The 60,948-nt window shown below is 38.8% G+C and overlaps 3 protein-coding genes across 4 annotated transcripts; all 3 read right to left on the bottom strand.

Annotated features, from left to right (window-relative positions):
- Positions 1–534: 534 nt before the first annotated feature.
- pamr1a (peptidase domain containing associated with muscle regeneration 1a) lies at positions 535–9,801 on the bottom strand. Its single transcript, XM_080028062.1, is given in 12 exon segments — positions 535–1,520; positions 2,190–2,530; positions 2,816–3,052; positions 3,055–3,071; positions 3,589–3,655; positions 3,777–3,974; positions 4,104–4,319; positions 5,553–5,764; positions 6,510–6,624; positions 8,247–8,372; positions 8,744–8,905; positions 9,497–9,801. Coding segments are annotated over 12 exon segments (2,373 nt in total). The 5' UTR covers positions 9,606–9,801; the 3' UTR covers positions 535–947.
- Positions 9,802–12,280: 2,479 nt separating this feature from the next.
- Positions 12,281–16,637, bottom strand: slc35c1 (solute carrier family 35 member C1; the record flags this gene model as incomplete). 2 transcript variants are annotated; one of them, XM_080033714.1, is made up of 3 exons in its annotated part: positions 12,281–14,107; positions 14,649–15,160; positions 16,566–16,637. In XM_080033714.1, the coding sequence occupies 2 exons, from the start codon at positions 15,127–15,129 to the stop codon at positions 13,527–13,529; spliced, it is 1,062 nt and encodes a 353-aa protein (XP_079889840.1). In that variant the 3' UTR covers positions 12,281–13,526. The 2 variants fall into 2 exon arrangements, with proteins under 2 accessions (XP_079889840.1, XP_079889839.1); XM_080033713.1 differs by lacking the exon at positions 16,566–16,637 and having other exon boundaries at positions 14,649–15,168.
- A 3,091-nt stretch (positions 16,638–19,728) lies between these two features.
- LOC307271440 (uncharacterized protein) lies at positions 19,729–22,868 on the bottom strand. The gene is made up of 4 exons (XM_080053904.1): positions 22,791–22,868; positions 22,046–22,206; positions 21,123–21,215; positions 19,729–21,015 (listed from the first exon to the last, which is right to left on the bottom strand). The coding sequence occupies exons 2-4, from the start codon at positions 22,055–22,057 to the stop codon at positions 20,725–20,727; spliced, it is 396 nt and encodes a 131-aa protein (XP_079910030.1). The 5' UTR covers positions 22,058–22,206; positions 22,791–22,868; the 3' UTR covers positions 19,729–20,724.
- Between the last annotated feature and the right edge of the window lie 38,080 nt (positions 22,869–60,948).

The following is a 60,948-nucleotide window of genomic DNA, read 5'->3' as shown; positions in this document are numbered from 1 at the left end:
ACTCACGAACGTATCACCTCACATGCAAAGGCCACATACGTACACAGGCACTGTGTATATTTACAGTGACAGACGGACAGACAGTCCCAGCATGGTGTACTGCCATTCACGTGCACATGTGTATTGCTGAGCATTCATGAATCAAAGGGAAGTGATGTCACATGGGGATCTTTAAATGATTGTTGATCGAATGCCATTTCTTTTAAAAGGCCAATGTCATTGTTTTATGGGGACATTTACACTGTGCATATAAACGGAATAATCAATGTCTTAATATCAGTTCAGCAGAACATCAACCTATGCATACTTGCACACAGAAAATGACTTTTCCTCCTTAAAATGTATCTGCAGGATAGTCCAAAAGGTCAGAGGCCTGCAGCTGGGAGAATCATTGACTTAATCAAGTATAAGCCTCAGCAGGATGGAGAATCAAACTGGAAATTGACACTGAATAAATCTATACAGCAAAAAAATACATTGTTTAAAAGCCAGGAGCCAGAGACAGCTAGAAGCACACAGTGCCTATGGATCGCAGTGTGCAAACGTGCTGTACTAATATGGCACCTGGAGGATTTATTTTATTTATTTTTTAAAAGAGCGTCATCATTCAAAATGTATTCTCGAAAACACACCTCATAAACATATGGCAGCTTTCAAAGATATTGAGTATGCGGGTGTGTATCTTAAACAGCTGAGCTCACGTTGAGTTTTTTTGAAGTTTAAATGGCCCCAATAAAACATAACCAGAGAGAAATGAAAGTAGAAATATATGTGTTATAACATTACATGATATTGACACTATGGCAGGTTAACAGTAAACAAAACACATGTTATATTCTCCCTGTCCGCTCCATCTCTACACAAGTAACTGTAAATAAATTACCATTTAGAACTGAAGTAGCTGAAAATGAGCTTCACTTGAAATTCTAATAAAAAAAAATAAAAATCTATTTCATATTTTTCTCTATCCAGTCTCGAAAGTTGGCTATCCGTGTCTGAAGTGTGTGAGTCTGTTGATGGCAGTTCTCTTCTGCAGAGCTGAAAAAACTCTCCAAACCAAGGAGCTGCCATTCTGTGCCGGACTGAGGCCCCTGGTGCCCCGTCAAGACATTACCTGTCGACAAAGCCATAGCTGGTACGACTGTGATGCCTGGAATAAAACTGGGACAAGGGATTTGAGGACTAGTTGGCTTCCTAATGACGCACAGTTTAGTGTCACTGAACAATGCGGTGTGTGCTCCACCTTGAACCAATTGTCTTTCGCATTGAGCAAAATCCGCCAGCTCAACACGTTTGGTCTGGCTCGAGGGAGTGTGGCGGCTCAGATGCCTGCGATCATTTATCTGTAAAATCCACCTTGCAGCATAAGCCTCCTGCGCCGTCACTTCCCCTCCTTGCACTTTGGGTAAACACACAGGCGAAACACGCTCACTGATCTGGGCCTTGTCTTTTAATCTGAGTACAGCCACATTGGAGTCCAGTGCAGAGGAAAACTTTGGATGAACTAAGATGTGTGAAACCTGTATTGGGCAGAAAGAGAAAATGTGAAAAGGTTATACAAGTCGGTGGTTAAAGAATACCTGAGAAGGTCTAATTCCACCAAGAATGTGAACATGTTGTTGTTTTTGGAATATCTTTCAAGATCAGATAATATGCGTCAGGATGTTGCAAATATTTCAAATTCAAATGTATTGTATCCTGGTACAGCTTTAAGTGCCCATCTGAATGCCAATGGGTTTTTCTTCCTGCACCATTTACAAATAAAAACCTATCCAGAATATTACATTTATTGATTGAAGATGACATGCTTTGTACTCTATCATCAAAGCTGCTGTTTAGTAGATTTTTCAGTCTTGGGAAGGTTTTGTGAACTGTATGACCTACAAATAGAAATATGTAAAACCAGTACAAGCATGTTTTTTGGTAAGTAGCAGGCCAACATATGTTTATGCTTCTAGATTAAACATTTCTTTAAAAAAAGTTCATTCTGTTATGCAAACTAAATATCTGAGACGACTTGCAGCACTTCAACTAATGCATCCACCTTTATATCTCATCAACGATATGACTGTCAGTAGATGTTCTTCAAACTTGTTCAATAAAAGCAATATATAGGTATAGCATATAAAACATCTGATGGAATTTCTCCCAAACATAAGCTTTTCTGACTATAGCAGACTGTGCCGTACCCCCAGGTGTTTCAGTCGTTTAAGCTGGTCTTTGGATGCCTTGTGCTGAATGCCTATGACAACCTTGACTTGTGCTGGGGAAAGGCTCTGCTGCTTGTCCTTGTCTACCACACACTGAGCTGACACAAGGACGCTATGCTGGCTGAGCAGAGCCCCGCTGCAGGCCAGGGCCCAGAATGACTCCTCCTCTGAGGCCCCCTGCTGGACAGACCAGGTCATATCACGGGGCCGGTGGGGGCTGGCTGTGTGATCCGGAGGGGAGCGGATGTAGATGGCCGCATGCCATGGCCATTGAGTGTCTTTGAGGTTGCGTGGACTGAAAGTGTTGAATTTGCCACAAACTGCAGGAAGTCAGACAGGAGAAAAAGTGTGTCAAAAATCTACAAAAAGGCAGTAATAGTATATTAGTGACAGTGATAGTTCATAAATAATAGTGTGCTATATTATTTAGGAACATGTTGTAAACGTTTGGGGGTAATATCTATCTGTCAACATATTTCTTCTACCTTTTGAATAAAATCAGCTCATTCATTATCTTGCAGAGAGTTGGATGAGAGGACTAACTTTGGACCGGAGGCCAAATGTTTGCCCGGGTATTTTGCCTGTGCTGCTGCTGCTGCTCTCACCTGGTTTGCAGGACACATGGCGTCCACTCCACCTGCCCGTCCTCAGACAGGTGCGTTGGGAGCTTCCTGTGTGGCTGTATAGCGGGGAGGCACACCTGTACTCTATGCTGGTGTAGACCGCGTGAAAGCCTTGAGGAAGATCAACAGAGGAGGTGTCTTCTCGTTTTGACAGTTTATCCAACGGAATGAAGCCGGCTGACAGCAAATCATGCAGCATGTCGTATCTGGATGAGAGGTTCTTTGATCAGGATTATCTCTTAATATCTTCTCACGTACACCTGAAACACTTCAACGTGTAGTCAGGGATTTTGTGAAAGCTTGTCAAAATCAGCTTGTTTTCTGTACGTTAGAAAAACAAATCTGGTGTCCATACACTGCCTAGGCTGTAATGTAAACAAAGTGGCTCGGATGGCTAACAACAATGCAATCAATATAGGCTACAATTTATCAACATGAAATGACATGTGTTTTCAGTAGTACTGTAGCAAGTGTGACAGTAAGACTGTCAATATTTAAATAGGTGTCGAAGCCAAATACTTATCAAAGCAAGTTATGAGCTTAGCCTATATATTTACAGCTAACACACAGGTTTGGACAGGTTGTGAGGAGATATTCACTAATTTTGACAAAAAGCGATTTTTACAACAAGCTTTCTCAAAAATCGATGAGGACCACCTTTAATGTGCTAGCCTGGTGTAACTAATGTGATCTAAATCCACAACAACCTTTTTAATTTCAAACATAAGCCATGCGTACAGTGTCTTAGTGGTTACCTTGATGTCAGGTGCAGCTTCACAACACTCTGTCGCACAAGTTCAGACACTTTGGGCTCCCGACACGCTGTAGGGGCGAATCAATTACTATTGACTATCAGAGCAGAAGAATCACTTTCTCACATAATAATGCGGTCGGAAATTAGAATGCTCAAGTGTGTGTAGCAGTGTGTTTCCAACCTTATTACCTCTCACACACTTGGGTGGCCTGCTACTCCAGGATCCATTAGAATGGCAGGTACTCTGGGGGATTCCACTCAGAATGTAAGATTTTTTACAGAAAAACTCAATGATCTCTGCTGCCCCTCCAGCTGTGTCAGGAGCAGGTCTGTGGTAGCCATTGAGCAATTTAGTTGGAGGGGAACATGGGATTCTGATAGTTTGGCCTATGTGAGTATGTGTTTGACAGAAAGAAAATGGATTAAACTCCCTCAATAAATGCATCATGTGTATTGTATTGTATGCAGTATAAAAAACAATACAATAAGACCAGAGGCCACCTGTTTAAACGATACCTTTCACACATGTGGGAAGTGTGCCGCTCCACGTGCCATTGCGCTGACAGGTCCTCTGTTGGGAGCCGGTCAGTGTAAAAGGTCGATGGCACCAGTAGTTTACAGATAAGAGCTCCTCCCCTGGGCCGTATACAGGCATTAAATAGCCATTCAGCAGTTTCTCTGGGAGAGTACACGCGACAGGAGTCTCGATGGCCAAAACTGTGGAGACATTTTCTTGGTATAATGAAAGACAAGTCCCCCACTGAAACAACCACTCAATGTCAAAAAAAAGAGATAAACAAATGTTAAAACTGTAAAGGTAATTGAATTAACATAAATGGTTCAAAATGTATGATAGAGTTTTAAAATCCTGTTTCATTGCCTCAAATGGAAGCTAATTCTCAAAAATCATTTAAACTAATCAAAAGTATTCTCTGCTGGGATTAGAAACCTGTTTAACTAAAAACCAGTAACTATGTATTACCTGAGCTCCAACCGAGGATGGCCAGATTTGTTTCTAAATAAAAGCCGGTTTAAAATGTTTGGAATCTCAATCGTTACATTTGATCTTTTAGATTAGTATTGCAGTATCCTGTGCATAGAGAACGAGTTGATAGGCTTTCGTTAGGTTGGCCCAAGTTGTTGTAAACATTAACTATTTAAAGAAATATATATTTTCTTGCAGAAGATTTCAAAGGGAAGAGGAGTAGCGTTTTTTTCCTGCATTATATGATGAAATAACTCAACCCTTGTTTGACTTACTAAAATAATCTTTACCAAAATATTGCTAAGGTGGGCTATACCATCCATTCCAGCTGTAACACTATGGTATGTGTAGGTTAGGTAGCAAGAGTTATTGTCCAGAAGGGAACATACTGGATAAATGGGATGCAAGTTAGATGCATGATTGGCTTTGAAGAAAGCAAATGGAGAGAGAGATGAGTATGATAAATCTGTGTCACTGACTGTCCGTCTCACATCACTGCACTGTGCAGTATAGGAGGTTGTGCAGACACAGCGGAATAAAAGAGAAAGGTCCAGGGGCAAATATGGTGCAAGCAAACAATGATAGTTGCTCCACGCATGGAGGGGTGGCAAAGTATCATCATCTACTGTATATCATGTATCCATGATACACGTTTCTGAAGCAAATGCCTACAGTGTATCATGAATAAATACACATCATGATCTCAATCTTTTAATGTGAATATCACAGGCCTCCTTATATAATGCTTCAGAGTATGTGGCCAAAATAACAGGAACACCAAACAGTATAATTTAATAGCCGTGGACACAGCACAGCAAAAGCACATCATAAGCATTTAAAAGGGAGTGTTTATTTTGAGGCAACTGCATCAGATTGTAATGTATTGTTGAGCGTTTCTGCTTTACTGTCAAACCTTTAGTCTTACTGTATAACCTGTAAGCAGCATCTAACATATGAACAATGGTTGTACCTGCCTAAACTCTGCTGATAAGTGAGAACAAAGCCGTCAAAGTTGTTGTAGCCATCCGAGGTGAAGAGGATGTGCATGAGGTTCCCAGAGCTTCTGATTGGAGGAGGCAGCCTGTCGCCACAGAAGCGACCAATCACAGGGGAGCTCAGAGTGTGGCCGTCACGCACCTCAACATAGTCATAACGACAGTTATGGTCCCACTCCAGATTGAGCCGTGAAAACCTGCAGCATCATCAAAGAGAACTTATTGTTAACTGTTGTGTTTTCAATCCAATTCCAAATACTTAACATCCGTCTTCTAGGTGAAGAACTTTTCAATTATTGTGGCCTCATGCAGGACTGTCTCTGCCTTCATCTGAGGATCAGCTGAGGTGTCCCAATGATTGCCCTACGACTGAAAAAAAAATCACTTTTTTGTGATTTGCTTTGCAGTGCACTTGTAAAAATGTCATCTTCCCTCTCTTTTTTGGGTAGGCAATAGTTCTTGAAGATGGGACCGTTACATTTCGGCTATATACACTTGACTATTTCTAACACATTTCACAACTTTTAGCTTCAACATCAGCTGACAGAGTGATATTGAGTTTGTCTTCTGTGCGGCCAACTGCAGATGTAGCAGAGGTAGTATCCAGCATACAAAAAAAAACACAAAATAAATCTCACATTCCTTTGCTCGACCAGCTTCAGAAAGAGGTAATTGCACTAAATAAAATCTTGCAAGTCCCATTATGTTAGTTTGTTATGTTAGGTCAAAACAGCAAAAAGCTGGATCTGTATAAATTCTGGCAAACCTTGCCCTGACTTCAGCCAAATATAAATCCTAACTCTTAGCTCAGGCCCTTTCATAAATCCAATCAATTCTCCACATTGATTTTTTTGTCACCTGATATCATTTCAAACATTGGCTGCATTTCCATGTTTATTTCAATTAATATGTGTGCAAATTCTGGAAAGAAAGGAGACCCACCTCAGCTCAATGATGCTGTCCCTCTCCACTTGCACTTTCCATTCACATCTGGCGTTTGTTGGGTAACTCTCCAGGGCTATGTGACCCTGGGCCCGCTGGACAAAGCCGCCACATGCTACCCACAAGATGACTGTCATTACTTTCACTTGGTAATTCCACACCATCATTCAGTGTGTGTTTATCACAGTGCCACCAAACATTTTCACTGTTGCAAGTAGGAACGGTTATGTGTTAGTGTTGTTTAACAGGGCAGATCATTTACAAAACATTATTAGATGACGGGATCCAACCGTGACTTCAATAACAGTGATTAGAAAAAACACGCTGGTGTTCGTTTACAATGTGTGTTTCTCAGAGGGTTAAAAAAAATATCAGTCAGTTCTTTATACTTAAAGGTGTAGTGTGTACTATCTGAATATTTAGTGGGATCTAGTGGTGAACGTTCTAGAATGCAGGGCATTTCTACCAAGTCTGTTCTAAAATCTGCTAATATATTTTACACACTGCACCTTTATATTAAAAGGACAAGGGTGAGTGAGGATTGTAATTGGGGTTTGCGTTAAATGGTCAATGTTTTAAGGGTTTAGAATATTTTCAAAGTCACAAACCGCATTGCATACACTGCTCACTTAGCAACACATTATTAAAAGCATGCAGCCTACATAGTTTGAATGCCTGCCTGGCCTCTTGAACCTATACAGACCCTGAACAGGTTTCTGTAGAACAACAGTCTTTGCACAATGGCTCCTTGCGTTCCCTTTTGTTTGTCAAACTGACAGTGCATGACAGACATGAATTTCAAGTGGCGTTTTGCCCCCGGGCCATGGCAAGATTAAGAATGGAAAAAATTCTGGAGAATGGATACGAGGAGTGGCCAACAGGTAGGCCTACACTAGCTTTCCTTTGTGAATATAATCATTTCATTGTGGGCTTCACCAGTACATGTTTGATGATGTAATCTATTTAGTTATGGTAGCTAATAAAACAAAATGGGGATTATTATGGTTTCAAATACATTAACACAGTAATTATTCCTAATATTTCCGTATGTAGTGAACATGAACTACATGAATGATACTAGCAGTTGGCTGCAGCTGTAGCTAGGCTGAAACCAAACAAAAAAAGCATTGTCGCCACCAAGTGTCCTTATGGTGTATTACATAATGGGTGCAGGCAGCAATCTGATATCTGCAAACCACAGTATTAATAACGAGTACAGCCCCAAATCCCTTGTTCCATGAATTAATTGCGTACTTACCCATGATCATAGCTAGGGTACTAAAGAGGTTTACTTGTAGATGACGGATTATGTTTCCTTATTAAAATGTAAGAAACTTCTAATGATTTATTTAAACATCCTTAGAAATGTTCACAAATGTTGTAAAACAAATTCCAAACACTTTAAAGCTTGACAATACATGAAGTCATTTCAAGCTACCATACATTGTCAGTCTTCAAGAGACTTTGTCAGACTTTGGTGAATGACTTTATGGCCTTGCATATGAGACAATCCAATAATGTGTCCTAAAATGAATAGAACACGTATACAATGACACACACCAACACTTAGGCATGGTGGAGTGCAGCTGCTCGATTCTTAATTGCTGAGTGTTGAACTGAAATGAATGCACCGTGCTATCCACGTTTTCTCAAGCAAGGACATTCAGAATATTCAGCCATTCTTTTCTTATTTCAAGATAAAGCCTTACAGCAATGAGTTGAAGCAATTAAACTTACTTTTACAGCCCCCTCCGCTCCAGCCTTGGCGGCACTCTGTGCAATACTTTCCATTGATGAAGAAGTCATCGTTGGCTTTCCATGTTCCGTTGTGGCAGGTTTTACAGTTCTCAAACAGACTGCAGCCTATAGCAAAGGACACAAGAGGGAGAAAATGTTGACGGTAATCTAATGATCAGAGGAATTTTGCAAATCAATTTGCAACTCTTAGTCACTGAGATATATTGCTATAGTGATTCAGGATACACTGAACATGTGTTGATCAAAACTCTCAGTGTCTAGTAGTTTTTTCCATGGAAATAACATTGCATAAACAGGAAATGAATCACTGTATGTCTCCATGGATAGCAGCTGTTTGTTTGGAAATAAACAGAAGAAGAATTGGTCAGGTATTATAAGCAGCCATTTAGCTATAACAATCACTTTTTTTTCTTTTTACATATCCTTCTATAAAAACAGATAGAAGAAAATATCTCAGTGACAATATAAGATTATACCTGGGTGAATGATGCAGGGGTCACACTGATCCAGGGCATTGCGGCAGCAGGGGACAGTGTAGCCGACCCTGGAGCCTTTTGAGGGACACTGACACTGGATCAGTTCGTACTCACAGCATGGACGACACATGGCGCTCCACCCAGAGCTCGGGCAGTTGTCTTCTGTTAGTGGCAAAATACAGTGACATCAAACTTAAAACACACCTAAACTGAAACCTCTCACTTCTAATCTGACCTCTGTTTCATGGCTATAAAACAGTAGAGGAGATTAAATGTAAAGATATTACAGCGGAGGAATTATATATTATGTATATTACTTTTTATAAAAATAGGTGCAAATTGGCTCATACAACACATATTCAACATTTCATGATCACTGGAACAACTGCTGTCTTGGCAGTGGATTTTGTATTTTGTGGCAGACGATGCTATCTAGCTCAACCTGCACTGGTTTGCGAACCATATCAAAACCCCAAAGCTGCAAGTATGGGTTCAAACATGTTTCAAAGCCCCACTGAAGATGCAAGCGTTTTTCCTCTGCTCAAAAGTCCCATGTGCTAGAATGCTAGATAGTCCATGTGTAGTATGAGTATAGCAGAAGTCATGCCATTTTCATGAAATAACTTCACCATTAGTAATTTGTTATGTCAACACGCTTGGTTGTTGGTGAAAGTAACATTTTCACAAGGAAAAGGCCAATTTATATAAGAATTCTCCTTTTACCGTTTACAGCAAGAAATATATTTTACTCACCATGTGGCCAAGCTGTCACACAAAAAAAGAGATTTAGGAGGAAGAGGTAGCAGACTTCGGGGTCCACAAGAGTGGGCATGGGCACTTTCCTTGTGAAGAAAGTTGACATGTTTGCTGCCAAGCTCACAGCGAGATAAACTTCCGAAAGCAGTTCCAAGAAAATAGTAGGCTATCCTCCTGGTTATCTACCGATGGTCCTGTGTGTTCCATGCATGACGTAGCTATGGATGAGGAATTCTCACCATCTCAGCGTGATGGAATGAAATCCTTAACCCATTCCTTCCACAATGTTTTCCTTTGGGAAAAGCTTGTATCCGACCAGAAATTGATCTCCTCAAATCAGGACTAGGTCTGCAACTAGTCCCTATGTCTCTGCTATGGTAGTGAGTCCAGATTTAGCACAGCACGCTGACCAGTTAAAGGGGAAAATATTTGCTGGCGAAGAGAGTGGAAAGTGCATTTGGGGGAATAAGAGGCGTGCTGATGGTGAAAACAGTGAATTGGGTAAAGGAAAAAAAAATCCATCTGCCAGGTTCATGAGAGAAGCTTCAATAAAAGAAGAGAAGATAATCTCTCCGGAACTGCAAAATAGATATTCAAAATCCTTATTTTTTTGTAGTGTGTATGTATGTGTGTGTGTGTGTGTGTGTGTGTGTGTGTGTGTGTGTGTGTCTGTGTCTGTGTGTGTGTGTCTTAATAAATACATATCTGCAGGTGCATCAAACCAAATGTGTTTACTGATGCTTCATCATGCACCAGCTGTCGTACCAGACGAGGACGATTTGACGACTTCCCAGAAGATAGATAACAGATGTCCTCTCTATCCAAAGTCTTTATGATGTCACATTTGCCAGGAGCAACGAGGCTGACGGGATTGTCACACCTCATTTCAGCTCCAAGGTTTGCTTCTCCATTACCTAATGCCTCTGCTTAGGAATCTATAGGTTTTAGTATGTTTTCTCATTTTCTCCGATAAAACAGGTTGTATAAGCATGACGGATTGAGACTGATAATATGACATATACTTGTTGTGATTTCTGATTATCTCATTATCTGATATGGGGTAACAGAAGTTAAGCACTACAGCTGATCACTTTTGAAAATGCTCTCAGCAAAATGTTCTCTTATTTTTTGGGGTTTTCACCGTTGAGACTCGCATAATTGATGGGAGGAGGCCACAGCTGGGAGAAGGCCTTGGGGAAGACCCTAACCCAGGACTAGGTGGAGTGATTATATCTCCACACTGGCCTGGGAACGCCTTGCGATCCCCCAGTCGGGAGTTGGTTGATGTGGTCCGGAAAAGAGAGGTTTTGGGGTCCCCTGCTGGAGCTGCTGCCCCCTAAACACATCCAATGTGCGGCTAAAATACATCTATGTAACACGTTGAGTCAGGCATAGAGTCTCTTCTCTAATGAAACAAGTAGGGGTGTATGGGAAGGGACAACAGTGTCAGTGGGGGTCCAGGGACAAAAGTGTAGTTTTGTCTCCTGTTAAAAGACACTGTGAGGTCAGCTGTACAACTGATCTTCTTTGAAACCAAGGCCATGGTATTTTCTTTGGTCAATATGATTTAGGGTAATCGTAAAACTCTTGTGTGTGTGTAGCACAAGGTTAAAACGAATCATGGACGTGACATCCAAGTCCCCCAAAACTTTTTGAATGCCAAGTTGACTAGCTGTCAGAATATTCTATAACAAGCTAACTCATCCCCTCCAGAGATAAACCCAATGAAGGGCGTGTCCTACGCAAACTTCAGGACCTTGAAGAGATTGGAAGCAGCCTTAAGGGCAAACAGTTCTGATGGTTCTTGAGTCTGATACATAGTGAGACTGTAGTGACTGTCATTATACAGAAAGTAGATATTCATGATTTTGAACTGAAGACGTAATTTACTTGTGCATCATCAAAGTGACAACTGCCTATTGACCACATCTTTGAGCTGACACATTTAAAGAAACATGATTGATACTAGCAGCCTTTGGACTGTCAATCATCTTTGAAGATTGTGCCTTTTATTGCCATGTCCAACCTGACCCAACCATACATGAGAGAAACATGAGGGGTGGGGGGTTATGTAGTCTACATTATGACACATATAAAGGTTTCATAGGTTTCACAAAGCCACATTCACTGTTGAAATGAGTTCTTGACATCAGAGGCCAGTGTTTTTTTTTTTTGGTTTGGTTTGTGTGATTACCCATGGTGCTATGTCAGCTATTTTTAGTCCCACTGTTGCTCAGAGACATATTCTTCCATTTGGAGCCCAGAGACTCTCATCCAACACAAAGTGACCTTCCTAATTCACATCAAGTGTTGGCAATAACCAAGCGACCCATGGTTACACACAGAGGGCACCAGTCATTGAAACACATCTCATCACCTTAAATAACCCAGACCCAGAAATATAGCAAGAATGATTAGATAGTTATCCAGCTCTGCAGCAATCACAGGCACTTAGCTGTATGTGTCTTTCCAAGCAGATAATTTGATCATAGCTAATTAAGTTAATAGCAAAACATTTAGAAAAATAACAAATACAAGCACTGTTGCAAAACTGAAAATCATTCATTGTGTAGATCTTCATTAGGGTTTATCTCTAAATGGTAGCTCCTCATATGTGCTGTGTTGAATAATTTGACAGCCTCTAAATGTCACTAACCATAATGTGAATTGCCACAAATATGTATATAAACTATACAATTTATATTATGCTTATACATAGAAAGATAATCCACATTTGATTGTATACCAGTAAACCCCAAACTTAGGAAAACATACAACGTGTTGAAATATCCACCATTTTTAATGTTCTTTCTTGAATGTAGCATTATGGATCCGTTTTTGTTCAAATGATATGTTACAATGATGTTAAGATATCATTTAAAAAAATACAGTTGTGAAAACAGACAATGGTTGACACAAAACATGTTCCAGCTTGCAGTGGTGCCTTGACACATCACACAAGAGTTAATGACAGGTGCAAACAGAGGCTTCTCACTTCATGGTGCAACTATTGCTGTGACGTGTAACAATTTGGACACATGTCAAATGTAAAACCAACATGTGAATCCTCTTTAGTCTTTGTCCAATTATTGTTTTTCCCCAATGTAAAACATTTATGAATTTGAAATTTGACTGTGAAACATGATGTCCACCAGTCAATAATTAGCAGGTTTATGAGTGAATGTTTTGTCAGTGATTTCTTTGGGAGATAAATTCCTACTGTGTGTCAGTCACAAGGCGGTATATCATTTATAAAACTACAGGATATGACAGATCCTGTTGCCTTGGCTTTGTTCATGTTTGAAATAGCAGACATGTTCCTAGCCAGGGACAACCCTTAAACCAATAACAAAATAGTTTATTAATTTATAAAAATGGAGTGTATCCATGTCGCTATGACAACAATTCCCTCAATCTGAGTAAATACACCCTCCCTGTGAATAAAAAACATGATTTCTTCCTTCACTTGTAGACTACATCATAAAAGACACATTATTACATAATTATGCCATTTCAATTTAAAAACTTTTCTTAAAAAGGCCCCTTGACAATAAATAAAACATATACAAATTCCTTTGAGCCCTAAGTCAGACTGTATACAACCACAAAACCCAACCAAAAATCACAGATTTCATATACAGGTGCATCTAATAAAAAAAAATATAATATCATGGGAAAGTCAATATTCATATATTATAGATTCTTTACAAAAAGCGAAATATCAAAGGCGTTTCTTTTGTTTGTATTTGGATGATTACAGCTGCAGTATCTCAAAATATTAGAATATTACATCAAAAAAAAAATTATAATAGGGAAATGTCAACCCTCTGAAAATTATTTTTATTAAGATTCATGTCTTTTGATGTGTAATTAATCTAGAATATATGAGAAGTTTCACCTTTTGGATAAAATGTACAGAAAAAAAATAACTTTTCATTGATATTCAATTTATTTTTTAGATGCACCTTTATGTATCAATTCAATCACTAATCCCAAATTAAGAGTTTACATTTATTTTTTCACATTCTCACACGCTCAGGTCGCTCTTGTCGACTGGCAGTAGTTTTTCCTTGTCCGAGTCCTCAGGAGCTTTATTGGGAACTTTTTTCATTTCGAGACTCTTGACCCAAGTGTAGGCCGACGAGCCCGCCAGAACCAACATGTTACTGGTCCACCACAGCAGGCTTTTACTGGAATGGTTGTACACCACCGCGATGACGGTCTGCGCACACGCCTTGGCAGTGCCCGAGACATTGTGCGTGAGTGGACTGGTGAACTTGATCTGGAGGCCCGTGACGTATCCGATGGCGAAACCGAACAGTCCTCCGAGTGTCATCATGCCCCAGAAGCTGAGGTCGGTGAGACGGCTGAAGTTGGCTATGTGTCCCAACTCTCCAAACACCACGATGAGAGGCATGAAGAGGACGCAGGCGTTGATGTTGTTGTAGTAGGAGAGCTTCCAGATGTTTCCGTCCACCGCGGGCATCACCTTCTTGGTGTAGATGGCGTTCAGGGACACGAAGGCGCTGGCCAGCACGCCGAAAAACACGCCTACCCACGAGAGAGACCCGGCCACGCCCTCCTGGTCCACACCGAGCCAGAAGCCACCTGTGCAGAACAGACACGTTATGAAATTGAAACGTGTTTCACAGAGCAGCCCATTCTTTTACCAGCATTTTCAAAGTGATGCCACATGCCAGTAAATCATATATTTCTTGGATTTATTTCAGACTTTTCCACCAAGAGCTTGAAACTAGATCTGTTTAGTTTTGTTTACAAAAGACACAATTAAATGCAGAGCTCCTAAAATTCCTGTTTTACCCATGTTTTACAAACCAATAGTTCAAAACCTACATCACATTGATATCATTTCAAGATTTGGAGCATTAACACAACTGAAAACCAGAAAATGTTATAGCAGCACATAGGCCAACATTAATGTCCATGGATTATGACATGAGGAGTAATATTCGTTTGGCTTTAGTGGATGTGGATACAGGGCCAAATATTTTTGTTTGACAGTATCTCCAAGGTGCAGATCTTATTAAGATGCAAAGAGTGACAAATACTTTGTGACATCTGACGGCAACATCTGATCTACTATAGAGAATAGGCATAATAATCCACCAATAACAGAGAGTGCACATACCCAGTATGATCCCACAGCACGTCAGGGCTTGGTATGACGTGGTTTGCTTCAGGACGACGTAAGACAGCAGCACGTTGAACACCGTGCTGAGTGAGCGACCGACCGTGTAGAAAGCCACGCCGACATGTTTCAGGCACAGGTTGTTGAAGGTGATCATGCAAATGAACACGACGGACAGAGGCAGCACCTCCCGGGACGTCTTCAGGTCCACTTTGACCGACGGGAAGTCGATGATTCCCGGGAAAACTCTGGACAACATCTGCAGGAGCCAACACAGTCCCACAGTCGTCAGACACTGGAAGAAAGTGATGAACAGCGGCGCATCCAGCTCTTTATTGTCCAGTAGATAACTATTCAGGAACACCATAGTTATGGAGATGAACCAGTATGCGGCCACCACGGCTGCTATTTTAACAGCCCGCAGAAAGAAAGGCTCTCCACGACCCTCCTGGTCCATCGTCTCAGAGCCGCCCCAAGCCATCCTCAAGATACCGGAGCGCTTCAGCTGGCTCCTGTTCATGGTTACAAAAAGAACAAGGACCTGGCTATTAACTGGGACATTCGCATGATATAAAGTGTAGCTATCCGACCAGCAGCGCTACAGTAACTAGTAAAACGATACAAACATGACGGCCGAGTTCCGCCAGACGCAATAACAATACGTCTTCCGGTCCCCCTTCTTTCAGAATAAAAGACTCATGACTCCACGATAGACTGTCCCTGTAGCTATGTAAAATCTCCACAAGTCCAAGAAAGGTGGAAAAAAGTGCCAAGATTTGTTGATTTAGGCCTACTTAAATTATATAATTCAAGCCCCTCTCCCCCCATTTACTTGTAGTAAATGGGGGGAGTAAATTAAATAAATTTAATTCAAATTAAATGTATTTTAATTAATTTCAATTGATTTGATTATTGTTTTTATGACACATTGGATGATGTTATTTATGTATGCTTAATGTATTGCTCGTTGCACTATACTAGATAGATATATCCTGTCGTCTTCTGTTTGCAACAATAGTTAAATGTTTTTCTTTTTGCATTTTGACCCTAAATTATTATTTTTTTTTTAAATCGAATTATAGCCTATATATTTTTAAACCTAAATATTGACATTCAAATAAATAAATGAATAATTCAATATTGTCCATAGACTGCTTTTAGCAGTCTTGGCTGAATTGATAATAGTGCATTTGTTTATAATTGTCTTCTTTTTTAAACACTAAAAAAGCTTAGCAAGGGAGGGAACACTTTCGGTCCTTTCTACCGGAGTGTAAAGAGAGTAGGCAGCTCTATCTCCCATCCTTATGGACGTCACTTTATTGCCCTATCATGTGTGTACAACGACTCAGGTGTTACGTGCTGCTGTTATTAGCCTGTAGATTTGTTAAAAAAAGTGCAATTTTCTTTAACAGCAGATAGCCTACGTGGAACGTCAAATAGCCTATAGAAACAAAAAACAAACAAACAAACAAGCATATTTCTAATTTATTCACTGCTATCCATGGACGTATTATATGTAGCCTATAGACTGTTTATAAAATAGGTTATATCTTTAAGGGGTAGACACACAAGCCGGAAGTATCAGTGTGCGTAAACTTCCCTGTTTGGTATGAACGCACCGATATTTTAAAGAGATAGCGTCCTGGAATGAACCTGTAGCCTACACGGATGTAAACATTGTTCACCGTTTTCCCGAATAATTAAAGAAGAAGAATTTCGTAGCACAAAACCAGGTCTCCTTTCTATGTGTACTGTCCCTCCCATTACAATACAACCCGAGACAAGGACTAGCCTAGACAGTTTAATTTAGGCTACCCTTATATCTAGAAGTATAGCATAAGTAACCAATGACCCTACCTGACGAAAAATGTAGGTTATTTAAACACACGTGAAGCATTGTCTTGAGGTTTTCCATACCTTAAATTGTCTGAGATTGCGCTGTCCGACACGAAGAAGTGTACAAGGAAGTGGATGTTGAATGTGAGTCCTACCCCCTGCGGCACGCACACGTGTCTATTGAAGGCTATGACCTGCTTTTCTTGATAGACAAGAATTGCTCAGACAGGCAGACGGATAAATAGCAAATAGACAGACAGACAGACATATATTTTTTTACACACACACACACACACACACACACACACACACACACACACACACACACACACACACACACACACACACACACACACACACACACACACACACAGATAGATAGATAGATAGATAGATAGATAGATAGATAGATAGATAGATAGATAGATAGATAGATAGATAGATAGATAGATAGATAGATAGATAGATAGATAGATAGATAGATAGATAGATAGATAGATAGATAGGAAATTGACTATATTAGACTATCTGCCATTTGTTATGATGTAGCCTATGCTATAAATATTACTATGCAACATAGTCTAATCATTTCACAGTTCAATGGTGCTAACTTGAATTCCATGTGTATCATGGCATGTGAAGTCATGGGAGCAAACATTGGCCTGTTGAACTATTGTCACATTTAAGATTATACGTCAGGTGGTATGCCTACCTGAGCATCTCAAGATGTTTGAACAGTATTGAACCGGATTGGGTGTGAACACTGGGGTGAAAGGTTGCAAGGCCGCAAGGTTGATGATTCAGTCAGTGCCATTCAGGCTGTTTTTTTCAGGTTGAGTGTTGAAACATTCAAAGGTTTCACCAACAAGTGTATAGGCCTATACGTGTGTTTGTGTTTGGATCAGTTATTCGGTATCTGCTACTTATAAAACCCTATTGTACAGTTCAATATGTACCAGTGTGTGTTTTGTGGTCCAGTTAGTCACCCAGTTCTGCTTCCAGTCATGTAAGGTAATTGTTTTAACATCTGTGTGTGTGTTTGCATAGATGTATTGTGTCGTGCATTTGAATAATCAACCCCTGTGATTAACTATAACAACCGTAATGATGAAATGACGCACACTCCTTTGAATCTGTTACTGTATATTTACTTACTTTTGTTTTCAGTGTCTTTTTAATGCAGTTGATCGATATGTAACTATTTTTCTGCCTGTCTTTCCCTTTGTTTTTCTTGTCTCCTGAATGCAATGTCAATGTTTTTTTATGCCCATGAAGAGCAATTCAAGTAAAAGAGTCATTGTATGAACCTTACTCTCTTTTTTTAAATACTTTATTTATAGATTTTTTAACATACACACAAATTAAAAAACAAATACAAAAATACAAGAACAAATAAAGTGACATCTGAAGTGTCAAGTAGGTCCCTTCAGAATTGAGATATGTATAGTCAAGGAACGGCTGCCAAATTAGTTTTTAAACGTCTTTGCTTTTAATGAAATCTCATATTTAATATGTATAATAATAATTATATTCTCCATATATAAAGTAAAACACCTTACTATCTTAAATTATTATAACATTGGGGACATATTTTATCCATGAGAAGGGAATAATATGTTTGAAAATGACATTATTGTATGCATTAGGCATAATTTAAGTTTTGATTTATTCAGTTTTCTTTTGTGTGCGTAGGATGGGGCTTCATCTCAATCCTCATCAACTCCATAATTTGAAATGAGATGTGTGCTAATAAAATGTATTCAATTTCACCAATTCTCTTTTCTGTAACGCCCATGATACTTTCCTAAACAGTCAGTATCCCACTGAAATAGTACAACAAATACAACATGTACATGTCATAATAATTACAATAACACATTACTTTCACAATTTTCTCATACTTTACATAAGCAGCAGCGAGCATTATTGGTTCTAATATATTACTACTGTACTAAAGCCTCAAGACAGTAGGTGGCAGCAAATAACCAATGTTACTTTTTTGGCTGACTATTACTATATACCCAGACTTACACCTGATTCCTGCAAACACAAAATGTAAAACTGTAATATTGATAACGTATCTTTAAAACAAGGAGCACAGAAAAACACATCAAAACACCGCCACCAAAGTTAACTTTATGACATGTTTTTTTTGTACATTTATACTCTAAACGTTTCTCATTTAGACTATTGAGTTCCCCTTCACTTACCTCATAAATGCTGCTCTTGATCCCCTATACAACATGTACAAATTATGTCTGCCAGGCCTTTAGTTAAATGTACTCATATGGTCCAACTCCCTGGGTCTATTCAAATACTGCTTTCCGTAAAGCTTTGTTAATATTTGACAGGGAAGCCACTGAGGAAATGTGGACTGAGAGGTGGATGGCATGCAATAAAAGGTGCCCTTTGGATTAAAACCAGGGTTGTTATGATTAATGGCGTCTCAGATCACTAATCCCAGACAACCATTTCTTTTTGCCTTTACACTACCGCACCGCCATTTATTTAAATTTGTAGTTTGAGATGGGTTTTCTTCTCAGTGTAGGTCTAAATTATTGATATAATTGATTTTTTAGTAAAAAAATATAATAAAGAAAGTTCAACTTTCACTTCACTTTACTTTCCAGACCTTGTGTCAAACCTCATGTCGTCCTGCAGTGTTCATCATCCCCCTGCTACACTCTAAAAAAGAATACACTGCCTCAACTTAAAAACCTATGCTAACTATTTGCATGCCTCTTTTTAAGTTGTCCCAACTTTTGGCATTATTGAGTTCATCGTATGAGTCTTTTGTAGTCATAATAATGCAATTACATTAGTAGATCCAACATAATTTGCTTTGACCTTTGAAAGCATAATTAAGTTGAACCAACTTAATATTAATTCGAAAGATATGGGGATATTGAGTGTTCAAATTACTTATTTAAGATAATCTGTTCAAATTACTTATTTAAGCTAATCTAACTTAATTTATTTCTTTCATCCTACTCAAAAATGTCAACGCAAACAGTTAGCTTACTTTTTTGTGTTTGAGTAACTTATTTCACTTATGTAAGAATAAAGAAGAAACAGCAATTCCAGTTTTCACAGTTTATTTGAGCACTTTTACCATGAAGAATAACAACAAAATAAACATTCCCACTTCCAATAATATCATACATCCTGGAATGAATCACATTTTTCACACTGTATTTTATCTTTAAAAAAAAATATAATAAAACAGAAAATGAATTTACCTGTAGTTACCGTCCCAAGGGATCAATAAAGTGTCTCTCAATAGAAAATAATTAAAATAAATATACAAGTGCAAAGTAAAAGACATCTTTGGTATTGTCAGTGTTGGCAAAATCTGCAAATCTGCTTCTAATGTTCTGTCCACACAAAACAGAGTGGGTGACGGACACAATTAGTGAGGGACTTAAAAAGGGATAGTTGATTATTTTCAAAGTGTGGTTGTATTTCTGTACTTATGCATAGTTAGTCTGTTACCTCATGGAGATGGTGATAAGCACTGTCACATTAAGGAATTTGAGGGAGACATTGCTGTAACAGAAGTCAACCTTGTACTGTTGCAAAGGGGTCCAGCAGAAAAACGCTTTTTCACCACGTATAGACCTAACAATATCCCTTCAATTGTACGCTAAATGTAACATATTTTCAGTGCTTTAGTTTGACGCTAGACAGCTGTTTTATTTTTTTTAAATGTTTCAAGTGTAGTTCGGCCATGTTTCACCAACAATACGGCCAACTTGAGGTGGTAATACATGGAAAAAAAAGGTAAAAAATTAACGTCTTGTCTGACGACAAACTAAAGCAGTGAAAAAATCCTACACTTAGCGTTTTTTTTGTAAGGTCAGCATTTATGTTAAAAAAAAAATTCTCTGCTGACCCCCTACTGCAAAAGTACAAGGCTGACTTTCGCAATATACATTTTTCCCTCGAACTCCTTAAAATGACAGTACTGCTCGCCATCTCTATAAGGTATCAGACTAACTATGCATAAGAACCCTATACAACCCCACTTCAAAAATACTGAACTATCTCTTTAATAACAGAAACACCTAAAGGCAAAAACTGCATTCTCGAAGAATAATCATTAAGTTGAACAAACAACAACTCTAAAGCATTACTCAACATTGTTATCATCTGCCATTATGCTTTACTTTATGCAAAGTGGAACCAATAAACTGGCAGTTTAACCGCACAACAACACTTTATGTTTCCTGCTGAATCTATTTTAAGACAGAAGTCTATTTTTGAGAGACATTACCCTCGGGCTGGCTTTCAGGCCATCTAGCTCAAGGAGTATTTTCTGAAATACCTCGAAGGTTTTGATCAGTTCTTTTGGGTAGCTTAGGTTGAGCGCATATATCAGCCCCATTAGCAAGGCACAAGCTCTTGGTAGATCCAGGTCATCCAGGACTTCGGTTCCCTCAATGACTACCCTTGCGGTGGCAGTATCAGACGTCAAGGAACCTCTCCTGACAACAATCTTTATCACGTCATCAGTGAAGTCCATTTCTCCATCCTGGTATAAGAAGGTCAGAATAAACATTTCAGTGTTTTAAGTCATAAAAATAAGAGTAGCAAAACGTACAGTTAACTGTCTGATCTTTGGTGTCCAGATTTACCTACCAAGCTTTCTTTGAAGAGATCCTCCTCCTTTTCTCTGAGATACACCACGAGACAACGGATAGCCACCTTTCTCCTCCTTTCCACTGAATTATCCTGTGAATGAGAAAAACAATCTTACAACTGCTCCTCCATTAGGATGCATTTTAATAATTACATAACTGGGAAAAGAGGACTGAAAGGTAAAGTGTCAGGGGTCTGGACTGAACCAACTGAATATTTTTTTCTTTTTATCAAATATAACACTTATTTAGTTTACACCTCAATTAAGCGTTACAGAAACATTACTAGCATGTTCCTCTTGTTTTTTTTGGCCAAATAGCAATGTTTTTTTAATTGCTCTACTAAAAATAAAAAAGTGTAGTGCCACCCCATTAATTGGATTAAATCCAACCCATAGAGGTGCAGCAGGAGAACAGCACATAAGAGCTGAGCTGACTAATCAGAATTGTAGCTGCTGGTTTGTGGGTTGGACTTCAATTGTTGCTCTTTTAAATGAATTAATACACAGGTAGTGCATAGAGTTATGGGAATATCTGCTTAAACTGTTAGCACTGTTATGCCAAACAAGATATGTCTTGTTCAGGACAGAAATGGACATTTGTTTCAACAGAAGGCTGAGGAGAATCAAACACTGAAAATAACAAAACGTGAGTTGATTTTGTGGCATAAAAATGCAATGATTTTTCTTAGCCTCATTGGGGAACAGGACCAGGACCAAGCAGTATACAACATGTGATATATTATCCCATTCAAGTTATGGTGGATGTTTCACATGCATTTGTGTCAGAAAAGTCCTGAATACTGAATTGAGCCTTGAATACCAACGTAACAACCGAACAGTGGACTATTTTAATTACTCGGGCCAGCCCTGATGATCACACACCCACAACACGAGCTAATAAGAATAAAACATTGATTCATACCTCTAGCAGCATGTTACTTATGTGCTGGAATGGATCTTCATTCTTGCAGCTCCTCCTGTTGAGGAGGCCATGGACATTATTTTCGGGGAGTACTGGTCCAGTTTTGCCATGAACGTGGTTCCCAAGTTTGCAGTGGTGATTCGTCTGAATTCTTCATTTATCTGCACACAACAAATGAAATTTTGAAATAAAGGCACAATCAAAAAAGTTGTATATGTGCTGTAGAAATAGCAAATCGAAAAACAAGTACCTCTGTGTTACAAGATGGTTCAGTTAAGCAAACACAGAAATAACAGAAAAAACAGAAGCCTGCATTAAACTCAAACTGAAAATAGGCCTACCAGTATATTTGTATGTTATCCTGATGTACTGTGTTCGAACTAAGTAACAGCTAACATGCCCTATTATTTTACATTAGCTACAGAGTTGGCACGTGCTGCTTCCAACTGGCTTTATTACCCAACTTTGCCCTTACACACTAAAAAACAACAACGTGAAGACCAACACTTTACCCAGTGCCACACACACTCACTTTTATCTCAAGCTACATAAGTCAAGTGCGCCAATAAAGTCGGCTTGCTCTGGAACAATACAACCGAAAAAGGCTAGCTAGCTAACGTTAGCTAATGCCGTAGCCTACTATCAAGCTGCTAATTTAGCTTAGAATTTTGGTGAAGTGCCAAAAGTACAGTACAGTTGGTAATTGTGGCGAATAAAAGCAAAACGACTTAGTGCTGTTACTTACCCTATGATAGCATACTCAACGTGAACTCCGACTTCTTCCCCTTCTTTCACTTGTGGTGGACAACGTGGTCTGGCTGTGTGACCGCAGTGCGTGGCAGCGAAACATGTCCGGGCAAATTCAGGCGCCTACTTAACTTTCAAAATATGTACAGTTGATACTAACCAGAAAGACAAGTTGGACTAACTTATTATTTCAAAAGTGTTGAGTGGACGCATAAATATTCATTCAAAATTGATACATTGATAAGTTAACACATTCTTCTAAATATTAAGTTTGACCCACTTATTTAGAATAAGTTGTCAATGGAATAATTCAAGTTCATGTAACAAACTCGTTTTTTTATGCTGAAAAACGTCTGTATTTTAAGCGTAATGAACTAATCCCCTGAATCATTTTTTAGAGTGTACACAGTTTCAGGCTTGTTCAGTTGCTGGAAAATGGCTGTAAGCGAAATGTGTCTGTTGGCGTCACATTATCTGCTACAGTGCACAGCAAGTCCCTTTTCTGGTGGACAAGCACCAGTCACTGACCTGGTAAAGCTTTGCCCGTAGACCCATATTTGCTCTTGGCAAGGATGGAAAAACTCCCACATCTTTCCCCTAAGAACACAGAGGCAACCTTACTCAGCCTGTACAAGACATCCATCAGGGGGGTGTCTGACCCTCATTGTGCTGCCTTTTGCCAAGGCTTTGGAAGGGGAGAAATACCACGCTGGAGCCAAGTTTCCAATTCACAAGACGCTCTGCCTCTCTGACCCCTGTCAGCAAGGAAGATTCACACACTTTATTAGAAAAACACAACAATGGAGGGGAATATGCCACTGGTAATATCATGGTAATTATCTCCACTCAACATGTCAGTAAAAAGGACAATTTACAATGGAAAATAAATGTTAGCAGTTTAATTAAATTCAATTACAAAAATGTATTGTCTATCACACAGCAAATTTTCTTCAGTTTGTGGCACTGAAGACAATACCCATACTGACAACATAAAACAACATAAGACTCACATAAAATCACACAATGTGAAGCAAACAGTTGTTATAGCCCCACACAAGAGGCATGTAGTTCATTCTGGAGCTCAACATTTCCAATGAGAATTTAATATTTATTTAATCCAAATAGTTATTTTTCCCCCCATGTATACCATTGTATTGTCCAGCTTTTCTACATCGGGAGCATTGCATTATTCATGTCATGACTCCAAGCAAATAGGATTTTATCATTCTGTTTTGCCATGTTTTTCGCCACTGTTATTCCAGACCCAGCTATGCCCTCCTGCCCCCGCTCACCTCCGCATACACCTGGCTTGTCCCCATCTACTTCCTCCCTTGCAGCTGATTTCCCCAACAACCCCTCAGTACTTATACCGCTTCAGTTCTCCCCCTTGTACCTTGCCAAATTGTCTGGTGTGTTTCCTGGCTTTCCGGCTGTCCATGTTCTGTTTGCCCTGACCTGCATGTTTTGGACCTTTGCCTGTTTTGGCCTGACTCCTGATTCCTTTGTCTACTCACTGTCAGAATTGTTTGCCTCTGGTTCCATTGTTTGGACTGTTTATTGCCTGCCTAAACTAAGTCAATTTAACTGTCTTGTGGCTAACAATGCCCTCTGTGTTGCTTTAGGCTTAACCTCTGATAAGCAGCGCTATACTACCTTACACTACAATATCATTTTTTTTACAAAGACCATTGAATGCACTTAAATAGACAGAACTACCTTCAAATGCTACACTTAAAACGGAATACCATAAATGATGACAATGAAATATGTTGTTTTTCATCTGAATTATTGTCATCTCATGTAACTTGGTTTCAGAAATATGCCACAGAGCAGTGCAGCTACAATATGAATGACATACATGTTGTAGGTTTGTGTTTGATGCAACATGGGGCTTTCCCATTGTATGTCCCTCAGTATGCACATATCAGCCAGATGGCACTTTTAATACATAGGCCTTAGGGCTGCACAATATATCGAATTTTCATCGCGATGACGATATTGGCTTCCCACGATGACGTGTACATGAATGTGCGATATTTTAAATGTGTGCTCAGCTGCGAAGCAAATCAATCCCTCCCCAAACCACTCGCTGATCATGTGCCTGTTCATGCTCCAACCTGGCAACCCCAGGTTCCCCGAGAGCTGTCAATCAAAGTCCAGTGGCTCCGCCCCCAAAGTGTGAACAATTTTCTGCCCGCATAGACAGAAAGCACTCCAAGAGCCGCGCGAAGAAGCAAGCTGCTGCTTATCGCGCGAGCGAGAGCAGACATCTGCGCTTGTGAAATCACATACATCCCCTTGTTAGCCTCTTTTTTTGTGTGGGACCGGATTTATAACCCATTATTACATGACACTTTGCCAGGTCTGTTATCCAGCCAGACAGACCGCTGTCAAGAGTATAATGTATAGCGAACGGGTCACCTAAGGACCTACGTCATAGTTTTGATGGATAGACGTCCACAAACAGGGCTACTACTCGTTCAGAAAACAATGGAATACTTTTTCAACACGTCTTTGCATGTATCAGGAGAGCAGGGAACACAGGAGTCATGGTTAATGTCCGACAGGACTCCAGCAAGACGACGTGAGTACGTTTTGCTTCAGGCTGCAGCCCGCCATGTAAATGTTCGGCAGTCATTTTCTCCGTGAATTGTTATAGATTTTGGGGAATAATGCTTTGTTAGCTAGATGGAGCTCTGGTTAAGCATGTTGGCTAACAGCTGAGCCGGAGCCTTCAGTCAGCTGAAGCAGTCTAGCTGGGCGAGTAGACTATTCCACCGTTGCTAGTTCGTATCCTTGGTCGTTCCTATTTGCTGGCGTATTGAACTACGTTTTCATTACATAAGAACCTAGTGGGTTTGCAATGACTATTCCAGTTATTAGACAAGCTCCCAGGGTTGCTAATAACTCCATACAGTCAGTGCCTCAGCGTACACACGACCTGAAGCGAAGATGAAACCTCGCGTTGGGAGTAAAGGCATGAGAGGCAGCAACATTTAACTAACGTGTTGCTGAGTGTTACCTGCCACTTCCCGTCTCCGTCCTTTCAAATTAAATTCCGACATAGTAGAGCCATATAGGTTGTGATTTATTTTGACAGGGCGCAGCTCATAATATACTTATTTTAGTTATACATTGTGGGCACAATTTTATTTAGTTCAAAATCAAGTTTTATACACATCCATCATGCAGGTACAATGAATGGAGTAAAATATTTTATATTTTTGCTTTTAGGAGATGCAATGAGGTCAGGTGAGGAAACAAAGATGTGTTATTCAACAGAAATGTAGCACAAGGAAAAGTTAAAGCAGTGCTCTGTTGATTTGATTTTGAGTAAAGTTTTGGTGCAATATTTTGATTTATATTTTCTTTGTGGAAATGCATTGACTTCAGGTAAATATTTATTATATTTATGCAAATATATGTACATTATCAGTAATATTGCATAGCCGATCACATGGATATGAAAGCGCTGTTATGTTTACGTGACAATCCAATAAAAATATTTTACTCACTACAATTACTGAATAATCGTGGTAAAATATCGTGATATCAATATTGACCAAAATAATCGTGATAATCATTTTGGGCAATATCGTGCAGCCCTAATAGGCCTATATGATTTATGCTTGCATTAATCTTCCAAATATAATGTATTGTGAAAACATTGCAGTAATCCCTTCCCTTATATGTGACATTAAATCAATGTCAAATATCAACCTGACAGAAACAAAATGGTTTTATATAACATATCAAACATTTTTCAAACATAGCCTTCCAGATGTGGTACAAAGCCTGTTGTCATGCTAGTTGACAGTCAATAAACTCAAATTAACTTTTGGATGACACAGATTCTCGAAAGCAAGTGAAATACCACCACCGTACACCAATTTACAGACTCTCTCTCAACCTTTCTATAAATGTCAGTGCCTCATTAAACAAACATATCCCTCCACTGCATTTGACTCACTCTAGTTTCAGAGCATGATGCAGTACATGCATATGGTGAATGTCCATTCCAGCACTCTATAGGAGGGGAATAATCAATGATGTTTGGCAGTGGAAAAAGGTGGACATGTTTGTAAAGTGTGATGGGCAATGCAACAACTGCAGGCTCAAGACTAGGCAGAAAAGGAGTAGTTTAATTTTGTAAAAAATATAACGGAACTGAGGCAAAATTAAACTCTGGTTCAGTTCAACTGAACCACTTAACAGGCGGGCGTCCAATAGTTCCCCGTCATGTAACAGATCAGCACTTTGAAGAACAACATAAAATTACAAAACTCGAAAAAAAAAACATTATTTCTATTATTTGTGATATATGGAGGAAGAAAATAAAAGACAAGGGAGCAGCATTTTCCCAGACCATAAACAATACATGTCCTATATTGCAAGAATCATTGGTTTTTAACATTATAATAATGACACCGCTCCAAATAAATGAGGCCGTTGGGACTACGTCTTCCACAACGCTTCATGGCTAACCCAATGCCTGGTATAAAGGTAATTGCTGTTTATAATGAATCTTCCAGCAAGTAGGGTGAATAGATAATGGGCCAGAGAGGGTGAGCTGTGTGGTAAGGTCCGGGGGGCAGCTTCATTTCAAACACATGTAATCCTCCCTTGTGGACTAATGCTGGTTTCCCCGGCTACGCTGCTTCTGCTACTTTGATCTCCCTGTAGTTTTAACAACTTCTGCTTGCCCACTGTGTAGAGAAAAGACAGCGCAGGAGGTCCTTTCCTTAAGAATGCAGGTTTAAGAAGGAAAACAAAACAGGTTTATGGACAAAACACATCAAATATGTAACATTGAGTCATAAACTGTGCAGTCGTGTGCATTCTACGGGGCATGCTCCAGGTCTTGAATGGCTGGAGTGAGCACACTGCAGTATAGAAGTGCATGATCATGCTGAATTTCTTTTACAATATATTTTATAGTAAAACATAATAAAAAAAGCTACCCTTTCCAGCTGCCTTTATATCTACCTGTCTATCTCTCTCTATCTATCTATCTATCTATCTATCTATCTATCTATCTATCTATCTATCTATCTATCTATCTATCTATCTATCTATCTATCTATCTATCTATCTATCTGTCTGTCTGTCTGTCTGTCTGTCTGTCTATCTATCTGTCTGTCTGTCTGTCTGTCTGTCTGTCTGTCCGTCCGTCCGTCCGTCCGTCCGTCCGTCCGTCCGTCCGTCCGTCCGTCCGTCCGTCCGTCCGTCCGTCCGTCTATCTATCTATCTATCTATCTATCTATCTATCTATCTATCTATCTATCTATCTATCTATCTATCTATCTATCTATCTATCTATCTATCTATCTATCTATCTATCTATCTATCTATCTATCTATCTATCCATCCATCCATCCATCCATCCATCCATCCATCCATCCATCCTTGTGATGAGTTACTTTTTTATGTGTTTGTTTGGTGGTTGTTTCTTTCTTTTCGGTTGTGTCACCCCGTGGTGAGAAAAATCAAAGTGAAAGGCATTTAACTGTGGGTAAACTGTTTTGGCCATCATTGCACATAAAACATCCCATCATTGTACGACTTCCAGAGCCAAGAAAGGAGGACAAGCTCCTGAAGAAGTAAAGAACATAAAACATGAATGAATGCTATCCTCTTAGAATTAAATAGCACCGTCAAGCTATTAGGAATCCCTTTAACTATTCAGTATGAGCTGGCTGACCGTTGTCCTCTTATAGCTCTTCTTCGCCTCTCCAAACAACATGAAATACAGCTGCTGCATTATACTTTAAATATATCTATATGCAGCTGTCCTATTTGTCACTGTCAGACCGACTGACATGTCTGGCTGAGTTCAGTGGGCTGGCACACTTCAAACTCCTGTCATCAGAGACCAAATGCAGTCCAATGACTCATCCTCATCCTCGTCATGCTGTGGAGCGGCACCATGACAATGGAGCTGACATTTTGTTTCACTAAGTCCATCCATCCATTCATCCAGTTTTTCATTGACTCCTATCCTTTCCTCATGAGGGCATGAATCTATTCCAATGTGCAGTGGAGAACAGGGGGAAAAACACTGAGAGAGGTCGCTAGTAGAACAGCATACTACTGAATAACAGCTTAGACATCCCAAACGTATTATGACAATCAAAGATGTATCTTTTCACATTGGATGTCCATGCATGAAGGCCACGGTTAAAGCCTCTATATAGTGACGTGCGAGCTGTTAGCACTCACCTTTTACTTTTCTGGTTTGCTTTTAGTGTTCTCTGTTGTGTACTGTATTGTGTGATTCTGAATATGTTTCAGAGCCCAGGAAGAATAGCTGGACCCCTGCCTGATAAACTAATTCACTAGCTAACTTTGCTTTGAGGTGATCACAACTGACTTACCATGTCAAGCAAGAGTTCTGGTTTTATTGGAGGACAATTATCCCTGTTGTGGGCCATGATTTTTTCCCAAGACAATTTAAAGTTATCATGTACGTGATAAGCTTTTATCTGATTATACTCAGATGTATCACGCTTTATCAAGATATATACTGTATCACACCTAACCATGGAACATTTCTTATTACTTCATAAAGAGATCAATCATTATCTCATGATAAAGGGAGGCATATCTCATTATAATGTAAAAACACTGATCTACTTTTTTATTTCCCTCGTGACATCAATATGCTGCCGTAGCTCTGCCAATGAGTTTGCAAGGCATTGAGTTAAACTATTGTATCGAGTTAAGCTAATTCGTCACTTGAACAAGGTAACAAATGTGCCTGTGCGAGCACCGCAAAGGTCACCGGCAGACTACCTTCCTAAGTGACTTACTCGCTACACAAAATTACTAATGAAGCTAAAGTGGTTGTGTACTGCACGCTTGTGTTTCCACTCCCTTGCACTGCTGCCCAAGGGCTTGGTTAATTATCTCCTTTGTTCAAAATTGTTCTCACACCGGCTTAGAATGTGCTGTTAGTTTGGGTGAATGAGCGGCTTGGGCTTGATCAATGAAAGGCCTCCTGTGTAGCAATAAAAACAAATAAAAATAAGGTATATATCCCACCTTCTCTCCTCTTTTTGTCTGGTTTGTTTTCATTACTTCCTTGCTTCTCTATCCATGACTCTCCTCCTCTTAACCAAAGCAAAAGGCCCAGGGAGGTTTTTCTGCTGCTTAAAATAAAGAGCTGTGTGATGGCAAGTTGCAGTGCTAGTTTTACTTGACATAAATAGCGACTGTGGCTCTGGAGGTACGATGGGTCATCCACTGATTGCAGGGTTGGCGGTTTGATCCCTTGCTCCTCCTGTCCACATTGACCCTCACAATGCTGCTGATAGCTGGCCATTAGCCTGCAGCCATCTGTCTATGTGTGTGTGTGTGTGTGTGTGTGTGTGTGTCAATGTGTGGATGGAAATGGTAAAGCTCATGATAAAAGCACTTTATAAATGCAGTCCATTTGCCATTTTATAGATTTGTATTGTATTCCTGTTTGTGGTCTGGGTGAAGTGCCATATCAGGAGGACTGTGATTATTAGTGTTGGTCCTTATACCCACAACCATGACTCTTGAAGAGATAGTGGGTGGTGGGTAGAATGCAAGTCTGTGCTGTTAATGGTCTGGGTGAAGTACTAAAACGTATCATAAAAACACTGCTACATGGTCATGTGTACAGTAGTGACAAAATTGCCATGCCACATTACTGCGGTAAAAAAATAATACATTTTATGCAGTTAGCCATCCCAATTAAAAGTAGAAAAAGCTAAAAAAAAATATCAGTAACTTTTTGTAGTTGACAAGGCATCAAAACACAAAACCAACTTCAGTTTCAGTTTCAGTTCAGTTTCAGTTCAGTTTATTTCGATCACACAGATTCACAACATTACATACATAAGTAAAAAAAAAATAAAAAACACAAAAAAAACACAAAGTTGTCATCTTAATTTATACATTGATTTCTTATAAATAGTATTGATCGAAAAGGTGTAGGCTGAAGCCTTAGCTTAAACTTGAAATGTAACAGAGACAAACAACACATTGTCCTTAGTGCTTTGACATTATCAAGTGTCAAACAGAAACACTATAGGGAATTGAATTGAATAAAACAGATTTTTCTTCATTACCAAACTTACCAAACTCGTACTGCTACATTGGATCAGGCTTTTGAGGAAAAACTGTTCCTGGAACTTTGTCACAGACATTCAGTTGTTTCTTAAAGTAAAAAAAAAACAAAAACAACAGAGATTAACATGTTTGTGTGTGGTGGGGTTTTCATTCAAACAGAAAAGAAAAAGAGAACAAAAGAGAAGTCAAATTCTGCAGTTTGTACTTTAAATACTTGGTTGACTTTTGACTTTTGCATCACCCCATCCCTCAAAGTCAGTCACAGAGGAAAATAACTCAGTGTGGAAAAGACAAATTATTTTATAAGTGGGTCAGGCGTGCGTCTGTGTTCAGTCACATTTAGAGTGTGTGCATGTGTCTAGTGTGTGCATGTACAGTATGTGTGTGTGTTATGTGGAAGAGTGTGACGGGTTGGTGGGAATAAGCTGTATTCTCGCTTTTTTCTGGTGGCCAAGGCGTCTTTTTCTGCTGACATAGTAAAATATTGATGTGGAATAAATTCTCGTCTAATTAGAGTGGCTGAATTAATCAGTAAGCGTTTAATTAGCAAGAGTTTTCTTTTCAGTGGAGAGGAGGTTTTTGATGTGAGCCATATGGCTGCTCCCTCTGATGTGCCGTGGTTCACAGGCTTTCAAATATGAATTACTTTTGTATAAGGAGCTTCAATGAGAATGAGCTTTTTGGTGACAGAGGGTAAGTTGTGTAATAGACCCGGTAAGTACTGGTATACTTAACAATGGCATTACACATACGATATTTGAAATACTATATCACATTATGTTAACTGGAAAAACTGACATAATGCATTTATGGAGTTTGAATATTGGTACCGGGAATATTGTCTCTACTATCTATTTGACATTTATTGTATATATATGCTATTCATGTTAACTGCAGACGTTGAATCCATTCCACATGTAACATGGAAAAACTATGAAATCCATGCAGCTCTTTAAAGGTGCTAGGGAAAAAAAATAAGGGGCTCTCCAGTTAAAATAATACATCGTCAGGGAAACCATTTTGTTGCATCAATGGCAATCCATCCTATAGTGCAGAAGAAAACGGCTTTGCTTCCATCTTCTATCCAGGCAGTTATGTGACTGGCTAAATTAATCACTTGTCATCTATAAATACAGGCTTTGTGTTGTTCAGTTTGTCATATTGCCACAGTTCAACAAAACTTATTTCAAAGAACTCCAGTGACATCCCAAATCTATTACAGACACAGGGAAGAGGCCTATGGTTTAGGGGTCATATTTTTTCCGCTACAATGAACATGTCAAGTGTAGTTAGATCTTCTCATCCCATCAAAGTAGCATTGTGAATGTTCTTGAGTACGCTCAGCGATGTCTGCCTGATGTGAAGCTATACTCTCTAGAGCCAGTAAATGCAGCTGCAAAGTTGTATCAGAATAAACTATGGGTATCAATTTGTTACCGGCTCAAGCTTTTTGCCTCATAACACCTACGGAATGTATTTTAGAGCAATGCATAGAAACTAATTAGAGATAGAGAGGGATAATTTATGTAGCAAATTCAGTGATACTCATTATGCATGATTATATAAAGGCAAAAGCAATACTTAAACATGAATTGACTAACAAACATGGAACCAGTTTTGGAGTTTATTAAAGTGGTATAAAGTGTAAATAAGAACACATATATACAGACCACAGTAAAATACACGTAAAATACAAGGGCATGCTCATTGCACATATAGCACATGCGTGACATTAAACAATTGCCTGGCACAAATCTGTGTCAAGCGCGTCACAGTGTCAAGCAAAATCTCCAGATAAAGACGGGGCTGCTTGTGAATCATACTGCACATTAACGTCATATGAAACATGTGCATACATCCATTAATGTGCAAACTTACAGCATCACCGGTGCGTTTGTGGGGATTTTGATCGATGAGACGGTCAAAAAAACAATCTGCTTCACTGTCAGCAGCCCGTCAATGATTAGTGGGATGACGGAAATAAAGATGGCGGAGCAATCGGTTGTGCGATTTACGAGCTTGGGCTTAAGTATCGTTCAAGATGTGTAGGTGAAGGTTGATAACATTGTCAGATTTTCATTTTTTTCATATCGTGTGATATCTCAGACACCGCTGGTTGAATGGAGCCTGTGCACCTGCTGCCACATATGCTGCCTTTGCATTTTTACATTTCCGACTGACTCCCAAGTAGGTCATATCTCCCATAGCTGAGTTGGATTGACATCCATCTATCCTTTGTAGCTATTGATATATTGATGAATAGGCTCATGCATACTTCAGTATTTTTAGATTGGAGTTCATCTGTTTTATAATGAATGAATAGGAGCAGCTGAGGTAAGAGCACGTGAGGAGGATTTGATCTCATTTGTTTACTTCCCACTGCCAAATAATCAACCACATATAAGGTCAACGCGATGAGTTGAGGTAAGTAAACATACACTACCATTGTGTAGTGCAATTGAGCCTTGTTCAATTTGTATTCCTTGATGAGACATAGATAAGGCAAATTGCTACCAGTGTTTTTCTACCCACGCATACCTGCCTGCTGCAGTAATATAAATGCTTACATTAGCATACGTGGCTAACGATGAACATGTTTTACCAGCCTTCAGACAGGAGACTCAGGGGAATGTTTTTTTTCAGCACCTGTGAGATGATGATATACAATTAAGTTGTAGATTCATGAGTTTGAAAGCTTATTAGACAACCTAACAGTGCACAGTGGTTTATGATGTCATGTGGCAAAATATTACTCCGATTTTGCAAAATAAATGTGAAAAGATTTGTCGATTATCTTTTTTTTTTTAAACATTAAAAAGTTATAACTCTGTGTGTTGTCTGAGTAAGCCATTAGCAGGTTCACAATATAAACCAAACTGTGTTCATATTACAGAGTATATAACTACCAGGAATGTTTACTTATTGCCAAGGCAGTGTGTTTCCAGACACAACATTACATCATGGTAGTTTCATGTTCAACTGAGGAACACATTTTTTTTTTGTTTCTCTTGCAACATACTGGTCTGGGGTCAGCTCTTTGTTTCCTCAGCCCAATTTCCCCTCAATTCTAACACATTCCCCCCCATCAAAATGAAGCACGATGTTCACATCAGACCTATTAGCCCAGCATCACAGGGCTAGTCCTTCCATAATGGTCTTTCTGCATGTAATACTGATCGTCTTGGACATTTATATTTAGATACATGTCTTTATTTAAAAGAAATAAAAACTTTAAACAAACATGCTCAACCTTAAATATATGTACAGATACAGACGGAGGCTTTTGAATATTGTCATACCCCAGCCGCCAGCACCCGCTATTCGGACTGCCACTACTGCAATATAACGCAAATAACGAAAGAAAAGCAAACTCAGAGTTGATAGGCCCGTTGTGTCTGCATGACGTCACATCCTGGCGCTAAGGTGCTGGGAAGTGCATTCCCTGACATAACACATAATACACATACGTAGCTACAGCATATCAACAATCAGCTTTAGTAAACAAAATAAAAACAAACAGGAAATAGACCCTAAACATGGTCATACCATTATAATCAGTATTCATTTTCCATATCTGTGAACCTTCTGAATACGGATGAACCGAAATAGTAGACCGACCCCATACTAATAGGTGTACGCAAGACCCGGGAGTGTATTTCTTCCATCTGTGGGGGAAAGGTGATTAATTTTCGTAGGATAATTTTTCTGAGCTACTTTTTTCACCCGTGTAAATGCATCAAAAACAATTGAAAATCTTTATTGTATTATTAATCTGAAGGAACATGGTGTTGAGGGAACATAGACACGCTCCCACTGGTCTCATTGAAATGATTGAGGAGGCTGTATCCCATGCTCATGTTGGTCTGGTCAAGGATTTACAGCTCTTCAGACATCCATTGCAGTCCCCTTTATCTATGGTGTAGTAAAATATGATGCTATTTAACTCAAGCTAACATTTAAACATCACAATCTACCTCTGAAATAAACACGTTTCATCATAATGTCATGTTAATTGGATATCTTACATTTGCATACACCGGTCCCTTAGGCTCTCGCAGCTGACCTCTGACTTCATTTGAGGGAGACGAAAAGCCGGAACATTTTGCACTACAGGGGTGAATGATCTATCCCACTGCTACTATCATACAGGCATCAACGCTCCAGAGTTGTAAACTGATAATGTATGCGTGTGCTGTTACGTGTTTGGATAACAAGCTGAGAGAGGAGAGATATCACAGCTGCTCAGCCCGCAAGGCAAACAATGCAGTGTTTGTTTGTCGCCCGGGATGTGTGACTGTTTGCATTGGTAGGTCATCACCTCAGGAGTTCAAAAAATGTAAGCGAGTGACCCGTTTACGAAAAGTTTCCGGTACTGTGTGTAATTATGTTGATTAGAAAAGGTTTTAGGCTTCTCAGGCGCTTAATCTGAAAAGATGAGTGAAAATTGGCTTTAGCAGCTAATATTTACCAAATGATTATGTTTGTTTTCTGTACTGGATTTGGGCAAAACATCATTACAGAGCCTGTTTTGTTTTGCCCATTGCAGAGTCAGCATTTTTTCTAATTATTTGAATTAGTGAGGTGAATCCATATTTGCATGATAGTAATTTGATGTTGTATAGCTGGTCAAAGGTATGGACTGGATTGAGGATTAGACACAATCCCCAAATACCACACTTCTCTCTTCCTGTGTCTGCTTCCTAAATCATGGTATGAGAGACTCTACTGTAGAAATGTCGATACTGAGACTGGCTTTGATATGTCACTATTAAAAACTATAATATCTCGTGTTCTTTAGATCGGATGTATGGAAGGTATACAATAAAAGATGACTGGAAAAAGTTTCAAAGTTCTCAGTTGTTGTTTAATGAAGTGAGATCACAGGACAGCGTATGCAGGTTTCAGAGACAGATGAAAAGTCAAAAAAGTCATGAGCCTTTTCGACAGCAAGGCTTTTTAACATATCTTGACAAAGTCTAATGATTGGTCTATCGTGTTGTCTTCTATCTTCTCGTCCAATCCTCTTCTTCCTCGCTCCCGACCTGCACTATGCCGAAAGAATTATGCTCCTAGCCTTGAAAGTAACTTGTATCTATGGCTTGGTCAGCTGAGTCAGGAAAATACACTAGGCCTTTGTTTAAGATAGATACATATGTCCCTTCTCTGGCCTCCTTTTCTGGGAAAACATCTAAAAACTTACAAGAAGTGTTGTGCTATTTCCCTCCCTTCCAACTGTCCTTGCTCCAGGGCCTGAAATGAGAACATTTTAGATCACATGTTATGAATGTATTACTTGTTAGTTGATTATATAAGAGTAAATGTAATTAACATATGGTTGGCTATAACATCATATGATTTTGGAATAATTTTTCCTTACATCACACATCAAAACAGTTTCATTGTTTGGTATCCACACAACACAACTGTGGTGGAATTCAAAGTCTCTGTCTTTCTTCTTTTGGTGTTTTTTTATTTATTCCTCAACACAAGCACGAATATGTGCACTAGATAAATCAAACATGCCACTCGCAGCCGCCTGTCTCAGACAAAATGGCCAGCTTACTCTGCTCTTTGTTATCATGGAGGAGCGCAGTTAGCCGCGGCGCTGGCTCCAGTGGACTGCCAGGGATCTCCTTTGTTGCCTGGTGAAATGTGACACTGATGACTGAGCAGCGGAAGGCGATACCGCGGCCTCTTCTTTTATCCTGTTTACCACTTCCACGCCATTCAGGAAGTGTCACAGGGACAAGATTAGTGGACACGTCACGCATCTCGACAGCTTGTGACAGACCATGGGATTAGCTAATGTGTACAGATCCAAGAGATGGACTGGGCTAATATGGATTTGTATCTAAGTGTGTGAAGCCTAAACTTAAATGCATTCATATGTGTTTTTATAAATATTTTTTTTTGTATTATTATTGATTATTCAGAGGTCGACCTCTCCTCTTGTTTCCTCGAATCCGAGTCAGACTTTCTAATACATGTTAACACCAAATTAATGGAATGTCACTCAAACCCCTGAGGGGGGATTTTTAATGGCGTCATGGGAGTACAGTATTGATCAATAACACTATCAGGTCCTCACAGCTGTATGGTGGAGATTCTGTGCTATGTGGCAGTAAAAACCATCTGTTTTCATTGTCTCGTTAAAGTGTAGGCTGAAAATGCAGAAGAACCCATCCATTTCTGATGGGTTTTCTCAGAAAATCCACTCGCACTCGATGTTAATGATGAGAAAAGTCAGCCAGAAATCAATCCAGGGACAGATACCTGGGTAAGCAACTAGACTAAGGAGGCTCTTTCTTGGGACACACGAAAGAGAAATGGCGAGCAGCGATGTAATCAAACAAGGTCAGTGAAGGGCCATATATTTCAGCAACAGAATGGAGTCCTTCACCGGTTTACTAATGGACTCTTGACTGAGAGCGGAGTGGGGGGCGGGGATTCTAGACAGCAAAACTAATTTCATTTTAACCAGCAGCCAGCAGCTCCGTATACATCATTTAGATTGTTCTATAGATTTTGTATGTCTGGAGAGTTGTGAACTATGTCTGGCATCAGTCACAATTCTATTCATCTATTATAATATTCTTATTTTTTTTCAGTTTGATTGGAGTACATGTCAAGTACTTAACTGGGCTTCATAATGAACAAGCAACAGTGCATTGTCGAACGGACAAACTACTGACACATATGTAATTTTCACTTCTTAATTATGAAAAAATAATTCATCATTTTGGGTTGAGATTTACGCAAGGTTTAATGTATGTGTGAAAATGACTAGGTTTGGTAGATGCCATAACTTTTAGTTTGTTTTGGGGGGGAATGCAGTCAAAAGCAAGGGCTGATTTTAAAAGTCTGTTGATATGGTACATTTCCTGCTGTCCTTCATTTCCACCATCCACAGCACTGTAGGTGTGATAAGAACTCACAGCAGTGTGTTGATGTGCAGATTTATTGTGCAGCTGTTTCAGATGGCAGAGCTTTCCACAGACACTTTAATGCTTCAACACCATTCTCCCATCTTCCCCTCCGATAGATAAGGAAATGCATTCAGGTGTCAAATCATTTCCAGTTTGACATACTTTGGAAAGTGGACGGCAATAAATGTATTGGATTAGTGGTGAATAAGCGAAATAAATGTTTTCATTAACTCATGTTATTTAACTCATCAAGATCCGAGTGTTGATAAAGAGCCCCCTTGTATCCAGCTCTTCTTAAAGGTGAAGTAAGTGGTTTATTTATGTTAATATAAGTGTAAAATCGCTCTTTATTCATACAGTGATCACTTACATAATGTGCGCGTTTCATAAAGCCGATCTCTCAGTCAGCTGCTTTGCATGTAACCGGCAAATAAACTTATTGGAGTTGCCTAAAATTTGTATCCAATCAGAAGAGAGAACGCTACAAACCGACATTCGTCTCACTCATATATACTATATACACTCCATGGTCTCACTGCCGGTGCACGTCAGAGCAACAGATGGGTGAATGTGTATGCGCCTACAATGGCGGAGCAGGTAAAAATCCTTCCCAATGTCTGTTTTGATGGTTTTTATCATGTTTTATCACACTTATCGATCTGAGATGATGCTAGATAACTTCCTGCTCGAAGACCGCAGTGCATTAATGTGGTGACGTAGGGACGAGCAAGGGGACTGCTAACTGCAGTAACTGACAGGAAGTTAGCTAAAAGAACCATTCCGCTTACAGCACCTTTAAGGTTTTCTTCGGTATATCGCCTTTGTTGAGACCAACCTAGCTTATTGTAGTAGCTTTATAAGGCTTCTGAGGTATTTCCCTTAAATTGAAAGTCTATTTAAATGAATGCATTTCATTTTTGCCATTATACATCATTGGTTTTAGGACTATTGTGGTCTACTTCTATCATGAAAATAATATATTGTTTCGCTTTTCACCTTAAATGTATGTGTAGCATTGTCAGTAGGCTTACGTTTATGTGTAAAGTGGGTGCGGGCTGAATAGCTTGTGAACTCAGGCTTGATATCACCCTGCGTGTGTCCTATAACCATATTCAACATGCAGTATGCAAACAAGAAACATTGTACTATGCATAATTTTATGACACCATCTTGGCACGCGGAGGCACAGAGCACATTAAAACATGGCCCAGACCGAATGCAGAGTTCCTGGAAGAATTCCAGCAGAGGCAGAAACAATCTAGTGCCATCTGCAGCTGATCCATGGCCTAATGCATGCAAAAAAACAAACAAACTGTAGATGTTTTAAATATGTGTTACAGAGTTCAAATATAACTGTATTTGGTATGAAATTAAACCGATTTGTTTTTTGCCGGACCGAGATGTCTGACAAATTAAATCACTCAATATTATCTACAAAACGGTGTATCTGCTTTTTCTATTTACCATTGCAAAATTGTGTATCATAGATATTAAAGGTACAGTGTGTAGAATGTAATGGCATTTTTCAAAAACAGATGTGATACAAATGTTTTTTTATGACCTTAGAATGAGCATTGCATTTCTACTGTAGCACAGAATGGACACACTTCACTGCCTTATGTGTGTTTACGCATACATAACTTATATAGTGGGTGTCTGCCAGAAATGCACCTGTTGGAAGACTAAGAATAAGTACTATATATGAATAACTATATATCTTCACCTCATCACTTGATACTGTGGAAAGACTTGATGCAGTGATGGATGATGCCATCTTTAGTAAGTAGTTTCTTGTCCTTAAATACCACCACCGTAGCTTCTGTAAATTCACAGAAAAGGAGGGGTTAGCAAGGGAGCGTTGCAATCTAAAGTCTTACAATTATATGCTGCTTAATAGTCCAATATTGCCACTTACACACCTTGCCTTTAATCCTTTGTTTACAAACAAATGTACTGTACGCCATCATATCAATAATCCTTTGAGGTAGACTCAAAAGCAAAACGAATGCCCTCTATTCCTAGTATGATTCATATTTGGGCAGTCATTTGCAAGTAAATCAACAGGAATTTCACTTTTACTTTCAAAAAACACTTGCAAATTGAATTTGGGGTAAAAAAGAAATAAAATAAAAAATGCACCTTTAAAAGTTCAACTGAGAGAAAGCCGGTCATAGAACAGAGTTCTGACCACTGAAGCCCAAAATTAAAGCACATGGTGGAACAGTTGGGAGCAGCTTATTTCATGGGCTAGCAGCAGACAGTTTCAGGACTTCCTACTGACTGGAGAGCATACTGTGTGTGTGTGTGTGTGTGTGTGTGTGTGTGTGTGTGTGTGTGTGTGTGTTCGAGAGTGTGTGTGTTCGGGAGTGTGAGATCGAGAATGTGTGGCAGCAAGCTGTTCAAAACCCCATTTTTCCTTCATTTCCATCTGTCACACTCTGCTTGGTTGCCGGAGGGAAAAAAGAAGTATATATCCTTCACCAGCAGATGCAGCAGAGGATTCACTTGTTATCAGGTTCATACCTGTCCACCGAAACATCCTCTGAGTGGAAACTGACCATGGCCAAGCAATGAAAGATCAGGTCAGAAAGTATGGCTAGCTCATCCATTTTGTATTATTTTACAAATAGTTCTTTGCTTTTCAGTGGCCTGGGAAAGTGAACAAAAATCAATTGGCCGTGCACCATTTGCTTTGCTGCATTTATTAGACATGTTTACCACAGGTTCTTTATATACTTGTTCTCCCAAACTCTTTCATCCGCTGAACAAATCCAGTCAATCTATTATACGAAATGTTTTCGTTCAGTTAGCGATCGCTCCATTCAAATATGGTGACCTTGCGATGCACTTGCAGTGTGTATAGCTTTTCTGCCTTCCACTTGCGTTTGGCCTTCACTGAGAACCTGTGGGGAACAGATGAGAGAAACATGGAAAAGAGAACATTCTAAATGAATGATCTTTATGGACATCATACACTATGTAAGCACTGGCTCAGGCAGCCCTATATGAAATGGCATATGCAGAAGTGATTAACCTATGTTCTTTTCAAGGAGGAGTAGAGGAATGGAAATACCAGAACACCTGCTCAGCTTATTCAGAACATAGCTGGCATTTATACAACAGTAACCCTGAACATAGTACAGTCATCTTATTTTATCTATTCATTTTAGTGCAACTGAATAACAGTCTGGAATGAACAATACTGTCTACAGCAGTATCGATCTAGTCGTAGGCCTTGGTTGCACTGCCCCACTCACATTACTCACTGCTCCGTCCAACCACGTTTGATGAAAAATAGATAAAATAATAATAATAATAATAATTACAAATGTAAGTAAGAAATTGTATTAATATACATGTGAGTTATTGTTTAATTGTTGCATGTGTATAATTGGTCTTCTGATTAAAACGGAACTGTTGAATCAAGTTGTGTTTATATTTTTTTACTCTTACTTTTTTGCATGATTTGTTTCCCTATCTGCTTGAGCTGGAGTATGTACTGCTCTCTTGCTATTCTTCTCTCTTCAACCAGGAAGGGAAACATGAAAATAAGTCTATTTGATTATAGATTTCAATGGGTTCCAACTGGCATACCTGCTGTATACATTAACCTTTATCTTAAGAAAAAAAAGACAGGGAAGTTCTGATCTCATGTAAACAAAAATATAGATAATGGAATGAGTCGGACTCAAGTGTGAGGAAATAATAAGTAGTGGATACAATGGAATTAAAGCACAAAAAGGTTGTGTAGTTTATAGTTATCAACATGTAAAAGCTCTTGACATGACAGTCAAGATTTAGTGCACCATTCTCTGTCAGAGCCAAAACACTGAGATGCCATCCATTATGTCTGCATTTTTTCAACAGATATGATAAGGCAATTCATCATTTGTCTTGATCCTCAAAAAGAACATCGGTGACATCAGCATAGCAACGGAGGTGCGACATAGAGAACACTCAATAAAGGAAAGCAGGCTGAAAAAGTGGCATTTCAGATGTCTCTAATTTTCTTTTTTTTTAGCAGGTAATCATTCTTGGGAGGATGTTGTGTGGCACTGGGCACACTTCAATATGAAGAAATGTGATCCCATATAAAGTTAATCATTTCTAGCCCAATGGGAAATCACACTGCAGTTTACCTGGGCTCTTTCTTAAATGCACCATCTCCATCTTCTCCATATATTCAATGTTTTCGGTGTTTAGGGCTTTTGACACTTGCGTTGAGGCTGAAGTGAAAAACCTCTTCCCGTGAGATTAGAGAAACATTTGTTATGTCCTGAAATGAGACAACCAGTGATGAACAACGTCTTGGAAATGAGTTAGGAACAACCCAAAATCCCTGTTGAAAAAAAATATGCTGCCCAAACTTATTTTTTGAGCATTTGCGAATGCTGTGTGGTTTTGGGTCTGCAGAACAACCTTGTTGCTTTAAAAGTGTGACCTCTCAAATAATACAATGATAAGGTCAGCTTAATTTGATTCCTAATAAAGTAACCATGCTTCAATACGGTCATTTGACAAAATGATGCTAGAACATTATATTTTATAAAGATATATTCATAGTTACACCTTCTTAGGCATAACATATAGGTTTTCAATGTATTGATTTTTTTTTAATATCAGTGTTGAACACAAAGAACAGACTCATTTGAAAGAACACATTCAACTTGAAATGATATATAGTATCATTGGTTGAACTGAACTTGGTTGGACTAACGTTCTCCAAACCGCTTGAATAAATAAACCCCACTGGGACATATGCCACTAAATTGGATTTACAGCAAGTGATATGCAGAGGAGGCATGGATGTAAACCTAATCAATGTAAAGATGCCAATGGAGACCAAGACAAACAGCTTGGCTGTAGGGCACTGCAATTAGAAGTGTAGAGATGTCTTCTCGAGTTGAGGGTGAAAGAACACAGTTGTCTGGCTTCATGGATGTGACGAGACAGCAGCAGAAATGAGACGGTCTACCAGGAAAATGAGAAATAAATGGATTTCCTTGAAGAGTGTGTCTGAACTGTCACGCTGAGCTGCCGACTGTTGTCAGTTGGGGGACTTGCTCGCCAAAGACACTGGCTAAGAAAAAGAACTCCACCAAACTGACAGGATTAATATTACATTCCACAGTTCATATAGGCCCATGTTTGCATCGTCAAACTATTGTCTATTAACGCATCACATCCTCTCATATTCTTCCTCTGATGATCACATTGAAGAAGAGAATAAGCCTTATTTCACCAATACGCTCTGTCGGTCTATCAAAAAGCCATCAGCACACATTTAATTAGAGTTGCCTCATTTGGACAAAAAAGTTCCATTTGGGTAATTGTTGGTAAGAAGACCATAGCCATGCTGATGTTGATAAAGTAGGACATGATGCACACAAACAATGGTCTGCACAAAATGAATAGCAGTGTCGGACTGTGACTTGAAACTGCTTTTCTCTTCCAGGAAATTACTTTTAATTATTGACCGGCAGAAATGTTTTGGTGCCCGCTAAAAGCTTGGCCTTTTCCTTCAGTTTCCTCCTCTCCATTATGCCCTTATCTCTACACACCGCGCTGGCAGAGAAATTAAATTACTTATCGCCAACTCCATTAATTCTCTTATCTTTGCCGAGGCACATATCAAACAGAATTTCTTTTAAACATCTTCCCCTATTCCCAGCCTTTTCTATGCATAAGATAGTTGAGCAAGGCGCAGTGTGTAATAGTGTATTCAATGTAGTCTAATATGGGGATGGGGGGGGTGTCATATAATTCTATTTCATCTGCCTGACATTAATGAACATCTTGCTTTTATGTCTTCTGGTGTGTCCATATTATATGGCCTGTCTGGATTTGCAAATAGAAATTATATTTAAAAGCAGCCTATTTTCTAATTTTTAAAGATAAAATTGGTATTTCATTTAGGGTATTTTACAATGAACTACCATGTCCGCACAGTATTTGGCAAATATATATGTCACCAGTAAACCTCTAACCCGCATGTATTGAAATAATGTATCAAGCTGGAGACTTATCTATAAGCTACGCTCATGGAAATTCAGACTGATGTCCCTAAAACTCCTTCTTCACTGGAGCCAGCACAGGAGACCCACACACAATACAGAGTCTGTTCTGCAAGAAAATCCTGCAAAACCAGAATTAATTATACCAATATGAACGCCCCCATACAGCACATCAAATATCCAAGGGCAGCATAAGTTTTCAAGGACGAACCAAACTCGATTGGGGAGTGAAATATGAACACATATTTGCAGCAAACACAAATATTTCCAAGGGGAAATTACACAGTAACATAGGGGGTAGATAGGAATACAAATTGTTTTGGGTTTTGCTTAATTTAGGCAGTCTTTCAACAGGCACATTGAAGACCATGTCTCCTTGATTAAGCTTGATATGAACAGTATTATGCAAGTGTTTGGGCTGACAAAAGGTCAAACTCATTTTTTTAATCAAAATTCCATCAAATGCGGTTCATTTCTGTCTCACAAAACAGGCCGCACCAACATAACAACAAAAGTGCAAAAAAAATGCCCCTTGCCTTGCATCAAACTTTGAATACGAAAATCGTTAAGTTTCATGGCCATGGTGTTGTGTGTGCTGACCAGCTGACATTTCTCACTGTGACACTTGAATAGAATGCAGACATTTTCCATTGTATTAATGACATATTTGTGTCCCAAATCCAATACTCAAAACTGGCATTGTTAAAAAAACTTACTCCTTTTCAAATAAACTGGTAACACTTTTCTCCCATAATGCAATGCACAAACTTGGCTTTCTAAAGTCAAAGCACATTGTATACATCTAGTATAACCTCTTCTCAGAGTCAATGTGGGTATGAAAACAACGAAAAAGCAAATCATAAAATATTAGACAATGTGTAATTTCAGTTAATTACGGCTTCATCAGTAGCTAAAATGTTGCTTTAGCGGTGTGTAATCCACAAATGACAAAACTCAGACTATAAAAATAAAATGTTCACAAAGGAAGGTTCAGTGAGACTGTTTCTATGGAAACCGTCGAACGTGCATTATGATAATGTGCTTGCTGTTCAGAGGGAAAAGAAAACTTTTCAGAAGAAGAATTCTCTCTGAATTGAATACATGTGGCAAATCAGTTAAATACAAAATACAAAAAAAACATTCTCATTTAAAGAGAAAATTAAGAAGAGGGAGGAACAGGGGAACACAGCAAATTTGTTCAACACAAGTCATTTTCTACATGTTCTATGCTTTCTGCTGCTGATGTTTAAACAGTCCTGAGTCCTAAGGTCTGCCATCCCACACATGACTTGTCGAGGCTGCTCAGCATGTCTGAAAAACACATGTGAAGAGAATATAATCTGCAGTAAAAACATTGAGGGAACCATACTGTATGTATGAACCACTCCTCATTGACAACATCATTATACAATTATACATTTCTCTTTCAAAATATGATGTTAAATGAGAAAGATAAATGTAAGATTACTACTTCTACATTTGCAATGATTGTAATATTGCAAACATAACATAAATACGAAGGTACATATTTCTTCCAAAATATCATATTATTGCAAACTGAAGCAGTCGCAAAACTCACAGCTCATAGGAATCAGAAAAACACAGCATTTTTAACCTGTCTTCATTGTCTCACAGTCAAAGAACTGATTACAAATACAGTCATTTATGTTTGAAAAGCAACATGGCATCCCTCCCGACGTGTCCCTGATTTACTACTTTACTTCATCCTTGGAAATCTGGAGAATTGCAAGCGTGCCTGCAGGACATCTCTCAGTCTCTCTGACAGGAAATTGGCTGTTGCCTTTGTGCATCTGCCAAGTGTGCCATGGATTTCAAGGAGCCACCACTTTATGTTTAGATGAGTGTACCTGCAGATTCATTCTCTTTTGTCTCCTTTCCAAGATTCTGTTCAAGATCTGTGCCTCTGGATCTGCTACTTCAGCATGGGCTAAAATATGCATGTTTGCATATCCACATGAATACACACACACACACACACACACACACACACACACACACACACACACACACACACACACACACACACACACACACACACACACACACACGCACACGCACACGCACACGCACACGCACACACACACACACACACACACACACACACACACACACACACACACACACACACCAAACTGTTCATACATACATAAATACCGAAAGCTACAGCTCCGAATCTTTAAATAATGTTTATTCTCTCTTTATTTAGTCTAATTTAATTTACACTCATTCATCCCTGCACATTGTGCTTATTTATTTATGTATTTAATTATTGTTAAAGCATCTTATGTGTCAAAACATAAATATATATATACAGCATATTACATATGATGTCATATTAAATATGATTTCATATGAACTGTAAAAGAAAAACCACAGCTACGGGCGTGTGGTTTGCCCTACAGTTTGTAACGCTGCATTACATCAGTAAATCAACCAGCTAACCACATGTCCTTAATGGCTGACAATAATTGGTTTAATCTCACATCTATATTTTCCAGTTGGCGTATGCAATAGGGTGTGCACTGGTTTGCTTAACCATTTTCTTCCAGAAGCATCTTCAAAGCTTTATGTGTAATGCCACTGGAACATTTTATACAGAGATCCCTGTGGTTCCAACAAACAATATTCACGTTTGCGCATGCAGTATGTCATCCCACTTTGTGACCTTCATATTCATAAGGCCCAAGAGGTTGACATTTCTGGAACGGGGAGAGGGACAAAGCAGAGACAATCTCCCAGTGATAGAGATGACTGTTACTCTTAGTTTAAGGGCAATGCAAATGCTGAACTAAACTTCAGGCATTCCCATGTACGGGTATGTTGTATCACTGACCTTGCATATTAAATCATTTGATTTCGTCAGTTCATATTTGCAGGAAACTCGGTTACTGAGTGTCTCTATTCTGATTAGTTGAATTATGCTAAAATAGCATTTCCTCTGGCAACTTGATATGATGATTTAAATTGCCTTCCCAGCACGAGATTGAATGCATTCGCTGATAATAAGATTTATTTAAATACATTCTGCGTGTATTTCTCTTGAGGTTTGCTGTTTTGTTTGTCTAATAAATGTACTCAACCACTTACACGCACATGCAGGAGAAAATTACCACTTGCAAGTGGCATTTGGCAGGTAGATAAAAGATGAAAGTATTTGCTCAGGCCTGACAAACTGCTGAACATAATAATGTCAGTTGAAATGCAAAGGAACAGTGCCTGTATCAGTTTTTCTAGTAACATAGTACTCAAATGAAACCTAGCAAGATGGCTGCAGTAGTGTTTACCTATTTGTACTGTATATAAATAGATTATTACTTTGATTATCATTATGACATGCATGTGCTGCAGGTATAAAACAAACACAACTTGAAGCTTATGGTTGGATCAACAACTCGTAACACAAAATAAAAATAAATAAAAATCAAAGTTTCCCGTTACAGTTTTTGTATTGTGGATAAAATACATTTGTTCAGGTAACAATGCCTCAATGTAACACATTGAGAATGCACACAGAATGAGGTGCAGCTGTGTGTGAGCTTCAATTCAAACTCATTCAAATTGAAACACAACCCTTCTCCATTACACCATGCTTTATCACCAAACGTGTTTGACTATCTTGCCTTCATCAGGGCTGAGGCCGTTGCTGATTACTTCTTGCCCAACACATTGATCTGTTAAGCGATCGATATTTAACCATGGATACCAAGTCAACTACGCTTTACAGTCATGTCATTTTTTTAAGCAAATATTATTCTGAAAATCTCAGCTATCAAATCAAACAAGAACCCTACACTTTGATAATGATGAGAATAGAGAGGCCTCCCAGAACAGCTACAGAGAGACACAGAATACCAGTCTGTGCCTTATCAGTATAGGAAAAGTAGAAAAGCAATTCAGAGCCACTAATGCTGCATTCATGTCAAGTTGGATTCACTCTGAATACAAAATGCTGACTGTGAAAAAGAGGTAATTACCAGTAGGATAACAAGTGGGGGATTCTCTGGGAGCTCAGATGTTTCCTCTGGTTCAAATTGTAGAAGCAAGTTAACACAAGCATTAGCACTGAAGTAAGCAACAGTGCAAGATAAGATATATAAGTGTTTTGAAAGCATTTTACAAACCTTATTTTAGTGTGTGACAGACATGATTCAAGCTTCGTCATTGGATGTATAAACAACATACATGTGTGAAACAATTCATTTGTAACCAGACTGAATGTCTATGACCTTTTAACAACATTGATCTAGCTTTAATTTGAGCCATTTGAAATTGTCCTCAGTATCGAATTAGTTTAGTGATAATCTATGTGTCTGTATATCCATGGGTACACTGCAGAAATTACTTCTAATATATTATATACCATACTTGCTAACTGCACCAAATTGCCAACATGTATACTAATACAGGATAAAACAAAATCACAGAGATTGTCAGCAACCTGACAATTACAATAGCCCATTTAGAGTATTAAGTTCGTATGTGGTTTGGCTCTCTTTTTGTGTATGTTATCATATTGGTTCCCTAATAGACCTACAGTACATGTTGGTAATCCATTTATCAGGTTAGCAACAAAAAAATCATTGATTGAGACATTTAAAAAGTGTGGAAAAAAACACAAAGATTGCTATGAAGAGAATTGATATTACACAAAAAACAGCAGGGAATTGTGTCTGTAATTACAACTGGGTTGAGCAATAACGTAATAAAGTTAAGTTAAAATCGGCCTAAATCCCGAACCTCAGGGATGAAGTCCACATCATTTCAGTCGACAGAGTTGTGTATTTGAGTTGTGAACCATTCAACACAGTATTCGCATGAATGCTTCCTAGTTGCAGCAAAGCGTTTTCATCCCTTTCTTTGACGTCCTCTGATTTGATGTGAGCATGGCAAAAGCACGCAGAAGATACACTGCACACTATAAGCCAGAGACAGTGTTGAGACTAAGCAGCATGCATTTCCATACAGATTGCATTTGTTTCCGCTCAGATGCCGAGGAGTAATGAGCAGCTCCGGAAAATAAAAGATAACAGGATGGAGCTCATTTCCACATACCTGAACACAGTCTTGAGCAATCCTTCAACACCTCTCTCTCTCTCTTCTCTCTCTCTCTCTCTCTCTCTCTCTCTCTCTCTCTCTCTCTCTCTCTCTCTCTCTCTCTCTCTCTCTCTCTCTCTCTCTCTCTCTCTCTCTCTAATAGAAGACTCATTTGACCATCTAAAGACGCTCTCTGCCGTGTGTGCATGAGCAACTGGCATCACACTTGAATGCTTATACGCATGCAATAGTTAGCATTAAGCTCAAGGTACAGATCGGACCAATTTGGTTGCTTTGTTTCAGTCAACAGAAATTTCCCTTATTGTCTTCAGTTTTAATTTCACAAGTTTACAACAATAACCAATGCTTCCAGGAGTTATGGGCCCAAACGTGCAACTTGCTCATCTAATCAAAGGTAAGAAGAAACAATAAAACATTGGTCAGCTAATAGAAAAATAGCCCAGAAAATACCTTTACCATACCTAACCTATTAGGTGAGCAGCCTATGCTACAGCTCAATCTCAATGTCACCCACACCTTCTTTTCATTGTGCTCAGGCACAAATGGGTCCTGTTTGTGCCTTCCAGCAAACTTGTTATTGGATGCTATGTGTGCAATGTGAAATCAGCTCACATTTGTATTATTGTTGCTCTTGCATTGATTGCATGGAAAAGGTTTGAGTTGACATGTGTGTGTCCGCCCCATAATGCACTGCTTAAGACATAAAAGCCAGGGCCAGTAAAACTGTTTAAATGTAGTGAAATCTGTCAGCCAGTATCAGCAACCTCAACATCCTCAACATTGTCAGATGACGAAACAGACAACAATGTCGGCCTACAGAGCTAAAGCCATTGTAGCTTCTGGTATACCTGGAAGGCATCAAATACTCACCTGAGGTAGAGTCATTCAGTGCTAACTTAGTGGCAGTGTAGGACAGATCTTCGTGAAACACAACTGTACACATGGTGCAGGATTCACAATGGCTGCTAACTGCCTTCTCTAACCTCTCAGCTATACATACTGCTTGTTGCACACATTATTTCTACCAATCCCCCCAAAGCTCTATTGCTTGAATAAAAAGTGAAAAAATAGAGGTCTTGAGCAGCAAAGTTCAATTCATTCACCACAACCTTGATTGAGATTTTCCAACATTTTGGACCCTCCCATTCTTAGAATTAATCATACTGGAAGGTATTAGGCCATGAGACTTTTTCCAACAGAATTGGGTTTCAATATGTTTTTGAATGATGAATTTTCTGCTGTGAAATAATCCAATAGGACTTGTGAAGGATCAACGGAAAGCAAAGCCTTCCCTCCATTTTAAATCCATGTAATGTTTTTATTGGTAATATTCAATGGCCATTATAGCCTCACAGGTCTGCCATGGGTGCGATAGACTTTTAATCTTCTTAGGAAGACATATGCGGTCTTAATACCTCAAAGGCAAAACATGTTTTTCTATTAGTGTATTTTCAAGTTGAAATACTGAAATGTTGCTGTGTTGCAGGGTGCAGGGCTTTATAATATGCTCAGACACGTCGTCAAACTATGCCTCCTGTCCAAGTCCCTTTGGAGGTGTACCAAGCATAGGACCATCAGGGAAGAGTTCCCGGGGTCAGAGCCAGAACACGCTGCAGTGATTTCAACTCCCAGCTGGCCTGTGTGCATCTGGTGATCTCCAGCACAAGCCAGAGGAAAATCCCAGGGTTAAAAAAGGTGTGTGGACTATACTGTGATGTGTCTTGGGATAGGTAACACAGGAATAAATACATTTTGTATAGGTTGTCACTGTTATTTGTTGATTATTTTCTTACATTTAAAACACATTTGCATCAGTCAGTAGCTGATGAATAAAAATATATATGCTGTGCTGTCAGGGCTCCCCAGATCAATATAAAATATATACAAGCAGAATTATTTTTTTCATGGATGACTTGCATTTCTTATTTAAAAGTATCCTACTTTCTTTTTCTCCTTGGGCATCACAGCTAATCTATCTGATCTGCACAGCTGCAATAATTTATATAATAGTTTACTCCATTTCGGTGACGCAGAAACCTAAGACTCATTCTCCCTATATGCAAAGTTTTTGAAAAGGCACATCAGTACCTGACCTGTGTAAAAAATAAATACAAAATGAGTAAGTGATCCATAATAAGAACTGATCTTTGTTGTGATGGTTCATTTCCCTTCTTAGCTTCCAGACATTAATTCTAATTATCCCAAATCTGTTTCACCTTCATCTGTGAGGATTCTCAGTGTCAGACGTTCTGTCGGAGCTGCATTCCCATGATACAACAGGAGAGGAGCCAACATTCCTCACTGCCAGGAAGCAGATTAATCAGGTGACACATACAAAGCAAAACATCTGCCAACGCACTGCCAAGTTAGCACTCTACAAGTACTTGTGGACACATTAGCTTAGCTATATCAAAGCATTTGAAGCTTTAATGCATGACACAATAGTTCGGAATCGGTCTATAGAATTTGTGTTTATGCTTATTTCCGAAAAATGTATTATCAAATTAAGTAGAAAAAAAAATGTAATTTAAGGGATGGACGAGGGCTTATGGTTCGAATGAATCTATACGTTGACACTCTAAATAAAAAAGTAAGAAAGTAAGCTTAACCAACCTTTGGCTAAAGGCAGTATGAAAATAGCTAAAATGTTCTGAAAACTGGCCTATGAACATGAACATTCATTGTAATGTTTTAGATTAATATTTTCTTACAATATACAGTATGTGCACATTGGAACTACATAATCAGCAAAGTTAAGGAAATAAAAACACAAAAGGAAATATTTGCCACCAGTTCCTCAAGATTGCAAGACTTATGAGAACAAATTATAATTTTGTTCTGCTTTATTCTATTGTATTGCTTTTTAACAATTGAAAATCAGGCACGCTATTATGGAAACTTTTGTTAAACTTTTATGAAATATAACAGTTAAGTAAAAAATAAGCTGAAAGCCTGATGTCAGCAAGACCCTTTTTAAATTATGTAGCCTACCATTTGAAAGCTAGGACATTTCAGCATTTCAGAATCTTGTGCAGACAGAAAATCTATTTTCCAATTATACTAGCCCTTGTATTAAACAATGAATCCAGCTTTAAACATGGATATCAAAAAGGTACATTGTCTGCCCTTGGGATATGTGGGCTGCTGCATATTAATGTCTGGCATAATGTTTTGTATTTACTGTGTCTCCTTGAGAACAGACAAAGGAATACGTCCTGGACTTTTCTTAGACCCTTTAACTGTCTGCGGCTTAAAGAGCTGATGTCATGTTTATAATGGAAACGTCTGAATTCCACCTGCTTTTACTGTATGATTACTTGTTAGCATGTACTGTATATTGTATCCTATGCAAGCCAAGTCATGTATGTCCTATACACACACACACACACACACACACACCGATCACTTATTCTATTGAACACATAATTCAGCCAATACTCAGGAATTTAGCCAGGAAAAATACAGGAATGGGTTTGCCTTAAAAATATATATATATTAAATTAATCCTATGATATACTGGTGACATTTTGTTTTACTGCGGGTATTTTGTCATCATGTTCTATACAATGGCTTCCCCCTCTGCTATTCCAGTGTCTAATTTGAGACCCTATCACAGTGTGACAGCTAAGTAAATTGAGTTTTTCCAACAGGAATGCTTGTTTTCCATCCTGGCGGGTTGAACTTTGACCCTCGCACCACCCAGTAGATGAAATTGAATTGTTTCATTCGGTTTTTCTCAGCACACAGTCCCCCTGCCTGCATGTTATAATTTGCAAAAGCTCTCTCTTCACCTTCTGCAAAGGTCAGAAAGTCATTTTCTTCTCTACCAAATCTGTTTCCAAGATGACTGTTTTTGTGCTAACAAACAATCACTGTCATCGCTCTACAAATGAAAATAGTGTCTGTGTCACTCACCATATTTTACGAGGTAGGAAATTCGACCATGGACCACACCATTCAAAACAACAGTAGCACTACGCTATACTGACATAGCAGTGATTTTACTTAATTATTTCAATTTAGGAACATCTTTTTTGATATATGCAACATGCAACATTTTTACTGACGGCTCTTTAATATTGATTTTGTCAGGCAATAATTAGAATCCCTGGACTAATTGTCGCAAAACTGTCTTTACACTTGTGAAAGACTGAATTCAGGCATCAACACTGTATCATTGTTGACTCTTGTTAAATTGCACTTTTTTCATGTCATAAATATAGCCCTTTCAAAAAGTAAACAGCACTTTGGAAATGTGATTGCTATTGCAGTATTCACCTCTTCTATTTCAGAAGTGTTGCTGCAACTTTCATGTGACATGATTAGTTTTTTGTTAAGATATGCAAATGAGTGCAGATAGATAAGCAAACAGGAAATTACACAGTAGGCATATTGTTCATTTAAGTCTTCAATAACAAAACCAAAACTAACAAACACACGACCAAGAAGAGAAATAAGGTTCAGGTGACTCACTCAGGGTTCTATATCAACACCAACTTCAGTTGAAATTACAATGCAACTATACAGTATACTTTGATTAGGATTTTTCATTTATTGTTGAAGAACAAATTAAAGCAGAACGCTTTGTCTCTAGGCAAATAATTAGTGAGAAGAAACAAAAAGAGGGGTTTCATAAGGACAGCTTGAAAGCTTGTGTTTGATCTTTTTTTAGCAGCTCCCGAATCTATGAAAACATATTTTCTTTTTCCAAAGTAACAACTTTCTATGATCTTAATATTGATTTTTTCATTTATTTGTTAGATTCTAAGGTGTATGACTTCTCTTTTCTCCCTTTGATTGGCCCTAAACTATATTTAATCTCCCTCAGCAAGGTGTGTGAATGTTTGGATGTATAAATAAAAACAGGGTTAAGAATGTATATAGGCTATAAACTATCAAATGTTAATAGAATGTGATCAAGCTCCTTGCAGCTGAATTTTGAAAAAAAACCTATTAATACTCAGCAGCCTGCCTGTCTTTTTGTAATCTGATGTTAAAGCCACATTATACCGTTTTTCAATGAACTTCACATCGAACTGACATATTCACATTAATCAAGATCATAATAAAGATGTCGCTCAACACAAAGGTGTCCTCTGCTCTCTTTGTTTATTTATAGTTCTCTCTCTGCGTGAAAGGAAACATTCAGTTTTAATGGGCATTGCATAATTGATGCTGATGTGTGCAACCACTTAAAATGTGATGATGCGGCACCATCATCATAATTACCTCCGAAATTCCTCTGGGAAGTAAGGCCGGAATAAAGACAGACACTTTTAATGTGGTGCCCTGTTACTTTCTTCTTTTCTTATTAATGCGACAAGACAGTGAAAAATAAATGGGTGTCCCTTCTAATATGTTTGGCTAAACACATTGTTTAAGGCAGACACCCTAGGGATGCTACTTCCTCCTGTTTCACAAAGACATAAGATTAATTCAAGTCATGTTTCAGTGACGGTGCACTCGGAAGACGCAACCACCACACCTAGAAACAACACTTGGAATAATGACCTCTTTTAATGGAATGCATTGTTTATAAGTGCTGTTCATTTATCCAGACACTGATTTTCTTTTTTCATTTTCTTTTTTACAGAACATTTTCTTTTATGGAAATAGTTTTTGGGACACATTTAAGATAATACTGCCGAAAGCAGAAGCTGAAAAAGGAAACAAATGAATGTGCGGGTGCTTACTTTGATGGGTCAATTTAGTTTTCTACGCTATTTGAAGAACAATTGAAGGCCCAAAGCAAATAACGAGTGAGAAAGAACAGAAACACACAAACCATTGGATTGTCAGACTCCTATGCCTCATAAAGACTGTTTGAAATCATTGATATTGCAGCCAATCCAAGACATAAGCACACGTATCATCTTCCAAACAACAGTTGTCAGTGAAACATATTAACAGAAGACATAAAATGCTTAGGAATGAAAATACTTGTACTGTATAATTCCTGGACCACAACATTTGAAGCAACTATCCGTGAATACTGCCGTGATCCCTACTATGGCACACAGCTCTGCACAACTGTACCCGACCCCACCTATCTCTGAACAATGCTGCCGAAGGCTGAATACATTAGCAATCAATTTTTTTTTCATTCATTCATTTAGTGCTTATATTACTTAGTATCATTTATGTTGTATTCAAATTACTGCATTGCTTGCAGGAGAGCGACATAAGAACTTTCCACCATTTGATATCAAACACATCTGCAGAACTAGAGGACTTCCATTGGAAGCTTTCAGAGCTTGGAGATGTAGCAGGACACATCCATGGAGGCAGCTATAGGGATGCCAAAGGCTGATTTACCTGATCTGTGTCAGGGTGCTGGGGCAGGGCCTTCTTAGGGGTTAAATTAAATCAAAACTCATTACAGAGATTGCAGTATAAATGATCTGTATGTTTGTTTTGTCATGTCTCCAACGTGTATTTTATGATCTACTGAGGTATATCATGCTGATCAACATGTATGTGTGCATATAGGTCAGAGCTGATCAATTAATAGATGAAAGGGCGTCAAATGCAAAACAAGATGACCTGATTCTTCAAAGTAAAAAGACCTTGAATGTGTGCACGTGTACAAGCATGTGCACAAGTGCTTTCTAAAGTATCTTATCTGTGAATTACTCCTCTATACTTTTAACTGCTGTAGTGTATATCCAATGTACCCAACAGTCTATTAGAACTCAGTTTCAATTAGCAGTCCTCTAATGGATGTTGACACCGACTCTAGTGCACTTGCAGATCCAGGAAGCTCCCTCCTTCAGATGAGCAGTGACGTCCCATCAGCGGCTGCAGCAGATGCTTTTGAGATTCAGTGTGACAGCTCGGAACCAGATGCTCTGTAAAGTCTGACCCACATCTCAGGAAGTAAGAGGAGATGGTTAGAGGCTTGAAGTCGTGACCAAACTTACAAAGAGCCATTCAGATTCAATGCAGGCAACACAGCGGGCTGACTTTATTGCATTTTCTTTTCTCCAATTACCTGCCTGGTATTGGAAATGCAATTGGACATTTTGTCCTTGATTGGCAGAGAGTATTGTCTTAACTTGTCCAATCTAGGTGGAAAAGTTTTTCAGAGGGTAGGTTCACACTCAGAATACATTACCATCCATGTAGGGATAAGGTTTTTAGGAAACAAATAGCTAAAAAAAAAGAACAGGTGTCCCCTACATATATTGTATTTTCTGTTCCTTCTTATGTTTTTGCGAATTGAAGAAGACTTTATTTTGATATTTAAAGCTGTAGTGTGTTACTTCTTCACACAAACAAATGTCTGTTACATTCTAGCCATTGTCAAATGAGTTCAAACAAATTTGATAAAGACTATCATCTCCACAAAACTCTCTCTGTATTTCTCAGTGTGGCAGCGTTTACAAACTGGTGTCACCCCCTGACACTGGCGCATGAGCTCAGAATAATCCCAAGAAGCGCCCAAGAAGTTTCAGTTGTTGATTCTACTGCTGAGAAAAAAAACCTTGACGTACAACAGAAGCAATAAAATCCAGAACACCGAAGGCTTACCTCATGTAGATGCGCCGGTAGTGTTGTTGTATTTACTTGAATTCCTCATGGGGGCGACACACATTACCAACTACTGTATAGCTTTAATGCATGTGTTTGGCGTGAAGAACAATCTGTGCCAGTAAAAAATCCCAATATGTCCAATACAGTTTAACATCAGTTTGGAGTCTGGGTCACTTGATGAAAATAATACATTTTATATTAACAGAGGTTGATATTTTTTTAAGGTACTAGTGGTGCGACAGATCACAAAGCTGTGACAGTGTAAAAAAAAATAAAACATTTAAATCTCATAAAAGGGTCATGACTGTAGCACTTTACTTATGCATCTCTCGCTGTGCTTTAGTGCAGTGAGCAGTCTGTCACGTAGCTTTGCGTTGCCCTGGAGGCTGACCTGTCTGTGGTGAGGCCAACAGTGGATGATGCCTTGGATAATTGGTCGATGATATTGATCCTTTCGTGTGCTGGTCCTGTGGGGGCGTGAGGGGATTTTGTAGCATTTAAAGCACATTCACTCTAATTATTTATGAACAATTTGTTTTCATGGCCTCATGTCATGATATAGTTTGTGTTGTTGTGTCTTCGCTCCTGTCAAAGACACCCTCAATGTATTGCCATTTTCATATGGCTTCTCGTGGCAGAATGCTCTGTTGTTGTCCTTATATTTTTTTCAGGGAAGACAGAATACACACCTTTGCTTTTGTAAACTTCCCAGATGGATTCAAGGGGATTTAAAATTCCCCATTCACATGGTCCACTCACGCATCAACTACAATCCACCTGTAACATAAGATCATAACAATTCATGATGCTGTCAGAATTTAAAATATGAAATATGAGAAATATAAAAATATGGATACAAACATGTCGATTATGTAATCTGCCTCATGATTATACATTAAAAGTCCCCGTTCACAATGCGAGTGTCTTTAGAATGTCATTATAGACTTCCCAAGAACCTAACTTGCCCCTTATTAACACACATCATTCTGTGTGCTTTCTGTTTTTGACAGACGGTAATACTAGGAGATTTGTAGGGAATGTCTAAGCATGTAAGCATTCAAGTGAGTCAACTCACCCAGCATAATGATTATTTCTGTTCAATCCTGTCATACAAAATAGCCTTTCTAGTAACTCTCTATTTACTGCTTCCATTTAGCTGCTCTAAGATATTTTTTTCTCATTATTATTATGTAGCACATTTTGAGAAAGACACGTCTGTCTCACAACTGTACAGAAATCCAAGAAATTGTAAGCCCAACTGAAAAAAAAACTATCTCGATTTTGTTCTGTTTTTATTGCTTCAGCCTGTGTAAAGCACCTTGAATTGCTTTTGCATTTGAAATGTGCGTTTGCCTGCACTGACAGCTGCTGACTGTTGACTTGTCTTATTACATTTCAACCACGCTCCTCACGGTGCATTTAGCTCAGAGAGATGAAAACAGCTCGGTGTCATCAACACCTTGACACGGTAACATTCTCCATTTTGCAAAGGCCACACACTAACATGTTTGTATATTAATACTTGAGGTGAGGATTCTCAAATACATAATGCATTCCGTTGCAGAGACCAAACCTATAAGGGGCGCTGCACATATTTTATATACAAACAACCAAAACATTGTCTAATGTCTTCTTTGGCTTTAAACAACTAATCGCCTTCATTATAAACTGGGGATGTGGATTTGGAAATATGTGGATATTTACCAGGCAGGGGGATGATCTTATAAAAATATGATATCAAGTTGCATTATGGGAAGTGTAGGATCCAGTGTAATTTTGCAACATGAACCATACTACAAAAGTCAGGATATCACTGCTCTAACTTTGAGCATTTTGCAAAACGGCAGCCACAAAGCCCCAAACTTGATGGAAGTGCAATACTAAACTGTAATGTTGCACCTTTAGCTATTATAACTATACATATACTATACATTTCTCAACCTAGTCTCACTTTTTGGCTTACATCTTAGTTTAACCTTATACTGAGTTTAAAGACCAAGTTAAGCTTTTTAAAAAATGAGGACTGAACAAAATGCCTTCATGTTCCACATATTCATGTAATTTTCAACACACACACACACACACACACACACACACACACACACACACACACACACACACACACACATACACTTCTTAACACCTTCTGATTTATGATTTAAGTGAAAAACAGGCTCAATATGTCATTATTTCGCTCAGAATAGTAATATTCTTACATTTGGATTCGAAGCCACAATTTACTTTTAATAATACATGTTGAGCTGTAACAGACTTGTATTTCTATCAGGCCTGGTAAAGCATAAAGGTAATTTGTGACTAAAAATGGCCAAACAAAATTCAATAAAGGACATTTTATACAAAAACCTATAGTGGTTATTTAGTGGAAATGTGGGATAACACCATAACATATTACTTCAGATTGGTTTATAATATGTCAATATGTCTTTTCTTTCCGAGAAAAGACTTGGAGGCAGAATGGCATGATTGACCACAGTCTAACACACATTTTCACTCAACAAGGGATTGGTAAATATATTCACAGAGATGTCTGACGATCAAATGTGTGATTTTTTGATTGAGCAAATTGCATTATGAGAAGTAATAACACTAATATAATTTAATAACACAAGATGGCCCTTAAATCCTCTCTTCTCTGGACATTAGGATCTTTGTTTTGGTATCAATCCTGTTTACATTGCATACATTTATAGATTTTTCACTGCCAACGCTGACCGCAGTCATGTGCACTGCTGAACATCTTTGGCACTGATTTGTTATTTTGAACCGCACTCTGGGTCAACTCGATCACTGTGACTGACAGTGTGTTGACTGCTACAAAATAATCAATACCCCGGCAAAATGAGGGAAGTGGGCTGGCGTGGAATACTAAAGGATTCCGCTTAGAGTAAGATGTTTACATTTACATAACATGTCAGCATAAATTGTCCTCTTCCTGTGTCTGCCTGTAATCACGCGCGGAAGCTACAGGGGGGCTGATGCGTTCTGTAATCCTATGTATCTCTGTTGTTTTTGTCCTGGCTGTCAGTCGGCCAATCACGGACTGAGATTTGCATGTATGTACACTCTCCAGACATTTCTCTGCTCACTCCTCGGCAGCGAGATGTACAGGGAAATGCAAATATTGTACTTGAGGCAGTTTGTATTAACATATTAGAGCTCCTCTTGTATGGTTTGCAGTACTACATTGCTTGTTTATATTTCTTGGCTGTATTCCTTTTCATATCCAGAGTATATTCTCTCTGCCTAGTTGTGTGTGTGTGTGTGTCTGTGTGTGTGTGTGTGTGTGTGTGTGTGTGTGTGTGTGTGTGTGTGTGTGTATGTGTGTGTGTGTGTGTGTGTGTGTGTGTGTGTGTGTGTGTGTGTGTGTGTATCTGTGCACACAAAAGGCCACTCTGAGACAGTTGCTGCTATCATGTATATCAGAGGAAATCATGGCTTGTGTCCTGAATGAAATAACACATCAGATTAGTGATCACTGAAGCCACTCATTGGGCTGTTGAATGATAGCTGTTGTTGTTGCTTATTAAGTTAATTAATTAACCACCTAAGATTAAAAACTATGATACTTATTAAATGTGTTTCATACAGCTCATATTCAGAAATGTGTCTATGTAAATGACCAGCTAGTCATTCAGGAGTACCAGGAGGATCAAAGAATGGTGTTGTTTCTAAATATAACCATAGTGTAATGACACTGATGTCGTGCTGATGTTGTTCTCACTTGTGCTGTTTTCTTTCTCAGTTCTCTCTCTCTCTCTCTCTCTCTCTCTCTCTCTCTCTCTCTCTCTCTCTCTCTGTATAACAGTATACACACACATACTGGTAATAGAAACACATAGTGAATGAAACCTAAAAGATGCATCAAGGTTGACGGACCTTTAAGTAGAAAATAATAAGAAAAAAAAACATGTTGTAAATGTTTCATGGGCAAATACATGCTGTATGGGCTGTGGGCAATGCATTATCAGCCTGTATCTGTATCCTGAGTGTTTACCTCATGTAAAAGATTAATGGAAGAAGTACACGTCATTCATGCCCCAGCCAATAATATTAAATTCAAATAAATATTTTTATTTATTTATTTAATTATTTCAGGACAATGCACATTGATAAACATAGTCATTCCAACATGTAAATGTGCCAGATTGTAGCCCAGGGGCTAATTTCCATCTGTTGTCCATAGGCAGGTGGATGTTACAGTAAAAGCATGTCTATGAATTGAATAAATATTCATTTTATTTTACAGATACCTTTTATATGACAGTAGGCTTAACTTTGCAGGACATCTGCCTCTTGCATGCCATACATTTTATAGAATATGAGTGTAATAAATCATCTAAATGCAGTAACTCTGATAAAATGTGTGGATTTACAAGCCGACGCTCACTGTAAACCAAGATTTTTTAAAGTATCTTTCCTGCATGATATCCTCCATGATAAGATATCAGAGAGAACTGTGGAAGAACAGGAAATACAATTGTATGTTTCC

Source organism: Ammodytes marinus, assembly GCF_949987685.1.
Source record: "Ammodytes marinus genome assembly, chromosome: 1".
In the NCBI taxonomy this organism is placed as follows: domain Eukaryota; kingdom Metazoa; phylum Chordata; class Actinopteri; order Uranoscopiformes; family Ammodytidae; genus Ammodytes; species Ammodytes marinus.
The sequence above is the reverse complement of the archived record's forward strand: the minus strand, read 5'-3'. Positions and strand labels throughout refer to the sequence as shown.

Bases quoted from the DNA above. Each gene is read 5' to 3' on its own strand.
- LOC307271440 (XM_080053904.1), bottom strand. The intron at 21,016-21,122 runs GTAGGTAAATCT...TTCTTATACCAG, and splicing joins ATCTCTTCAAAGAAAGCTTG to GATGGAGAAATGGACTTCAC.